Source organism: Chiroxiphia lanceolata, chromosome 17, assembly GCF_009829145.1.
Source record: "Chiroxiphia lanceolata isolate bChiLan1 chromosome 17, bChiLan1.pri, whole genome shotgun sequence".
Classification (NCBI taxonomy): domain Eukaryota; kingdom Metazoa; phylum Chordata; class Aves; order Passeriformes; family Pipridae; genus Chiroxiphia; species Chiroxiphia lanceolata.
The window spans coordinates 15,186,246-15,257,730 of NC_045653.1; the positions used below are offsets into that span (position 1 = coordinate 15,186,246).

Here is a 71,485-nt window from a genome sequence, read left to right on the forward strand (position 1 = left end):
CATAAGAGAAATACAACCCTGGATTGGAGTTTAGGAAGAATTTGGGGTGGTTGTCTCACAACAGGCTGGAGCATGGTCAAGCTGTTCCTCAGTTTGAAAGATGCTTTGGCATCCATGCTAAGCTACTCCCAAGGGACACTGGCAGTGGTTAAAGTGGGAGACTTCTGGTCTGTCTTGTGCTAACAGATGTCTGCATCCAGGTTTGCCAGCTTGGGATGAAGACTCTCAAAACAGCCACCACAGCCTTCAGATCTGGGATTAAACTACCCATCCCTTCCTTAGAAGCCCCTACTCAGGACTTCAGGACACTGCATAACATATAATGCAAAATGCTATAGCTAAGCTTCTCTGGTAAAGTCTTAAATTTTCTTAGTAATGATGTTTTAGAGGCATATGGAGGGGAGGAATCAGTGAAGTCACCCAGAATACAGATTTATATCTATTAAGTCTCACAGCTGCAGTGAGTATTAGCAGTAAAAATTATTTTCTTGGCTGTGCCTTAAATCACACTCCAAGAAATACTTGTGATACCTGGACTACAGCAAGAAGATTGGTGTTAAAATCTCAGTACCTTGTATCAAGGAGATATTCCTACCCCTGATCATGGAACCATGGAAAAAAATCTAGATCTGAAATACAGTTGGAAAAAAGAAAGGTTTCCAAAAGCAATGAATGTTGGTTTAAGTCTGCTCCCACAGATATCAACAGAAGCCACGTCCTGTTATCAGAGTGATCACTTACAAATGGCCTCATAATGCCTGAATTACCAATTCTGCAGAGCGAGGGACAAAATCTTGCCTTTTCCCAGATGTGAGAAGTTTTAAGTCCTCAGCGAGGTATGTGTATATATATATATGTATATATATATATATATATATATATATATATATATATATATATATATATATATATATATATATATATAAACATACATATACTCAGAGGGTAATTGATGTTTCAGGTTTAACTTCTTTTTTTAAAAAGTCACTCTTTGCAGCACTCATGAACACACAGATGTTGAGGCCCACTTTGGAAGCCAGGCTTTGGCAGCATCATGCCCCAGTCCATGGGCAAAACCCTGGGAGCCCCCTTACAAATCCCAGCTTAAGGACGAGGTGTTGCAGTGCTCCCCTGGGATCATAAGGACTGCAGGGTTGAGGTGCACTATTGTCAATCTCAAACGCATAGAGAGGGATGTAGAAAAATCCTCTCCTGCTTCTTTTTTACTAATTCATGCAGGAAGCTCATTTCACTTCTTAGACAAGAATTAATGGAATTAATGGGTTGCTACAAATTCCTTATTACTGGAAAGCTGATGCTTTTGCTGTCTCTGCTCGACACAGGCACAGAGCAGCATTGGAAGGGAAAAGCCCATGTCATTCCTTTGGCTCTCATGGCCCGGGAGAGACTCAATTTTGAGATAACCAAGAGCTCTTAAGTTAACTCTGGACAGGCATGAGCCCTGTCCCTGCCCAGAGGGACTGCAGGAGCAGCCAGAAATCCCAGATGGAGGCACATGGGAGGTGTGTACCTGGCTGGTACCCTAGTCCTGCCCTGGGTCACAACCTCCTTTTTCTTCTGAGCATCTCAACCAGTGCTACTGGACACCTCCATTTGCTGCAAATTTAAAAATAACCCAAAATAACCTGTTTGGGTTCCAAGGCTCTAGCACACAACACAACAAACCCTCAGCAGCATTAACCCCTCAAGGACTCAGCCAACACTCCTCCACCTCTTCTCCACTGAGGGAATCATTCACCTCCTTAAAATCCAGCCAGCTGATGCCTTCCACAGTGTACCAAGGCAGCCATCAAATGTGTCACCAAAAACACCCATGATCAGACATCACATCAGTGCAAACAACCCACACAGGGCATCACTAACAGAAAAATAACTCTTAGTTGTTGTCCTGTACAGCATCCCCCTTTCCCAGATATCCATGCAAGGTGACAGTCCCTTCCCTTCAGCAGCAGTGGCCAGCACAGCCACTACCAGGCTGTGGCTCAGCGAGTCCCCAGCAAACCTGGCAGGACCATAAAGGAAAGGGCTCAGGTCTTGGCAGACCTGGTTAAACTTGTTCAACCTGAATACTCCACTTCAGCCCAAGCCTGAGCATACCCACAGCACCGCTAGAGACAGGTCCCTGACTCCTGGCACCAAGCCTGTGAGAAACAGGCACTGGTTTCATCAGTGCACTCAGCAGCATTGCCAAAGTTGTTTCGGTAGAGATTTTAACTCTCTACAGGGCCACCAGGCTGTTGTCCACACTGTGACAGACCTGTCATAGCAAGAGGAGAAAGCAAAGCTACAGCAGCTCTCTGGCTTTTCCTCTTCCTTCCCTTAGTCACCCCCAGGGCTCAGCCTGGCCAGGTGCAACTATGGCACGCAAAGGTTCTGAGAGTGAGGGTCAACAGCTCCAGGAGCAGGAGAAGCAAATAATTACACAGGGGACTGCATGCTACATGTTTTCAGCCAGCTGAGAGAGAGGGAAACTGTCAGTTCTGACACCGGCAAATGGTGATGAGACGCTTCCCTTTGCTTCTTCTCTTCGGAGCTTTTCTCTGAGGAGGTACAGTAGGAAACGTTGTCTGAGAGCCTCCTCTCAGTTCAAGAGTTAGGATAACTGTGGCTTAGATGTACCTGCAGCTTTCTTTACTGTTTACTGTGTGAAAACATCTCCTCTATCTAGAGTGAACCTCCTTCAAGCAAAGCAGAGGGAGTCTGTGACCACTGCAGGGGTTCTGCAAGGAGCTCTGCCAGAGACTCCTGCCCTGCAAAAGCCCCATTACAATCCCACCTTCAGCAGCCACCCATCCTACAAAGCTTTAGCCAAGCAGGGATTTGAGCCAGGGGTCTAACAGGAGTTAGAGCACTCCTTGGGAGAACCTGGGATGGGATGTCACCAACATTACTCCAGTACAGAAATAAAACCAATAAGTCACAGAGAACCAGTACCTGTTTCCCACCCATCTAATAGCAGCCATCAGCAAATGCAAGCCAAGAGACACAGAATTTCTGAAATCACACAGCTGAGAATAAAACCCCTGTGAGATAAAGCTGATTCCCAGCTGGACATTCTCCACACTCATTATCCCCATCCTCCTGAGCTCATCTCCTGCCTACTCACCCCCCACCCACACACTGAGCCCACCACCAAGCACTCAAACCCACTCACCCAGCACAGGCACAGCTGGGCAGAATCCCTTTTATTCTGCAAGGATTAGAAATGCTCCAACCAAATGTAATTACTGCAGTAATGTGTCAAGCAAAGTGGAGGTGGTGAATAGTTCATGCTGTCTTATTTAGTGGTAGGTGATTAGTTAAGTTGTAGGGTTGTTTTTTCTTTTCCTTTCTTAATCTTTCACTCTTCTGTAAAAAATTCAATTTGCCTTAAGGCAGCATTGAGAGCTGATACCGACCTAATCCCTCAGCAGCTCAGACCTGACCTGCTGCAAATTCCCACCTCTGTCACAAAACCACATTCCTCTCCCTGACAATACAATGGCCCCTGGATCCTTTTACCTTCAGACCCTGCCTAAAACCTGTGCTGCAGAACACATTATGTAACAGTGAATCAAAAGTCAAATCTGAGCCAGCAGATGAAAATGTGTTTTGCTTGTTTGGCAGCCCTGAAAAAGCAGCATTAAATATTTTCTACAGTTCTTTCTTTGAAGGCTTGCAGGCTTTCCTTCCCCTCCCTTCCCTGCTAGGGTCTTAATCTTTCTGCTCAGCAAACATTAATTCTCTTTTGTCCTGCTACTGTTAAAATTGACACGTCTGTTCATCACTCTTCCTCCCTTCCCCACACACCCCATTGACCATTATTGCTAATAATGTCAGCAGAGATCTGGGGGGAGCAGATACTTAACACCAAAGTACTCCTGGGGAAGGCTCAGGGAGAAACTGCAGGCAGAAATAAGCACTTCTTTCTTCTCTCAGCCCTGTAGAAAAAGAGAGCTTGACATATGCTCTCCTCTCTCTACATTCAGAAGTTTAAGCAAATAATTTGAAGGTCATATTCTTGAGCACAAGCTGTTTCAACACCCTCGATGGCACTCGACTGCATTCTCCTAAAAGTGAAACACAAGTGTACTAGTGGCCTTTTCCTCCTGAGAGATGGACACGTGGGTGTCAGTGTGCAGCTACACTGAAAAAGTATAAATGTATTGATGTTGCACCAAAAATTTGGGGTAGTGGCTCAGAGCTCAGAAGCAAACCAGCAATGTGCGAACAAGGCTACGGCACATCGTGTCAGGGTATGGATAAAACACATTCCAGCTGTGTAACTGCTCCTGCTGAAGTCATTAGTGCTGGATTTCCACCAGGAGAAGATAAATGCTCCCAGGCTCGAGGACTTGATAGCAGAAAATGAGCTGTAAGGAAGATAAAGGGATGAGGTGTCATCGCTGGGATTGTGAACCCTGTGGGATTCACCAGGGTGTTGCAGGGACAGCAGTGCCAGCTGCATGGGGTGCTTCACTCAGGGAGGGGCTGGCAGGGACGGTCACCCTACTTTGTACAAGTGCAAATTATAAAGATACACCAGAGAACCTTTCCAGAGCATCCCCCACACCGGTGTCCTTGACACTGATGCGCAGGAATGTAGGGGTGGGTGAAAATCACAGAAACATGGAATGGTTCATGTTGGAAGGGACCTTAAAGATCATCCAGTTCTACTGGCCTGCCATGGGTAAGGACACCTTCCCCCAGATCAGGTTGCTCAAAGCCCCATCCAACTGGTCTTGAACACTTCCAGGGATTGGACAGCCACAGCTTCTCTGGGCAACTTGTTCTACTGCCTCACCCACCTGATCAGGGAAGAATTTCTTTCTTATATCTAATCTAAGTCTACCTCTTTCAGTCTAAAATGCCTCCACGTGGTCAGGCTCCCAGGTTTCAAAAGCCTTTGCTGAACTGGTGCATGTGCACCAGTTATGAGCCTCTCTGAAAAGAGTCACCAAGGGTCTGGGCATGACAGGAGGGTCATTGCTACTTCTCTACACACTTTCTGCTTCCCAAAATGGCTGGGGAACGTAGTTTAGGCAAAAATGGGAGAGTAGTGAGAAACAGAGCATGTCTTCTGGAGAGCTCTGACAACCAAAGGCTTTTCATTCTGTTTTCCATGAAATGTTGCTGAGAGGAAAAGGGACAACTCAGGAAAATCCCACTGCTCTACCTGCACCTTATCTGCAGCCGGGTTTGGGCCGTGATAATTTTCTTCAGTTTTCTTCACAGCCTGTTTTTGATTTGTGTTGGAAACAGTGCTGATAACAGAGAGGTGCTTTAGTTACTGCTAAATAGGACTTGCACTGTGTCAAGGACTTTTCCATTCCACACCCCACCCCATCAGTCAGCAGGCGGTGGGGAAGGGACACAGGTGGGACAGCTGATCCCAACTGACCCCAGGAATATCCCAGAACATATGGCATCATGGTCAGCACCATATTGGAGTGATGCCATTTTTCTTCTTCCCAAGTCACTGTTACATGTGATGGAGCTCTGCTGTTCTGGGGATGACTGAGCACCTGCCTGAACATGGGAAGTTGGGAATTAATTCCTTGTTTTCCTTTACTCATATGCATGGCTTTTGCTTTCCCTATGAACTGTCTTTATCTCAACCACAAGTTTCCTCACTTTTCTCTCAGCCATCACACTAGGGGAGTGAGCAAGTGGCTCCACATGGGGCTAAGATGCTGGTTGGAATTAAACTACACTACCAGGGAAGGGGGATGCTGCAGGCATGAAATGAAGCTCCCTAGGATTTTCTCTCCACATCTCAAGCAAGGCATTTTGCATTTTATATCCTGCATCGATCCCATCTAATGCCTTAAACTTCTTTCCAAGAGCTAAATTATTTAAAAAAACTTTCCATTTAGTAATTCGAGGAAACTCTCTTTTCTCTGGAGAAATTATTCTATCGTTATTTTCACTAAGGAAGAAATTAAACATGATCATATTAATTATGGCTCGTCACTTAACATAAAACTATAATCAAATGGCTTTTATGTCTAAACAGTCGTGGCAGTAGTACTAGGAAATTATGGCATTAAAGGTTTGCACTTAAGTTCAAAATGTTTAAATCATACATCTCAGGATGTGATATAACCACAATGAGGGAGGTACAACCTTTCTATTTTCAAGTAGAAACATGAAGGAACAAATCACTTTCAAAATAAACATACTTTTGCTTTCATTTTAAAGAGCTTCTTAGGATGGCTAAATAAGAAATATATTTATAATAATATAAAATACTAGTTACTTTTTTGCCTAGATTTAAGCCATGGTGCCTTTTTTAGAAAGGAAGGGGCAGCCAAGTTGGTCATCTTCTGACAAAGCCTGTGAAAGAAATATATGCCAAGGACATGAAGTCTGCAAAGCTGGAGCAACAGAATTTGCCACTTCTGGCAGGACTTGACTCGCTGGATTTCTACCAGCCTGGTGGGGACTGCTGGTGTCTGTATCTCCAAAGAAGTCAGCCTCAGACTTGAGGGCTGATTTCCTGAGCCAGAAAACCCAAGAGCATTTCTGTCTGCATTTCAGGAAAACATTTCCTTCAATTCAGGAGCCAGAGCTGCTGAACCACCCGCCCAGAAGGAAAAAAATAGGAAACGGTCAGTTATGGCTGCTCGGAATGAGGTTCCTTCTGTCAGAAGTACCAAATGGCTATTTTTGGGTTCAAAAATCACAAAAAAACAGTGGGGCCTGGGGGTTAATTTTTTTATGTTGTTTTCTTGATATCCAATCCACTTCTTGCAGAATCAGGACATTCCCACCTGAACCAGTTCCACTTCCCATGTGGTTCTGTAGCTTAATCCCTGCTGCCAAACGGTTATTGGAGAGCACTTGAAAGTTAAAGTCCTTCTTGAAACAGTGACCATCTACTTAAGCCTTTCACATAAAGCCCAGAGCTTGAGATAACACCCCTCTCTGAGCCTGGCTTCCCAGATTCTGAGAGTGCACTCTGATACCTCATAAAATCATTTGTTGCTGACACTGTTTATAAAACTGCCATCCAAGCTCCTAAATCTACAATTAAAGATTTCCAGGCTCTCTGTAAGACATACAGCACAAGTGCTTCTGCCTGTTTAAAATCCCAGCATGTAAAACAGCTGAGTGGGTTGAAGGTGATATAAAGTTATAAAGTGCATTTTGAGTTGGGTTAACATGCTCAAGGGGTTTATGGCTCCAGGGAATTGTCATCTTTGCTGCCTGGGGGATCTGTTGTGTTCTGAAAAACAATATTCATTGAGATTTCTTAAATGCATTCAAGAGACTGGGCTCAGGGGGTAGTACACATATAAATTATTCCCTCCATTTTTATATCATTATAAAAGTTGTTTTCATTCCATACCCAGACAAATGGATCTGGGCAGTGAGGGGCAGAAACAGCCTCCTGTGAACAAGAACTATGGCAAAAGGTATAGATGTGTAAGTTTTACAGCACAGTGGGAAGTCAAGCCCACAGGAGCTGGGGAATCATCCCTTCCAGCCCCAATTCAGCAGCCAGTGCAGCCCCAGGGTGCTGTGGAGAGGAGACCTGAGCAAAGCTCCCCTAGATCACACCTGTTGGATATCTCCCAGCTCTTCCAGGCATGAATCTGCAGCCTGAACCCAGTACAAAAGCTCTGTATTGTCCTAGTTTTTCTCTCCCTAGAAAAACACGACAAATTCCTGTAAATGCCCAATTCTTTGGATCTTCCCCACCCTCTGCCACCCCACCGGCTGAGATCAGCCACGTTTGCTGCTGACCTGGGACACTACTGTGGCCAAGGAGGGCAGATGCCAGGCACAAATCATCAGCTTGGGAACAGCCCAGAATAGCATGTGACTAATTTGTCTCCCCCACTCCCCCCACTCCTGCCACCACAGCAGGACACCAGCCCTCCTTCCCTGGCTGGATGTGCCTGCGGGCAGCCCTGGCTCAACCTTTCCCATTGCCAGGCCAGGGGACACTCCTGGGGCTGAATATCAAAGACCTCCTGCAAATGTCAGCCTAAGAGCATAAATAAAACCTAAGAAGAAGTCACAGCAGTTCCCACAACAAGAAGCTACCAGTGGTTAACAAAGGATAAAAGCAAATAACCGAGCCCCCAGTTCCTTCCATCGGCACCACCCTGGAGCAGGAGGGTGTCCATCGCTGCTGGAATCAAAGCCTTCCTCTCCATTGTTTCCCCAGCAGCAAAGACAGCCTGTGACCCTCTGCCACTGCAGAGCTGGATGAAAGCAATCCAGAGCCCCACACAACAGGACCCAGGTCTCCTGCAGCTGCTGTGTCTGCCCCATGGAGCTGCAGCAAAGCCCCTCTCCCGAAGCAGCAGGCAGAGACAGGCTCGCTGTGTCCTGTCCCAGCCCTTCCCCGCTGGAGCACAGCCTGGGGCTATCACAGCTGCTTTGCTGCAGGCTCAGGAACATCCACAGCCCAGCACAGCTCCTCCAAAGAGATGTTCACAATCCAGTGAAGTGTTGCTACTCCAAAATCCTTGTCCTTGCAGATACCTTAACCTGTCCTTTCAACACATGTAAGAGGGCAGAGTCCTGTGATGGGTCCCATGTAACAACTCCAGGAGCATTGCGTTTCCATGCTTCCCTGGCTATGTAGCACTAACCAGCTGGAACTATTTACCATCCTCTCCCTGTTTAACACACATTTCTCACTGCTCCTATTCTTATACTCCTCCCTCAACAACTCCTGGAGGTCACTTCCAGAACCAGGCTGGAGGAACCTTTGATCCAATACAGCTTTATGTTTATTAAGGGAAATTAATGACTGGGTCTGGATGAAAACTATTCTCACTTAATCACCTTTATGTTGTCTTGTCTATATGAAGAGTTTGGCCACATGACAGCAATGGTGCCAACAGCCCACTGGTGTCCCCATCTACCTCTGCAAGGCTGCAAATCTCCTCTGCATCATCCACTCCACCAGGAACTTGTTCCAACACAGACTCCATCAATGGCAATAATTACAATAAGGCCCAAGGAGAAAGTAGCTATTGAATAAGGAATTAAATCTCCATTCACCATTACCAGCAAAAGCAAGGTTTACCATGCATGGACTGTCTTTAGGGGAGATTCGTAACCTAAATGGGGCTTTTCATGAGAAATCCACTTAGTATTCCTCTAAAATTCCAGGGGCGTGAAATCCCCCACTCCTTCATCTCATTAAGGATGAAAGAATGCCAGGTATGTGGTAGGAATCTGGGGTGAGAGGAGTGGGGTATATTTTAGTCAAGCTGTAGAGTGGGAAAAATAAACTGATCTGAGAACGAGGATATGAAATGTATTTCCCAGAGCGGAGAAGCAATGCCAGCCAGCAATGCCATCATGGCAATGTACATGCTTAAGCCAAGGGACACGAAACTAAGTTCAAAGGTGACAAAAACCCCCCCAACCCTGCCACATTTAGAAATCAAAGGTGCTTTTCCTAAAACCAGACAAGCTATGCAAGATGTTATGCAAGAAGCTCTCTAACAGGTCAAACCCAGCACTGGCAGCTGGCATCGACCCTGTGACAGCCCTCCTGGTGCACACAGTGCAACCCCAGGGACATGTCATTGTGGATATGTCCAGGAAAAGAGTCTGGGACCTTCTTAGGGCATTTTGCCTCTGGAGCACTGGCAGTGTATTAGCTGATGGCTTCTGGATCAGGTGGATTTATCTAAGTGCAGCAGATGAAATGCTGGAAGGCTGCTGGTGCTCAATGTGAGAGGGATGACAGGGAGGTCACTCCCAAGGAGAAGGGGCCTGTGTGCCCCAGGGGACTTCTGATCATTCTAGCATCACCTGAGTTATTTGTAAAATTGTGTGAAGGAGCCCTGTGAAGCCCCCAAAGCAGAGCAGGAAGAGCAGACCAACAGAACTGTTTCTTACCTGGATGCAGTTGGGTTGCTGTTCAAATGCAGAAACAAGTATCAGTGAGGCAGATCAGTTTTATCTATTACTATTCTCCTTTGAAGAGGGCAACAATGCCCCGAAGAACACAATCTCTGCATTAAAACCCTTAGTGGAAAGATAAGACTACCCAAAAATTGTTTGCACAGACTGAACTTTCTTCCAAGCAAGCTCAGACAAGGCAGCCAGTCCCCAGCCTCTCATGCTTGTACAGGACAGGAAGTGAAAGGAGCCTGAAGAACTCTTGGCAAATCATGCTCAGGGTTTGAGCCATTTAAAACTCAGTTTTGTTGAAGCTGCTGCTCAGGGACCAGCTCGCTCTCTGCACAAAGCAGTGGGAGTGAGCACTGGGAATCAGCACAGCTGCTCTGTGCCTGACGTACCCAACTGGGGTGGAAGTCCCACCATATGACTCTGGGGATAATGTTAAATCCATTACAGCATTCTCCCCTCCCCTGCTCATCCCACACAGGCTTCAAAACTTGTGGTTTATGACTGGCTGCTAGAGGATCATTGCAGGCTGTCTCCAGAGGGATAATCCTAAATTTTAAGTGACAGTTCATGAGCATCTTCTCTTTTTTCTGAAATGCTGTCTTACATCACATTAAGTATTTCAGAGATTAATAACTGGAGCAGAGAGTTCTAATCTTGGTGTCCTAGCAGAGATTTAGCAAAGAACGGCTCGTGTTTGAAGTTACTGTGGCACAGGAAACATAAGAAGCCTTGAAGCCTAAAAGCAAGGCTTGTCAGCAGCTCAAACAGAAATCTGGGACGTGGAACACGTGATGGATGTTTAGTCTCCTGGGCTCCTCACTGACGTCGTGTTTCCACCCAGAGCAGGTCTTAGGGACCCTGTGAAAGGTGGGACCCAGTTTGAGCTCTCTTTTAAATAGACCAAACTCACCACTCCTGTTAAATTGCAACTTGTACTTTTTGTATTCTTCAACCTGAATTAGGTGATAAGTGAATTGTATAATATGGCTACAGTTGTTTTGAACTTAATATACTGAGGACCAAATGGGAACCACTTGACCATCTCAGGACTGGCAATTGCACTTGGTCAGCTTGTGGGACACCTACCAGGATAAACACAGCACAGATTCCACGGCTGCTGGCACAGCAGCTCACTCAACAGCAGCCCTACAATCACTTGGCAAAGGCCCTCACAGCATCACTTCAAGTTTCCTGTCCACAGAAGCATTATTTTTCCTCCTAGTCCTCCTCACACAACCAGAAGTCCCATTAAAAAGGAGCCGAGCAGGTGCCTATTCCCTGCTCCCCTCTCAGGTGGCAGAAGCCAATGCACAGAAGACACAGTCCAAACCCTTTCAGTTTTGGAGAGCCCTGTGCCAGTTAGTTGAACAAATTCTTCTGCACATGGGTATGAGAAAACCTTACCACAAGTGTCACAGTGATGAAGCTCCAGAAGAACTCCACCAATATCATAAAAAATAACACCTTTGTGTCCTCCTGCAATCAGTACCACACACTCCTTCCACTTGAATCGTGCCAGCACCAATGCTCATGTAGTACCACAGTCAAATCATTACCAGGGAACTGAACTTAAATGGGTAAAATTAATCCCATTCTGCAATGTTCACACTTTTCATGATGTTACCCCAAGCAACTGAATGCCCACTAGCACACTCAGAACAGCCTGTGACCATGATCATGTCGTCCAACTTCATTACTTTCTTCAGCGATTGTGGAGATAAAGTAAAAAATTAACAGCTAATATTCGGGAGATCATAAAATTATCCTTCCTTAAATCTGTTTAAGCAGCTGCTCTGGCATCTCTGTACAGAATTAAACAGCTCCACTTTGAATTAATGCAAGAGAAATGTCTGGCTCAATTTAGCCAAACATTTAGAAGTCACATAATCATCCACTACGGATGCCCTTTCAGGCTTTCACCCTGTAACAGTTTTATGCACAAGACACTTATCTATTTGGTAGCCAACACCAAGTATCAGAAGAGATTTCCATACCTGACTAGCCACTCTGCCTAAAGTAGCTAAAGATGTGTCAGAAAGGGGTCAAATAGCAATGGGACATCATTTACTCCACTCCAGGTCACTGAAACTGAGATCCGAAAAGACACGTTGGGTGTAACTTTGCCCTGTTTCAGCACAGCACGGTTTTTCCACATTCTTTACAACCCACAGAATTCCCTTAATGGTCCTGAAAAGTGCCTCCAGGCAGCCAGGGATAGGATTAATAGTCCAAACCTGAGGTCACCTGGAGGCACAGAGCTACCCTGCCCTCCTCTCCTGCCCAACAGCCTGTTAGGAAAAGGCCAGAGGCCCACCAAGACCTGTGTCCCACCTGAGTGACCAGTGCTGGGTGCCACAGGAGCTGTGTACGAGAGCAGGTCTGCAACAACCCCTCCCTCACATGCTCTCTTGAAGAACACGCACTGCAGGACCTCAATGCACAGGTGAGACCTCAGTGTTTGACCACAGACTTCTGGGTAATACTTCTGGAATTCAACAATGTGCATATTGCACCCTGTGGCAACAACTTCAGCATCGACAAGCACCTGATGTCCTTTGCTTTGAATCTGCCAGGTGACAACTTATCTTGATGCTCTGCGGCCCTTAAGGACAGTAAATCACCACCTCTACACCTTTTTATACCAGTGATACGATCTGGGTATTTTCCCTATAGTCTTACCTTTTCCAGCTTTTGCCAAAGGGATGGAGTCTCCTTGGGTTTCAGTTCAACATTAAGTCTTGACTATTCTTTTGGGAATGCAACTGCAAGTTGTTCAGTGCAACAACTTAATCCTCAGTCAAATTTAAGCTGGAATACACTGTACACCAGGACAGGGGTCTGGCTGCAAACCTGCGTTTGTAAGCAAGGTACAGCCAATGCTGTAGCCTCTAAAGAGTCAAATCGCTGAAACACATAAATTAGTGGTAAATCAAAAAGTCTGCTTTATTGCTAAATCAACTTTTGATCAAACAGTCCCATCAAAGAGCTGCCCTGCTCAGCACTACTGCTGTAAAACCACTCCAGGGCTGCACAAGACCTGGCAGTCCCTCTGGACTGTGCTTTATGGAAGGTTGTGTCTTTATGTGACCAGTTCTCCAGTTTCAACCAAGTCATCGATATCATCACTGACATCAATGAAGCCACCTACTGGGTGGTGCTTTAGCAGAACGCCTGTAGCACGAAGGAGATCGAACAGGCCATAGAGCAGCAGAGAAGGCCAAGCTCAGCCCCTCGGTCCTGCCCGACATGTCCCGACAGAGGATCGCTGCAATGAGCGAGGGGGACCCCTGCTGGGCTGCCTTGGTCCATACAGCCCCGCTGCGGGATCAAGAAATAAAACCAGTACAAAACCAGGACATTTAATAACATTTTAAAAAACTGTAAAACATACACTCTCAAAACCCGCTGAGTCTTACTACGAGACTGTAGATGGTGTCTCCTCTCTCTGTGCTGCTGTGTGTGAGCAGCACCGAGCGCTCTGCGAGCACTCCAACCATGCCAAGTGACAGCCAGCATGGCCTGTCCTCCTCCTCCTCCAAGGGCCTGGATGGAGTCCCAGTGCTCCCGAGCACCACGGACGAGGTGTGCCCTCCTGCACACCTGGTCAGTGCCAAGGACAGGGCTATCCCTGCTCCCCTGTGCCCGAGGCCAGTGTTCTGCTGGGCGCCGCCACCTCTGCTGCCCGTGGGGCCTGCTTGGGAAGGCGAATGGGGACATAGACATTGGAAGCACAGTGTTCCTTGAGGTATTCTCCCCCTTTTTCTTCATAGTCCTTCTTGGTTATCCAGCCTTCCTCACGGTTCATGTATTCCACTGCCCAGTCCCTAGCCCCATACCAGGCATCCAAAACAGGGCTGGAAGCAAGGTGAACCTGATGGAAGGAAAATAGAACAGCAATGTCAATTCAGCACAGGAGAGAAAGGCCTTTTCACCCTGATTGCAGAGACAAAGCCCTTTTTACCCTGACTGCAGTGGTAAAGACAAACCACTGAGCTTCAGAAGTCTGAGCTGATTACTCAGTGTCTCTGGGGAAGAACAGGAAGTTAGGAAAGGGTTTGAAGTGCATTTTCACCTTGGAATCAATTCCTAAGAAATCAATCTGAAAACTTCCAGCCAAACATGCTTCTGTGTGCTTGGTCCTTTAGCAGAAGCAGATTTTCCTGTTCCAAGGCATCTTCCCTACTCTTTCTACTGACTTCAGAAAGAGCAACTGTATCTTTGCTTAACCTGCATCTTCTCAGGTCAAAACAGCTGTCTGCAGTGTCTTGTCATAAAACACTCCATTCCCATGCTCTAAGGACACCTGCTCTGCACCTCACCCAACCCCAATGACTTCTGAACCCAAATGAACAGGCTGATCACACAAACATTATGTCAACACACACACCTGAAAAGATGACTGGAACGGCCTCATTTCCAGGAGTTCCTTCTGGACTCTGGCTTTCAGTCCAGGGTACATCATATTTCCACCAGTGAGAAAAACATTCTGGACAAGAACAGCTTGTTGCTCCTTTGAGTACCTGCGAGGAACAAAAACAACTTCAGCCTTTCTCAAGGACATCTCCCCTGTGAACTGTAACAGCTCTGAGGAGTACTAATACCTTGCCTCAGGATTCACAGAGTAACTTCCTTCATTTTCCTAGCATGAAAAACTCTGTTTGTTTTCTGGAAATTCAAGGGGTGGCAGAAGAAAACCCTGAAAGCACTCAGTGGACTGTACTCCATAAATCAACAACAGAATTTCTACCTTCTTTCTAGGGCTGGAGTTCTTACCTTTCAGAAAATGCAATCTCCCGTGTTCATACAGTTCAGGGGCGAAATCTTGCCAGTGCTCATTTGTCTGGAAATGTCCAGCAAGTGTGCGCATATCATAACTTTAAAATGTTACCCCTGATTTTGGTCTCCCAAAACCAGAGACTGTCAGCTCACTGTTGCATGGGATGGATATTTACAAGGGTTTGTTGTTTCCCTCTGTAACAAGTCGGACCAGGGATCTCCAAAGCAGGATCTGTGCAAGACAATCCAGTGGGGTGCAGGAAGAAGGTAGTTTTTTTTGTACCATAGATCCACTGACTTAAGACAAGCAGAGTTACCTGTGACTTTCAGAACTTTCAGAAGACATTTCTATTCTGCAATGCTCCACCCCGCCAAAAAGAACTATTCCAACACATTTTCTCAAATTATTGCTAAATAAGGAGTATTTCGAAAGCTGATATCTGAAGTAAGCAGGTTTGTAAACTTACCTCTCAAGGACATATTGCATGGTTTCTGCTATACCAGCCTGATCTTCTCCTATTAGGGAGGGCTGGAAGACAATCTCTGGAGCCCTGATTCTTTCAGTGCCAAGGAAAAGCTGGTGGTACTCTGCCAGATTAAACACGGGCTTTGAAAAGATGAGATTGAGAAGTAGTGGGTAATTATGTTAAAGAACAGTAATATTCCTAGAATAAGAAAAGTTTCAAACAATTCTGTACAAAAGCAGATGGTAATGCTCTCATAGAGAAAGAGAATGATGTAAAAGGTTCCAGAAGACCAAGGAAGCTGGACTTTTCCTATAATTTACTCTCCATTGTGCCACTAAGGCTCTAACTCACAAGTTGGAACCTGTGTCCACTGGGATGAGATATCAGTTATGGATCATAGACAAAAAAACCTTGAGCAGGACTTTTTTTTCCTAATAACATGGCACTGTTACAACAGACATTGCCTGCAGAGTGAACCAAGTGGGTATATTCACGGTCTAAACCGCCAGCTAAGACTGCAAGGACTTCTCTAAATGTCCTGCTCAGGTAGTTTAAGAATCTCTTCCAAGAGCAGGCAAACAACGTTTGCATTGGGAAAAATGTTAGCAAACCTGCTGGACAACTGGGATGCAGAAACCTCTGGCACGAGGTATAGACATAGAAATCAAACCTGTACTGCAGCAACAGGCTTCTCAACTTCAGGCTGTTCCTCAGCAAATAAAGGTTCAAAACTCATTAATACTTTCCATATCCTCCAGTGACTGTTCACTGCCCAATGGATCCAAATCAGGAGTCTGGAAACAGAGAAGGTGTATTATGGTAGGTTAGGTCAGCTGTGCTGGGCACACATGTGACTGTAATTCACGTGTCACATCTGGAAAACTCAGGGCCAATTTCCTCAAATCTCAACTTTTTAACCTGCCTGAAAACAAATATGCCCAGAAAGTAGAAGTTAGGACAGACATTCACTGAAAGCACAAAAATCAAACACTTCCAATAAATTTGTCACAATGCTAGCTCAAAAATCAAGGCCTTAGTCTGCCAGGATCCCAGGCAGCCATGTCCTAAACATAACATATTAAAACCTGGTAAAATAGCTTTTTATACTGGTGAAAACTTGGTGCTCTCCCAGCATCTCTAACTGCACTATAATTACCATTAAATTCCCTGTTTTGTTTGTGTGGGACTGGAAAACAAATATTTGCTAGCTACAAAGCCACCACACAATTTCTGACAGTTTCAACCACCTACCATTTGCTCATGGGATGCACCAAAACCCCTTTATATTTTACACAGATGTGAAGCGCTTTCCTAATGAAAGCATCACTCAAATCCTACAGGACTCCTGTTGTGAGCTTGCAACAGCGTCTTAATTATCTTCTTTATTTTTTGTGTTACAATATTACCTTTAGGATTTGTTGCTAAATATTTATTTTGGTTATTTTAAACTTGAAACATTTGCTGCAACGACTAGAAAGCTCATCGAGCAGGATGAGCTAAAACTAGATCCTTAAACATTCTTAAGTATCTATTTTATATTCACTTAAATAGAAGCAATTACTCAAACCGAAGTCGAGCAGAGTTCATTGTTACAACAAACAAATGCTGCCACCTCAAGTTCTCTCCACCACTTATGCTTTGTTAAATCCATTTCTTTTTACATCTTAAAAAAAAAACAAACCAACAAACAAACCAGAAAGAAACACTGAATTCTGCTGGAGACATGGCACAGATCCTGGGACAACATAATTAGCTTTTAGACTCCTTTTACATGCCAGAAGGAGGCCTGTCTAAAAATGGATTTGGTGATAATTGTAGGTGCTCTCACAAGGCAAGACCAAACAAAAAGACTTGTGGATTCATTCCAAGGTCTGTGGTTACACCTAGTAAAGAGGAGGAGTGTGAGATCCATGCTGGAACTTAGGCATAACCACTGAGCAAAATTACAAGAAACTGATAGTCTTTCAATTATCTTCTTTCTAGAACAATTTCTCTTGATAGAAGGCAGAAGGATGTTTTACCAAAATGGTAAGCCTATCATCTCCCTGAATTTTGCTCAAACACAATCATCTTGATTGTTACACAAACTCTACTGATAATCACAGAATCCCAAAATGGTTTGGTTTGGAACAGACCTCAAAGCTCACCTCGTTCCACCCCCTGCGATGGGCAGGGACACCTTCCACTAGCCCAGGTTGTTCCAAGCCCCATCCAACCTGGCCCTGGACACTTCCAGGGATGGGGCAGCCACAGCTTCTCTGGGCAACCTAAATATGGATCTCTCCTCTATGCTTCAATTTTCTGTTTTTCTCTCTGCCTTTTTTTCTGAGCAAAGGCTGCCATAACTAAAAAAGCTCTGTTTTATGTGACTTGAAAGGCAATTATAAGCACATGCACAAACACCTTAGACCACCTCTTAGAAACAGCTGCTGTGTGCTAGGCCTGTGTTAGCCTGGCAAAGCAGACAAACAAGCTTCTCATCTTCAAGACAGCTCCAACAACCAAGTGCAGCAATTAACCTTTCATTAAGTAAACAAAACAGAACAGACTACTTAATTGCACCAAAAAAAGCCAGTATGAAAGCAAAAGGTTGGTTGTTTAACCATAAAGTTCTCTGCACCTGAAAGGGAAGAACAGAAAGGAAAACAAATACTGTTTTTAAGAAAAAGCTTGATGGGTTCTTCTATATCATTAATAGAAGGCTACTAATAATTAAGGATAGTTGTCTCAGGATATTCTCTCTGAAAAGAGAGAAGCAGTTGCCAACTTGACAGTGACTTGCAGCGTGTTAAAAGCTTAGTTCACCACTAGAAGTCTGAAGGGACACATTTTCAAGCACAGAAATTTAATTCTCTCAGAGATAAGATAGGGATTAACTTGGTCAAAACATCATACCTCTGGCTTGCTGTCCACAACATCTACTTCAATATTGACTTCTGACTGTAGGATTTTCTGCTTTGTTTGTTCAACAGACACACTCAATTTGTTGATGTAAGACTGAAGTTCTTCTGCAGAGTCCATGTTCAGCTCCACCAAAGCTTTGTGGAATTGATCCATCTGACCATCTTCTAAAAGTTCCTGCAGACAGATGAGATGTGATGACCAAGACAGGGTAATCACAACTATCTGTCAACTGTGCGTGCACAGACACTCTACCTTCATTACTAGATATCACCATGTACACACTTTGGCAGCATTCAAAATATTTCCCAAAGTGCTGTTCAGAACCTGAAAGCACCCTCTGCATCAGTAGTCTCTCCCTGTTATCTCACAAGTAACCTTGGCAAGCTCCTATCAGAAAACACCCAGGACAGTCATAGGTTCTTTGCAATGACACGTGACCTTCTGATACAGCTCCAGTGGCAGCCTGCCCTCCTCCCAAAATATCAGATGAAAACTTTGCCTCGGTTACCTGTACATACAGCAACCTGTCCAGTCTCTCCTGGTCAAGCTGCAGCTTCTCTTCTCGACGACGTGCATTGAGTTCCTGAAGCCGCCGCAACTGCTGCTGCCTTTTCTCCTGCTTTTCCTCGGATGTCAGAGTGCTCCCCAGCAGCTTGTTGGAGAAAGGGAGCTGCATCTTGTGCACATTGTTCTCATAGTACTCTGGGCACCGCCACTTCTGGAGCTCTGTGTGTTTTGAAAGCAAGATAACTGTTTTGTCAGCTGAAGACAATGATTCATATGTTGCACACACTCCATGCAGAGGATGAAAGGTGATGAAAGAAGGCAGAAACAGTCCAGCCTAAAATTTTGTCACCTCTTGGCAGCTCCCCCATGCTTGGCTACTCCCTCTGAGCACTACCCTCTGGTCACATACTCAGCGCAGGTGCTTCTTCATGCTCTGATCTCCAGGAAACACAAAGCACTAACAAGTGGAAGTGCACACTAAAGTCTCTTTTCTCCTTCCAAGAGGAGCTCTCACACATTTTTAAGGACTCCTGCAGGCTCCTTCACAAGTGACAAATTTAAGAACACACTTCTCTTCAGATGACACTTACCGTGAAAATTGTAAAACTTATGGAATTCACAAAAAGTCATGACAAATGTCCTCTGCAATTCTGGAAACCTTAATGCCGATAAGAAATGCAGCTAGATGTAGAAATCCTAACCAATTTAAAGGGGGTTTAGAAGTATAAAGTAAATAATAAGCTCATTTTAAATTATTGTCCTCTGAAACAATCCCAATTTTTATTCACAGATAAAATTGAATTAATACAGATTATTTTTGGTCGTAGTTCAATTTTATTTCTTAATTTTAAATTTGAAACCATTGTTAAGCATGAGGCAGGTTACCAGAAAGACAGCTACAAAGATAGCAATACAGCGGTAGAATATTTCTGGTAGAATCCCAGCCAACTTGATATCCCAAAACAAGGGATACAGACGACAAACTAAGGGTGGATGAACACTATCTGGCAGTAAGTTACTCTGATTTTACCTTCTATGTAGTCCTCTGCAATGTAGCTGTGCTCGTGCAGGATTTCCTCCATCCGGCTGAGCGTGATGGCTGCGAAATGCCCGGGATATTTGAGCTGCAGGAGCCGCTGCAGGTACACGGCAGCCTGGCACCCCCCCAGGTTGATGCGCTTGCAGTTCTTGGCATCCAGCCTCAAAATGCAAAGAGACACAGCTCAGACTGGAGAAATCCACATAAAACACAGCTCCTGCTTACTTCAGTATTACTTAATTCCTCACACGGACAAGTAGACAGATGAATATTCATAGATAAATATTTCAAGATTCAGTTACCACAGACCCTAACACACCTGCTTTTCTCAGACAACATAATCACTGCTGTGTTTACTGCAGATATTTCCTGAAAGGCTCAGTTCTGCTTCAATAAAAACCCCAAATATTAAATAATTCTGTTTTAACAAGGGAAGTGACGGTTAGCGGAGCTAAAAGTAGTTCTTCAACCTTTGCAACATTTTACAGTTGGCCAGGTGTAACCCTTGAAAACATGAAGCATTTATCAGATCTAATGAAGCCATTGCCTGCAGTAGTGATTCAAAAAAAAAAGAAGAAAAGAAAAAAGAGAAGTAGAGCAATGTAGCTGAATAACTAGAATGATAAAAGCCTCAAGAACTGCAGAACTCTCACAGAGCACTTTATTTTGTCCAAAGCTGCTTTAAAACCTATGTTTTTAATGCCTGATTTCACTTGGGGCAGATATCCCCTTCTACTTTTCAAAGTACAAATTTTGGCATGAGTAGCAACTAAAAATACAAAGACAGTACTGCTTCTTCAATTCAAAATTCAACAGAACCTAGTAAAATCTGCAGACCTGGTTTTAAGCCACCAGTACAAATTAAAACCTGGTAGGAGTTAATACTGCAGAGCTGGAATACTCAGTGCTGGAAAAATGGATAGTTGCACCACTTGAAAAGCCAATGCCTGACAAAGAGAGGCTGCACTTAAGACACCAAGAACTCACCTGCCTTCTAAGACTGGCAAAATGTGTGTACACTGATATCCTGAGGATATCACCAAACCACTGCAGGGCCACTTCTGCCTCCTATTGTGGTAAAAACTGTACAGGCTGTCCACACCATAGGACACTTTCGGCACTTGATAGCACTCGAAGAGGAGCTCAGACATCATTTGCCTTGAATACAGAGGGTTGCACACTGCTTCTGTCAGAACAATTGGGTGATCAACACAACCCTGGAAGAGACAAGGGAAAGAATATACCAAAGGTATGAAGGGAAAACACAGTCATCCTTGCTTCTTCTTTTGAACCACCAGCAAGAACTCCTTCAAAACAGCCATGAGAAAGCACTTCATGTGCAGGCTATTAATCACGTAAAATCACGTAAGCTAAATTATATCTAGTGCTTAAGGGGGAAAAAGATGTTAATGTTAATTCAACCAAAGAATAAGTTCCTAATGGTGGAGGAGAATGGACTTGTAAAAGCATATACAATTATTAAAAATCCAGTAACCAAAATCTATGCAATGAGAAGGTGAAGTGCGAGAGAAAACCACGGGAAGTTTAGTTTAACACTGGGTAAAGTTTTCATACTTGTGTTGTCACGCAGGCAAAAGGCTCCACTGCATGAGGATCAACTCTCAACGTAGCTGGAAGTACAGGTGGTCAATAAGCACTATTAATAAGAGCCCTACACAACACCAATAATGTTTATGTCCTTCTCAAAAGCTGATCCTGGATGCAAGTTCTCAGACATGATCTGACAGGACACTGCAGTCCAAGCCTTTCACCCTGCAGCTGAATCCTCCCCTTCTGCTTCCACACAAAACCATGAAGAATTAACAGCATAGCAGAGCTTTGAAGACCCCCCTGGGACACACCTTGCCCAGCCAGGTTCACCTCACTGACTACCCAGGCTGTGACTATCTGTGAGGAGGGGGACAACATATCCCAGGAGAGCCAGAGGAAATTCTAGACTTCCAAATTCCCACTGTGGACCAACCAGAACCTCCCAGAATCCCAGAATGGTTCAGCTTGGAAGGGACCACAGTGGGTTATCTGGTCCAACCTCCCTGCTCAAGCAGAGTCATCCCAGAGTACATGGCACAGGATTGTGTCCAGATGGTTCTGGAATATTTCCAGTGGGGAAAACTCCACAGCCTCTCTGGTCAATTTGTTCAGTGCTCGGTCACCTCTCAGTAAAGAAGTTCTTCCCCATGTTAAGGTGGAACCTCCCCCTTCACCCAGACCCCCCCTCCCCGGGGCTGGCCCTGAAGGAACTTAGAGGAAAGATGAGGCAAGACTATTTACAGAAGCCTGGAGTGACATGGCAAGGGGAAATGGCTTCAAATTGAAAGAGAGTAGGGTTAGATTAAATATCAGGAAAAAAAAATTCTTGCCTGTGAGGGTGGGGAGGCCCTGGCACAGGTTGCCCAGAGAAAGCTGTGGCTGCCTCATCCCTGGAAGTGTTCAAGGCCAGGTTGGATGGGGCTTGGAGCAACCTGGTCTAGTGGAAGGTGTCCCTGCCTGTGGCAGGGGGTGGAACGAGATGAGCTTTAAGGTCCCTTCCAACCCAAAGCACTCCACGATTCCCGGGCGGCTCCAGCCCCGGCCCGGCGTTACCTGCGAGGAGACGCCGAGGCGCTGGAAGACGTGGTCCAGGAGCAGCTCCTGCAGCTCCAGCTGGACGGGCACGTTGCGGTCGAAGGGCGAGCGCAGCAGCCACCGCAGGGGCTCGGGGCTGCCCAGGTCGTTGCCCACCTGGGTCTCGGCGCCGGCCCCGCCGCGGGCCCCGCGGCTCCGCGCCGCCAGCGAGCGGAACCGCAGCAGCGGCTCGGCGGGCACGGCGGGATCCGGGCAGCCCCAGCCCGCCCGCGTCTGGAAGGAGCCGTTGTCAATGACCAGCGGCACAGGCTGAGGGCTCCGCACGGCCGCGCTAGGAGCCAGCACCGGGTCCGGGGCCCAGCGCGCGTCCCGGAACGCGAACACCCGCGTGGGCGCCGCCATGGCGGGCCCCGCGTCCGGCCGGGAACGCGGCAGCGCGCGGGGGTTCCGGGACCGCCGCCGCTACGAAATGTCAGAATTACCTTATTATCTTAAATAGGGGCGGTCCCTGGTGTGAGATCTTTGCGTGCTTTCGAGCCTAATCAGCAAGAAAGGAGACCTGAGCAGTGGGACAGGCAGCAGCCAGCACAGAATCATAGAATGTTAAGGAGTTGGAATGGACTTTAAAGATCATCCTGGCCCACACCCTGCCATGAGCAGGGACGCCTTCCACTGGCCCAGGTTGCTCCAAGCCAGTTCCAACCTGGCCTTGGGACACTTCCAGGGATGGGGTTGTTCTTGATGATCCTTGTGGGTCCCTTCCAATCCAGAATATTCTGTGATTTTGTGAGTATTTAATCTAAACCTGTACCAGTGCCTTGCCACCCTCACAGTAAATAATTTCTTCCTAATATCTAACCCAAATTTCCCCTCTTTCAGTTTGTACCCATTACTCCTTGTCCTGTTGCTACAGTTCCTGATGAGCAGTCCTTCTCTGGCTTCCCTGTAGGCCCCCTTCAGATACTGGAAGGTTGCTGTGGGTCAGGACAGGCCACAAAGATGATGAGGGGTCTGGAGCATCTCACTAATGTGGGAAAGACTGCAGGAGCTGAGTCTGTTTAGTCTGGAAAAGACTGCGAAGGGATCTCATTAATGCACATAAATATCTCCAAGGCAGGTGCCAAGAGGGTGGTGCCAGACTCTGTTCAGTGGTGCCCAGCAACAGGATGAGGAGCAATGGCCATAAACTAAAACACAAGAAGTTTCACCTCAACATGAGGAAGAACTTCTTTCCATTGAGGGTGGCAGAGCAATGGAACAGTTGCCCATGGAGGTTGTGGAGTCTCCCTGCTCCAGGTGACCCCGCCTTGGTAGGGATTTGGACTGGATGATATCCAGAGATCCCTTCCAACCCCAGCTATTCTGTAATTCCGTGAAAGGAGACCTAATCAGTGGAACAGGTAGCAGGAACATCGCCTCTCATTGACATTCTGGAACTACCATGCTTTAAGGATGTAGTTAATCAAGATGTTGATGTATGTCCAGGTATACACTGCTAACTCAGCAAAATACTCAAGGTCCATGTGCCCTATTGCTGAACTATCTTCATTGTAATACTAAAAATCATACCTACACGTCAAAAAGACCCCTGCCCAGATGAAGAACCTCCCCCGAGCATGTGGAGAAGTTAGCTGGGGTTACATAAATCATATGGAAATTACTAACCAATCATAACAGGGTATCTGTACTTGGAAAGTTACTAACTCTGAATTAAAATTAATAATAAATAAATAAATAAAAATTATAAATGAATTAATTATAATAAATTAATTATAAAGAATGCCACAGAAAGTCCAGTGGGGTGTGCTGGATTTGTGGAACACACCGAGCACCCAGGCTTGCACAGCTCTGAAATAAATACTCAGTGTCTCTCTCAAATGTGTAATGGTTGTCTTGTTGCACACCTGGTAAAGAATCCAATTTTGTGGACAACACTACCATCCCACAGGGTGGGCTGTACCCCATCTCACTTTCACACAGGGACTGCCATCCTTTAAACCTGGACTGTGAAACCTCCCCAGTGTCTGCAGGGAGGTGAAACCCCATGGCTCTGGGCTGTGCCACCCACCCGGCAGGTCCCTGACACAGCCCAGGCATCTCCCCACTGAGAGACCCACTCCTGTCCCACCAGCCTCTCCAGAGATATGGGAAATAGTGAAGACATTTCCCCCTTATTCTCACTCCCCCATTCCCCAGGGAGGTGGGCTCACAGGATGGGATTAATCCTGCCACAAGGACAAGGGGTCCCAGGCTGGCTCAGCTCCGTGAGAGCCTGTGTGGACCCCAGGGGGTCCCCGTGACATAAGAGAAACACTTTACCACTAAAATGAAACACATCACAGCTTCAGGATTCAGCTCCTTTCCACCCATTTTGGCACGGCATCTGTAGACAAATCACTGACAGCCTGGTTTTCAAAGATGCCCCCAACCTGCCATCCCTACTGTGCGAAATGAGGACTCAAATATTGAGCATCCTTGAAGCTCAGGGCATTAATGGCTTTTCTCACTTGCACAAAGCAGAGATAATAGCTCAATGCACAAAGCAGAGATAATAGCTTTCTTTTATCATGCAGGGGTGTTATTAATGTGAATTAATAAGAATTTGCGGAGTTCATTTAGATCTTGGGATTAAAAGGCTCATTTCGAGGAGCTGTTGCTACATAAAAACAAACACATGCACACAAGCAAGAACATTAATGCATGCAATCATTTGTAATGTGCATTTCCATCACTGCTCTCTTCCACTGAGAGCTACACAAACAATTAATTTAGCCAAACAACTCTCTGTGAGGTAATCAATAGATAATGGTTTTATATTATTGAAGGAGAAACACACAGTGTGATGAATATCAAGTTATCAAGTCACTTACCTGGTTCCTGCTTTGATCCCTACTGAACTCCTTTACTCTTAAGCAATACATTTGTAGACATATGTCCTCTGAAACACACTAGTTGCCTATTTTGGATGTAAGGGAGATAGGCAATTAAAATACAAAGGTTTATTTTCCTAAAGGATTAACTAATAGGTGGAGGCATACAGAGTAGGCTAAAAATAGAGTTATATGAATACGGACATATTTGTGCTCTAAGTCAACAGGAGCCTGGGTGAAGTAATTTTTACCTCTTCGTCCTCTACCCATCTGTGGAGGGTTGGCTCTGTTTTATTGCATTCTCAAAAGCCAATCTTGGCTACTGAGTCTAGCTAAAGTGCTTGGTTATCTCCCTATATCCACAAACATGACCAGAATCTTTAACTGCTGTTTTAACATAGCCTTGAAAGCTTCCTTAAATAGCAGCTGAAGGAAGGCCAATCAATCAGATGTTTTCTCAGTTCTTCTTATGCTGTATTTAATCCCCACTGCTCCTTCCCTAGCACAGGACTGTTGCCTTTGCTAACCATGCTGATATATCACTCATTTCTTGTCGTTATAGTGCTGCAATGAGTTATTAAAAGGTGGTTTGAAACTGGAGCAGATGAGCTGCTCTGAATTTAGTGTAACCTGAAGCAAACTATGAGGTATCCCCTGGTTCCTCTGGTGAATGAGCTGACCTTTCCTCTGCTTTTCTTCTGGTTCTGTTTGCCATTTGTAATGCTGTTGATCATCATGATCATCTGGCTACAGCTTCTACTTAATGAAGGTAAGTTCGGCTGTTGATCACATAAAATGCTTCTGCATAAAGCATTTATCTATTAGCTTCACCTTTAAAACACTCTGCTAGCTATTTTTAGGTTAATGACACTTGTCACAGAAAGAAACTGAAAGGTTTCTTAGTACTGGTGGTAGTATATGGAAAAGCAAACACAAATTATTATGCTTTTCTGTTAACAATGCTTATAGGAAGACCAGCTGCTGCCTTACCGTTCTATTCCTCAGTCTCTCCCTTTTTCTCAGAGGTAATTTGATTTAAGAAGGGCAAAAGACAAGTACTTTCTGTAGATTTCTATTTAAAAATCTCCCAGAAAGCAAAGCTAACCCTCTAGTTTTATGCACTTTAAATTCTGACATTATAGTTCTCTGGCACCTCTATTTTTGGGAGGTGTGCAGGGTGCTACTGGGGGAGCTGGCAAAGAGTCCTTTTGTCAATGCTGAGGCTGATAGAAAATTTTGAAGGGAGCAAGTCATGCATTTTCATTTATTTGTGTATTTTTTTTTTTGCTCTTTTTTTTCCCCAGTCTATCACTGATTCTTACTTCTAACATGTCAGTAAATGATAACAGGCTTTTGGTTTAGACTAATAATAAGCTTGTCGATGTACTCATGAGGATAAAGCCTTGCTACTTTGCTCTAATGCTGGATCATAAGTAATCCTGAATAAGGAATGATTTGTAAGTTCAATATCAGTGATAAAAAAAAATCTATTTTGCATAGGCAAAGGGTAGCTCTGCACACACTTCAGTTGAGTGCTCAGGTTTTTGCCTGGACAGAGTAACTCTGGAATCTATTGATGCTTTGAATGAGATTTTTGGGTTATTCTTGCTACATTTACTTCCACAATTTCTGGCCCTGTAGCGACTGTTGTTAGCACCAGGCCTCCAACAATTTCCACAAATGCTCTAATTGCATTTTAATCAGTAAGACTAGACACATTACTAACTTTTACATACCAGCATATTTACAGAATTACAACATTAAAGCATTTCCCAGTGACTCATAAGAGAGAAAGATAACAGTGCCCTTTTAAGTAACTTCCTAATTCAGTCATATCCACTTATTTTATGCTAGATTATAGCAGGCACAAGTAAAAAGTTATGGATGTTTCAGCTCTTCCTTTAATATAGTTGCTGATTAAGAGTTAATTAGTTGAAATCAAACACTTGTATAAACCTTTTATTGTCTAGTTGGGTTTGGAAATCCTTTATTTCAGCTGAAAAATGTTCAGAGGAACCTTGCCCAGCTCATAGGTGGAACATGCAAGGCTTGCAGCCAGGGAGAAAAAGTCACATACAACTGTTTTGCATGTTCTTTTTAAACCTATTTCTAGCACAGATGCCCAGCACAGAAAAGATAAAGAAAGAATCTTTTGATGAGCCTGATTCTGACTCTATATTTGAAGATGAGCTAACAGAGGAGGACAACCAGAGTGATGCTTCCAGTACAGAGACACAAGAGGAGTCCCAACCCAGTGACTCTGTGGGGAGGCTGAGGCCAAGCCTGCTTATCTGAGCTCAAATCCAAAAAGCCAAAAGCAAAGTCTTCTTGCTGTGACCTTAACAGCTGTCCCGGAGCCAGAAGATAAGATATTCCCATGTTGAAAAGAGCAATTTCTGTAACATCATGATGGTGAGTAGTGTGACCAGGTTGTCTCTTTGCATATCTACTGCTTTTGTGCCTCAGCTCTGACTTTTTTTCACCTCTGCCTGACTCCTCGGTCTCTTGGGTAAGAAAAAGCAGCAAGATTGGTTTAGTCTGCTTAATGACTAACAGGAGGTTCTATATTCTGTCTTCCCCACTTCGAGTGGCTTCTGATGTAGACAAGGTAAAGGTAACACAAATTTTGCAGAATTACTATCATGAATATGTGTGTGTATATCTATTTCAAGGTATGTATGCATAGTTTAAAAGTCCTTGAGAATTGCATTTAAAACAGCAAAAAAATGCTACTTATTTCTCTAAGATAAGAAGTTTAGCTCAAATGTGCGTAGAAATTCTTGTGGTATTTATGGCTGATATTATGTATTTTTAAAAGCTGCTTCAGATTTCTCACAGTGGAGTATGTGACTAAAAATAGGATGTATTTCACTTGCTCAATAAGAGCTGAAGTGAGAAATCTCTTTGCAAACACAACAGTCCAAATCTTCTTAGGCTTTACACAAATCCCAAAAGATATATTTGACACAGTGGAGGAGCTTGATGTCTTGTGTGTCTTCTCTTTTCCTGTGCCCTGACTGTCTGTTCCTTTGTAGAAGGGCTCACAAGGGAAAGCTGCTCTGTGCCTCCACGCTCTCTATACACCAGTCCTGTCTGTTCAGTTACATTGCTGCGATTTTTGAATTGCAGCAACTGAGTTACTCACTCATGTTTCCTTCCACTAGTTTTGCTGGAGTGGTAACCTTGCTTAGGCTAGATTAGCTAAAGACTGGAATCACCTTAAACTGCTGCAGTTGTTTGACTAACACACCCTGATGCTGAGCTTTAGCATGGAATCAACAATACCCTAAGTGAAAGCATTTTTAACATTATTATCACCACCAAGGCCGTACCAAGTCAGTGTAGTAACAATTTTTTTAATTTCCTTTAATTAATTTTTCAAAGGCTAACAATGCTAAGAATGAGCTTGGACTTGTCTAAGGTACCATTTGATTCTCCTAGAGCTCTTCACATGTACAAGCATTGACTTGAACATAGCAGCTTGAACTGTCTCTTGTGGGACATAATACCATGCTGAAAGGCTTACAGGTTGTGCAGGGTGGATGGGGGAAGGGAACAAGCACTTGTGATTTCAAAATTATGTCTATTCCACTGAAAATAGAACCTCTTCTGAAAACATCATTGCCATGATAATTCAGTTCTTCCTTTTCTTCATCAGCTGTTGTGCACCACGTTTTCTTCTCTCACCTGGAACTTTGTCTGCCTGTTGCTCCAGATCTTTAACGTCCTGAGGATTCTACTGCTGCCGTCCTATCTGATTACCTACATGGCTCAGCTGTTTGCTTTGCTGTGTGAAAAAGCTGTGAAAATCCTGGACTCCATGAGGCTGGAGAGCAGAGGACTGTTGGCTTCAGTCTTGGGGAGGAAACTGGAGCTGAGCAAAGCTCAGAGAACCACCAGAGGGTGAAAATAAAGCAGATGGTCCCGTGGCTTTTAGCATCCATCCTGCTTGGCATCAGTGAGAGCGACTGCAGCATGACAGAGGGAGGGGAATTCTCTGAGAAGGAAACTCACCCAAGACTAAGTCAGCACTCACTGAGGTCACAACAACTATTTTCAGAGTACTAACAGGCTAAATATGAAATAAATGACAGCGGCCAGTTTCTTGTCCACCACCTGGATGTGTATTCTGCTCCCCTTCCACTTCAAAGGAATGAGTCCCTTTTTTAAGGACCAAGAACTGCACCAGTGATACTCTCTGCTCACACTACTAATCTTTGGTTTCAAACAAAAAAGATCAAGGCAATCTTTCTCTGTAGTGGTTCTTACTGGGACTTAAATGCAGTACAGCCCAAGGATTATTATACTTATAGTCCAATTAGCACTCTTCTGATCTTCGACTTGTCAGTTTGCAAAGTAGGAAACAACTTTTCAAGACTCAGGTCTAATAAATTAAGCAGCCTACCTCCAATTAATAAGAAATAATTAAGCCCTCAGCAGATCCCGAGCATGCATGTCCCTCATTTCCGTGCAGGCTCTGCTTTTGGCACAGCTGGCAGGCTGATGGAAGGTTAGATTACAGCCTAAAGAGGCACTCACCAGCAGCTTGATTTCACCAGTTGTTGGAGCCACAAGGAGGGGGGTAGGACTGTGACGAGCATCATTTTGTGGCCTAAAGGTTTATCCAGGTGTTGGGCTGTGATCAGAACAGCTGTGTGCTCCTGGCATCGATGCACACATTCAACACACCTCTTTTTTTTCTTTTTTTTATTTAAAAAGGACCTGAATTAGGAAGTCACATCCCAAAGAGCACAGAGCCAATTGTGAAAAACGTTTGTCTCTGCTCCCCGTGTGCAGGCTGTGTGCCTGCAGAGCCTTGCATGGGAACGCTGTGTAACACCAGCCCCTAATAACCATGAAACCTGTCCTGTCCGTATTTGCCTTTCCCTTCCCATCCCCTGAACATGTCCAAATGTTTGCCCAAAGCTGTATGCTCTTAAATAAAAACTGTTTGCCCACATCTTTATTTTTGCAGCTCCTTTATTTGGAAAAAACCCAAACAAACAAACAAAAAAACCCACTCCACCCCCCCAAAAAAAACCCCAACCAAACCAAACCAACCAACCAACAAACAAAAAATACACACACAAAAAAAAAGCCTTTTGCCAAGGACATCCCACTCTTCCCGGAGGGGGTTTGAGGATCTTCTCCCGTGGGGTTTCCCCATTTACTGCCCCTTCTGCCAACGCCGAGCGGGCCGAGGTGGGTGCTCCATGGGAGTGCTCCCTGCGGGTGCTGCGGGACCGGGCGCAGATGCCGCTGATTGCGGAGGCGCCGCGGGGCGAGTTCGGTGCAGCGGCCCCGGGTGGGGTCCGCCCCGGTCCGCCCTCCCGGAGCCCTCCCAGTGGCCGGGGCGGAGGGAAGGGAAGGGTCTCCTCGCTGGTCTCGCCTTCCTGAGCTCCGCGCCCATCCCTGGGCGGCTCCGGGGCAGCGGTACTGGGGTCGGGAGAGCCCTTGCTCTCTTCTCCTCTAGTTCTCCGGCCGCCCTTGCCCGCAGCGCTGGACCCCTCCAGGTAGGCTGGTGCGTGGCGGATGTTGGGGGGGCTCCGGCCGTGCCCCGGAGCTGCGGGATTTCCAGTGCTTTAGGTGCTGAGTTGTCGCTTTTCCTGCAGAATTTGGCTTCTGCCCTGCTGGGGAATGGGGTTATTGTCTCAGCTCTAGTCCCCCTTCTGACACCTCAAGGCTGTCCTCATTGAGCCAGCGAGGAGAACGTTTTCTGGTAGTCTCAAGGTTTTTCTCTTTTCGTTTTCTCCCCAGTCTATGTGCACTTAAAAAAAGCGTTGGTAGGAAAGGCTTAATCTTGCAGCTGCATCACTGGGGATGCCTCCAATCTTGCAGCTAAATCCCTGGGGATATCTCCTGTCTCTATTGGATTTTGCTTGTTTAGGTTGTTTGAGTATGTTGGACACTCTGTTACAATCTTAGTTCAAAATGACACCTTGTTATCTCGAGGCAGTTGCCGTAATTAAATTAAAAACGTTATAGTGGGATCATCACTGCAAAGAAGTAGATGAACTAAGGTGAGTAAATAATAACCCAAAGGTCTAGGAGAATATTGCTTCTTGAATTACATGGTGATGTTCTAAAGCCATGGGGTAGCAGAGTATATGCTCTGTGTAGTTTTAAGTCAGTGTAAATACACTCGGAATAGCTTTAGCTTGGCTGGGCTGGCTGTCACTGGTAGTGTCCACTGTAATAGCAGGGAAGTTGGTGCCAGCTTGCAAAACCTGCTTGAGGAACTTACTTTGAGGGCTCCTGGTTCCTGTGAGCTGCCCAGTACCACAGCTATGCTGATGGCACTAGTGATTTATACCTGGTTTTCCTGACTCTGAGCTATGAGAAATAATGCACAAATAAATATTTGGCTGTTAAGAATAAAATTTTGTTTGAGGATTTGGCTAGAAGTTGTATGGAAAGGACATTTTAGCTCTGCTGAGGGTCTGTGCCTCTTACAAGAGGTTGGTGATGTGTGAACTGGCCTGGAGAATGGATGCAGACCTACAGTTGAGAGGTCTCTGTTTGAACCCTGGAGACTGGGTTGTGATCCACCTTTGTTAAAAATTTCCTTTCCCTGAATCTGGCTGTAGTGCCTTTCCCTGTGCCTATCTTTGCTGAGCATTTGGAGTCACAGCATGAATGTAGCATGACCTCCCAGCTGCCTTTGTAGTCTGCAAGTGTTTGAATAACATCAGTGAGTTCGTGCTTTAATTTCCCTTTGCTGTGCGTGCAAAAGCTGTTCCTGGGCATCAACAAGAGAGCTTACAGCCTCGGATGTTGTAGTAGAGCTCCTGCCAGTGTGGTTGTTTACAGTGATTGCAAATAGTTTTGGATTTAATTCACCTGAAGGTCTCTTGTTCGCCTGATGCAAAGCATCATTTCTCATGCACATCCCACAGCTTCTGCCCCAGGGTCCTTCCATACTGTAGCAAGTAGGTAGTTTTCTTAGCTGAAAAAGTTGGATACAAAAACCTGAATCGAACACTTTGGAGCACAGCATTAGTGAGAGCTGTAGTTTGGTAGTTCCTTTGGCTGAGGTTAAGCCTCCTGGGAGGTGGAAGCCTGCATTTCTGTGTGGTGAACATGGTAGGCGTATGGTACACATAGGTGTCTTATGACCTTTTGCACATCACTAAATCTCTCTTTTTTTCCTCCCTCCTTCTTATTTGTAAAGCATTTACTTTGCAGGCATGGTGCAGGGGTGGGGTTTGTTAAACATTAAGACTCTGTTGGGAAGCATTGTATGTATAAAAACGTAGATAATAGGTTTTTTCTCCTCTTGAGCTCAAAATCCTGAAGGAAGTTGATAGAAGACCCAAACTCTAATCTAGTGCAAATTCAAGTGACCTATGTGTTTTGATGGATTTAAGTGATAAACACAAATCAGATGTCAAAGTATTTTGAAGGTCTTGAAGCATGCTGGGATCCCTGACTTGTCAGCAGGGCCTCTCTGAGTAACAGCTGGGTGAGCTGTGGCTGTTTACATCCTTCTGCTGGAGGAGTCATGGGATGATTTAACTTGGCTGACATCTGTTTTCAGTAAAGAGGAATTGGGGTTCTTGGGTCCAAACTGAGTGAAGAAAAATAACACTGATGGTTTGGCTCAAGGTCCCTTGTGCCCCAAGAGGGCACAGCAGCAGCAGTGGAGCTCTTGGGTTAATCAAGACGTATTTTTTGAGAATGTTTTAATAGTGAAGGGAAAACCCCATAACTGTTGTTTTCCGGTTCATAGCATCTTTCATTAGTGGATAGAGGGTTGTTACTTGTCAAAGCTGTATATATTGAAATGGGTGAGTATCCAGCTTGCCTTGAGGAAAATACCCCTCCATGGGAGTACAGGGGAGTGTTAAAATGGGGACCCACAGAGGTGGTGGCACCTCAGCCCTTCATAAGACCCAACTGGTCAAAGCCCTCAGAATCCTGGCCTAGTTGGTGTTTGATCCTGCTTTAAGCAGGAGGTTGGCTGAGGTGGTAACCTGAGGAGCCCTTCAAATGTGCTTATGATGGCACATGTAAACTGCTCAGGGAGCAGTGCCCTTCTGGGTCTGCAGGGAGAAAAAGACGCCCCACTCCTTTAGCGTCTCCTTAAAAATCACTGTATGACTTGCACTGGGGTCTTCTGTTTTTCTGGGTAAGGAGGGCACTGAAGTATACGTGCTCTACACACTTAGCTTTTTATATCCTTTAAAAGTTAGTAACTACAATGCATGACCAAGAATATGGTATATTCTAGCTTCATGTGTCTTTTAGGCTCAGCAAAAGCTTTGCTTTATTGGCGATGTTATGACCCACATGCTTCTATTCCAAGCAGTTTAAGTGCTTTCAGTTGGAGACATAAAAATATCTTAGTTGTGACAGGGTGTTTGAGCCTTCCTGCTGCAGATGCAAAATCCATATGGCAATGAGGCTTAATTGAAACCTGCTGGGGTTATTTTTCTCCTGCAACATATTATATGAAACATTCTTTATGTAGCTGGCTTGAAAGGGCTATCCTTAATTAGATATTTCTAATCAAATAGTGCTTTCTGAAATTCTGATCCTTTCTAAGACACATGAGTTTGAATTACATAAGGCATTTTAATTTGATATGCTACATATCAAATATGGTGTGTATGATTTATTCATGATTTTATGCTATGGACTTTAGGTGTAAGTCATCCACCACAACATTGCTAATCTGTGGGTAAGTTCTTCCAGGTGTGTTGCGTAGTGAAAAGCTTGTCTGAAGTCAGAACTTGTTGCTTGAAAAGTTGGGTCTCTAAACTGTTTTGAGTTCAGATGTTCATAATATTTTCTGGTATTTGTTGCTGTTTGGTAAGAGCGCTGGGTCAGTTTGCAAGGGAGTATGTTTTGGGATTGCAATTAAGATTGGAGAAAGAAATACAAAGCTGATGTAGTTTAAAGCATATTCCCCAAAGTAGATTACTCCAAGAGTCTGGAATGTGTTGGTGGGAGGCTTCAGTTTTAGTGAGATGTTTCTCCATGCATGCAGGAGTCCTTCCCCTCCTAAATAATTGTTTCCATCTGCATAGCTTATTCCATCAGCTCCAGGGCTGCTAGTGCCTGGGCTGGTAAACTATTAAAATGTGTGTCTCTTGTAAAAATGAGGATCTTTCCCACTAAATCCTCTGCGCTAGCTGTGTATGAAAAGAACTTTGCTGTTGTCCTACAAAAAAATAATAGGACGACCCCCACTGGGGACCTTTTAAAATAAACAATATTCTGGTAATTCTGGTATTTTTTTCATATTCTTTTAAATTTTTAGAGGGAGAAGTTTCAGGACCCTCGAATCTTCCTGCATAATGTCTGGCAAGCCGATTATTAATTCACTAGTTGTTCAAGGGTTGTTTAGTTTTTTAAATTATGGAATTTTGTCTATCTGTGTTAACCTGCAGTGTCTCTGGCCACTTGAATTGAATGTTGTGGCTTATGGTGTGTGAGACATCCTTGTGAACATACACACTCCCATCATATCGTGGAGCCTGAGCATAGGAAGTGACTGAATGCAACGTGTAGTTGAGACCTCAGTGTTTCAGCAAACAGACTGGCTGAGACCCAAGACAGCTTCTGCTGTGTGAATTGCTGTTGGTTTTGTGGCACTGATGTACTTATCCCTTTGCCCTGTTTTGTTCTTTTAGAGAAGGTTCCTTCTGAGATGATGGACTCCGCTAGAGGTGGAAGTAGGTACTAACACGTTACTTTTATGTGTAGTACAACATACAGTACAGGGAAGGCACTGCCTAGGAGGTCCAAGCCTGCTCAACCATTATACACTGGTGGTTCAACAGTAACATACTGGGCAGCCTGTGCATGGATGAAGCTGTGACAGGAGGCTGCTGACCAAATTTTATATTCTCAGTTATTCCTGCCTGGGTCACCTAGGGAAGCGTGGGAGATGTATCATCGTAACTAAGAAACACTGGAATGGCACAAATCCTGAGTGGTCTTCACTCCCTTGTCTCTGTACTCATCTTTTTGAAGAGTCTCATTGCTGATTTTCCAACACACAAAATAAAAGCAGAATCTCTTACCGTGAGAGTGTGTGTAAGCCCTTGAGTGAACAGGAGCCTGGAATTCTTGCAAAGTCCGTAGCAGGTGAGCAATATATAATGGAACTGGAAGGATATCCTCTTTAGGCAACAAGTAAATACAGCTTTGCTGATGAAGTTGTTTTTCTCGGCCAAGGTGAAGCTTGGACAATGTCGCCGTTTGAAAACAGCAGGGCTGGCACAGTGGAAGGAAATCCCTGCGTGGCTCACAGCGGAAGGGGGATATGAGGCTGCAGTATATACATCCCTGCAGCTGATCCCTGATACCCTTGTTTTGGTCAAATATTTCAGAATCTTGGCCTCCCTCCAGCTCGTGCATAAGAAGGGTAAAAGCAGACAAAGGTAACAGCTGTATTTAGCTGCCGTATTTCCTTTGACTAACGGGAGAGGAAGGACACCTCCTGGGAGCAGCCCTTCTAACGATATCCCTCCTCCAAGAGTTTGAGTTCATTCACTCTGTGCTTCCCTACACTGCCTTGGCCAGCGTGAAACAGGCGTGAGGCTTCCGGATGTTTGCGGGCCAGGAAGAGTTTGGAACAAGCGCAGAGCTGCCAGGTCCATTGGGAGAACTCAAGGCTTTACAAAATACCAGCCCTTGTGGTGGAAAAAGCTTTTTGGAGAGTGGCTTTTTGCAAGGCTTTTTCCAGCTGTAATAATGTGTTAGCTGGAAGAAAAAAGAGCCAGGGGAGCAAATCAATAAGTAGGACCAAGGAATTGCTTCTTTAAGGCATTCCTGTGAATTCTGCTTGTGTGGTCTGTGCAGTTCTGTAATGGATTAGCATCACCTCATAGCTAGCAAAGCAGATGGCAAAAAAATCTAGTCTTTTAAAGGTCAAGAAGCTGCCTCTTAGTTGCTGGCTGGGGATCTATGAATATCCTTTAACCCCATATGAGTACTTTTTCTGACAGTAGTATTGAGTCAGGTGTCCTGGTTCATTTGGATCTCTCACAGTTCCAGGAGGATGTACACTGTGAAGCCAACTTTATTACGTGGGCTCATATGGTAAAAAAATTCAAACAAGGGCTCAGTCCCTTCTCAGTGGGATGGTTAATTAATTGGTTAATTCACAAACTCCCTAACTCCTGTGCTTATGAGAAAGCCAGTTTCCCAGCTGATGGTGAGAAAGCTCATCCTTCCTCCTCCATCATGGTGCAAGCATCACAATGGAAAGCCTGGGAGCCTCAACAGTGCAGATGCTGATGGTTCAGCTTGAAAGCTTTTTGGGTAAGGTGATGTACATACAGGTTGCATTGTGAAAGTTTGGTTTTCTGCCATCCCTGTGGGTTGTTTCAGTTAATTCTGAAGAGTTTCAGTCTTATCAGAAACTGCTCGACAGTTGATTTTGCACAACTACTGGGAAAGCAGGTCTCACCTTCTCCCCTCCTGTGTATCTGCAGCTTTTGCTTTAGTTCAGTGGTGCTGCTGCCAGAGTAGGTCAGGCTGAGCTGTATCAGCATTTTGGGCCAAAACCTGAGCAGGAGTTGAGTCAGCAGCCACAGCCAATGATGTCCAGGTCAGAAAATGGCCACTGTACAAAAGCTTGGCTGCTTAGACCAGCCTGGTTAAAACATATAGTCCTGAATGTCAGTTGTGTTGTAAGAGCTGTGAGGTAAAACACAGCTGCTGTAGCTCATCTGTTTGTGTGTATGTCTTGGTTTACTTTGATGAATTCTTTGTGGTTTTCAGCTCACCTTCAAATCTGAATTGAATTCCTGTTCTTTCACTTGTTGGATTCAACAGTTCTTATTAATTGGATAATCTGTGTGATGTCTTCTTTTGGCCTTTGCACCAGCCCTGAACTACTCTGACCTTGCACATCAGGTGTGAGCTGAAGAATAAAAATCTGTCTTGCAACATCACTTGGCATTGATACCCAAGATTGCATGTGTTTGACCTTCTCTTTAGCCCTCCAGTTAGAGCAGTGGATTTTTTTTTTAAAGACTAAACAGCATGTAGGGATTTATGGACACTACTCTAATCCCTGACTGAGCTTTGAGATGATCTTGCACCACTAACCTCACCTGCCTCATGTTCTTCCTGTAAATCCTGCACTACAGAGCTGTTTGGGAAAGTCTGTAGCAATCCCTTCCATCTCCTCATTGGCCCCCAAGCTAGATCGTGCCTGACATCTTCCAGTCCTGGTTTTCATGAAGACTCGTGTAACTAAACTTTGTCATTAATATTTTGGAAAAACAAGCCCTCTCCTGATGAATTAACAGACTCCTGACTACTGACAGGTCTGTGAGAGCCATGAGCTGTATTGTGTAATCAGGTTCAGCATCTCAACCACTTTTGTTCCAGCTGTTGCATCGTTTGTAGATGAAACCAGAACAAAAAAAGCTCTGTGTGGTAACTTCAGAGCTGGGCGCCAGCAGAGCAAAAATAGTCACAACTGACTTTTTTTGCACTTCTGAACCTTTAAAGCAGCAGCCCAGCTCTGTTTCTGTCCCCACTCTCTTCTCAAGGGCAAATGAGGAGAATGCCCATAAATATAAATTACAGGCCACTTGTAATCTGTCTGCACACAGAGAAGTTTGGATTCCTCCTGGTGGACCTCTCACTGCAGAAGAGATGACAAAGTAGAACAGAAGCCTGTTAGGATAAGTGATGGCACTTTGGAGTAAAACAAAACCGTTGCTTACAAGTGGAATAATTGGCACTTACAATTGCCTGGCTGCTAAATGAGAGCTTCTGCTACTCGACTGTATTAAATCTTCTTTTTATTTTGGAAATAGCTGATTGAGCAATCTGGATCTGTAAAAATGCTGCTCTTTTGGAGAGAGGGGCATCCTTCTCTTGCCTGCTCTGAGGGTGATGGAACTTCTACCCATAAATAAGCACAGTGGCATTTCATTCCCACGTACATGCCCTGTATCTGTGTGTGTAGGGACAATGTGTGGGAACCTATTTGGTAATTATATTTTCCAAAACTTGAATTTTGAGTATTTAGGTTAGTGGATTTAGCTTTTATTGTAGTCATTCAACAAGACAAGTTTCAACCACACAGAGGGGGTTCCAGACAAATCTCTGGAGTAGCTTCAGGTAGTCTGACCCAATACAAAAACTTATGGGGGGATTTTTAAAACTATAAGATACTAAAATCTGTTAAGGAAACAAACCCTCTCCTAAATGAGACATTGCTTTGAAAACTGTGTTTATGCTTAGACTGGTCTTTAGGTGTTTAATTTTAATCTTAATAAATAGCTTAATTCTGTAGCTATGATCAGGTCACTCCTACTTTTCTCCTCCCATTGTCTTACCATCCCTGTTAAAACTCCAGCTTATCTGAGCCAAGCTATCAGTAGGTATTGTTGAGTTGTCTCATAAGCTTGGTAGCTCTGAACCATTTGCCCTGCACTGATTGTGGGACCATGCCATGTGCATGATCTCCTCTCTCAGGAGTGGATGTTTGGCATTCTTTGGGCAGTAACTCCTGTGGGATGCCCAAAACCAGACTGACTCATGGTGAGTTCAGCCCATGGAGCCTATCCTGCTCCTGTGATTATGGTGCAGGAAATAAACAAGATGACAACTTAATCCATCACATCTTTGGGCTGGGAACTGGGGCACCAGAATAAAATAGTCTGTTTCTGACACTCTTCCTATTCATAGCTCTGTTGCCCAATCCATTTCCCAGAAAGAAACAGAAAATCCAACTTGCAAAAATCAAAATGAGGCTTGTGAAATGAGCTGGGATGTGAGTGTGGGAATTGGAGTTTTTGCAAAAACTTATTCCATGAGAATTAGGGAGGTGCAAACTGCTCCATGGAGGTGGTGTTGGGGTGAGCCCTGCAGCGTGTACTCCAGTCTAGTGTGTGCTCTGCTGGCACGAGGTGCTGGTTACTCATTGCAGCTGAGAGGGAACTCACTGGTCCTTCCTCCCCACCTGCCTCTCTTCCATCACCGTAGCAGTGATGTGTGGCACTGTTGGCTGCCTGCAGGGATAATAGTTCCCTGTGTTTGAAGGAAGTGAACAAGCAGCTTGCCGGTCATTAATCTGGTGCCTGTCACGTCTTTCTGCCTTTAGCATTCAGCAGGAAAGATACAACTCTTGCAAGGCACAGCACCCTGTGATGTCAAACACATGTTTGAACAGGGAGGTAAATGAGATCATCCTCTGAAACCTGCTAAGACTTCTAATTTTATACAGTCTTAAATGCCCAGGAGGCTGAAGCACATTAAATTTAAATTAACAAGTAAATCTTGATTATGCATCAGAATAAGTGTTTTGAGTGTTAAGAATAGCTGCTGTGTCTTAGTGCTTCCTCCCATTGTTACAGCTGTTCCTTGAGCAGTGGAAATGTTTTGGGTGATTTAAATTACATTTACAGTAGTAATTAGGTTTAAGCATCTTTGCAGTTCACCTATCTGAATATACATCTGTGTCTAAAGAGTGTGTGACTTTTCTTTTCCCCTTCCTCCTTCATTCCCCCAAGACATGACATTGTCAAACAGGGTAGGCGACTGGAGGCAGTTGTGTACCCAACCGCTGGCCCATGTGGAGATCTCCACCATGCTGTCTGGTGGAGATCTCTGCTTACAACTGCTGCTTCTGATGGTGACGTGCTGAAGTGGCTCTGTCTTTTGCCAACTGACCAATCCCACTGTGCTACAGCACTGTGTGTCCCCGGATATGCCCTTTGTCCAATGTTGTTTTCCATATTCTTAACTGAGAGATTGCTTATATGCAGATGGCTGTTAATCTCATTTTAGGAAATACTTGTTGCTGTTTGTCTGCTGCCTGAAGTCCTGATCTTCTGTTACAACTTTTGGATGCAGTGAAGCAGACCGTGTGCTCTGACATACAGCTGTGTCTGCAGACAGGATGGGTTTGACAGTAAGCAAGGTCTGACTGTTCATTGTTGGGGCTGAGCCACCCAAATGTGGATAGAGCAAGAAGGGTTGAGGGGATGATGCTGGGCCATTGGGCAGGTGATGCTTTATTCCTCTGCTTGCACTGGATCGATACTCCAGCTCCCATGGGCATGTCTGTATCTCTTCCAGTAGGATGACAAATTAGGTCTTGTCTCGTGCAGTAGTGTCATGAGTGGAAGCACTTTTTAGGGTCTGAGTGTTGCTGTGGCTGTTTTTTGACAGCTGTTTTGCTTAGAGGTGCTGGTTTGCTCTCCCACCTTAGGGCATAGCAGAGCCAAACCTGTTGTAGGGCTGACTGCTGGGAGCTGCTGCCTTACCCAGACCTGATGGCAGCTTAGCACTGTGCCCCAGGCTACAGCCTGGGCTCTGCTCCCTGCCAGACTGGGAACAAGCTGGGACTTGGATAATCTCACCGCCTCAGTGGCTCCAGAAACTGTAATAATCTCTTAATCTTGATGGGTCCATGTGATGGATAGGTAACGCTATGTGAGGATTTCTTGTTATGTGGTGGGATTGAGGGGGATAAATTACTTTCAGCCTTTCCTAATCTCAAACACCCTAGAAGTAAACTGGCTGGAGGAAAAAAGAGTTATGTGTTATGGATTTTGGTTTTTCCGCTCCACACTGCAGTGTGTCACTTGCATTAATTTTTCAGGGTAAAAAATTACTTTGGGGATGCTTGAAAAAATGTCATGTTGTCACAAAACATTGTGATGCAATAGGCATTGTGTTCAAGCTGACCTGAAGGCACTGATGCTGGGCTCTCTGTCAAGCACCATGAAGAGGCAGGGAAGGGATTCCCTGGCTGGGGTTCAGGCTGGGGATTCCCTGTAGGCTGGATGAGGGTTCCTCTAGTCTGCAGGTCTCCAGCCTGCTGAAATTCCTGATTGTCCAAAAGCATGTTGGATGTTTTTTTCACCTCCTTCTGTTTCTGAAGAAGTCAGGCCAAGTCATGTCAGTTTGGCAGGAAGTGTAGATAGCTTCAGAAACAACTCGTGCACTGAAGTGGTGACGGTAACAGTGCTGGGTCTGTACCTGTGATTCATTTGAACTAATTGGCTGCTGAGAGCATCAGTATGTCTTTGTCTCCATATTTGAGTAAGATTCAGCTCCTGTGATCCAGATAGTCTCATCCCAGTGAGCTTGTCTCATCTCTAATGATGCCAGGAAGACTGTCTTGGAGCATGAAACATGCTGGAGCCAGAGTTGGAATATTTAAACTGATTCACTCTGTCCTGAAAAAGCAGACTCAGCTGGCCTTATGTTCTACTCTTCCACCTCTTTTCTCACAAGCACAATCTAGGAGATAAACTTACTGATTGCTCCTCCCAAATACCATGAATAACTGAAGGCCAGACAGGAGTGAAGACGTTAGAGGTTGTAGATGGGAGCACAGCTGTTATTATCCACAGAGATCTGAAAGTTTCAATAATGCTTGTGTACTGCTTTACGTGAGTAATCAAAGCTGAATGTACTCTTAAAGAGTTCTGTCTTCATTTTGGATACTTTAAATTTGCCTCAGTTGTACAAGAAGCCTGGCTGAGTTATTACTACTGCACTAGAAACTTGTGAGGATGAAGCTAGCTGGTATGAGTGTCTGGGAGCCTCTGTCTTCAAATTTACCCATCAAAAAGGATGAGCAGCTGGCTGCTGAAGTTATTAAAAGAAATGTAATGACAAGGAACATCACTGAGGGACAAAAAAAATTGTAGTTGAGGGCTGTGGTGTACATTGACTTGCAGTGCTGGAAGCTTAGATGTGATTTTGTATATAGGAGAAGGAATGGTCTGAGACCTAACCTCTTGTTTCAGGACAAGGTGCATTTGCTGGGGAGCTGTTTGGAAAGGCTGGGTGGTCCCTGGGGAGAAATTATGCTTTCCAAAGTTTGTAAAAACAGCAGAGCTTTGAGCAGCCACATCTCCTCTCACAGATGCTTTTGTTGTCCCTCTTTGCTCTGCCCTCCCATGTCTCACATGCTGGGCAGTGTGCGTGGTCACACATGATGGTAGTGCTTCCGTCTGATGTAGCTTTGCAGCAACTGTTCTGTGTATCTGCATAAAAGCATCAGAATTCTTTAGATGCACTTTCTGCCCGTTTCTAAGATCTTCATTGCTGAATAAACTTTTTTGATTGGATACTAGGAAGAAATTCTTGGCTGTGAGGGTGGGGAGGCCCTGGCACAGGTTGCCCAGAGAGCTGTGGCTGCCCCATCCCTGGAAGTGTCCAAGGCCAGGTTGGACGGGGCTTGGAGCAACCTGGGCTAGTGGAAGGTGTCCCTGCCCGTGGCAGGGGGTGGAACGAGATGATCTTCCAAGGTCCCTTCCAAATCATTTTATGATAATATGCTACCTGTGTATAATTCTGTGCTGTTGTAAAACCTGTGGCCTGTGGATGTGTTTTGGTTATAACTGTGAACTTCACAAGCTGGGCCATTCTGTAGTTTATCTTGGTTTGGAGTTGATGGAGGGGGAGCTGTATGGATAACCTGAGTTTTCAATTTTGAGGGGAGGAATAAAGTTTCACAGGAATTGTGGGTAAGGAGGAAAAGAGAGGAGGGTTGGTAGAAATTCCCGTATTTTCACATACTGTGGGGAGCGGTAAGTGTCCCAGACCAAACAATTTCCCTTCCTCAGCCCTGGTGTCTGATATTGGGCAGTGAGGCAGCATTCCCTTGGCAGCAAAGGGGGTTTAAAGAGGCTGGATTAAAGCAGTGACTGGATAAATAGCCATATTAGTAGGAACAAAGCTGAAATGGGCTCTTTGCATCCTTTTGTGAGGGATTGTCTCTAAATTGGCTGATGCTGCCCTTTAAGCTGTTGGAGGCAGAGGAGGCTGAGCTGTAGATCCAGCCTTACTGGGAATATTGGAAGCACAGAGAGGTATTATTACTTGTGCTGGATAAGCTTTGTGTACCTTCGTTAGGAAAACTTAAATAAATCACTTTTTGTCCCCTTAACTTTGGGATTATGAATAGTAAATGTTATAAGAAGGAGAGTTGCAGAAACACTGTGAAAGGAGGCTTGATGGAGAGAATACAAGGACAGAACAAACCTGTCAGGGATGGCTGAAAAGAATTGGATTGCTTTAACCCTTCCCTCACTTGTGCTTTGCTTGTTGATGAGAATTTGAAGAATAATGTGGATCTTACAAAATATCCTCTGTGGGCGTTACAGGTTAGCTTTGCTCTTTCAACACCAGTGTCTTACATCCAGCTGGGGTTTACTCACTGCTCAACTATGGCAAGAAAATGCTGAATTTGCTTTTTTAATAAGCACTTGAAGTTTTTTCCTGCTGTCCCGAGGTCCCCAGACAGATGTTTCATGCTTTTCTTGATGTTCTTTCACTGCAGGGAAGTATAATTTTAACGAGCAAATAGGTTGTTTTGACTCCTCCTTCCCAGGGCTGTGATAGGGAGTTACTTTTTCACGTGGCTGAGGCTTATGTTAATGTTTAGCAAGCCTTAGCTTCAGCCCAGCCTTGGGAAGAGGTGCTCGCTGTTTTCTGTGTACTCCGGGGCACTGAGTGCTGGCTGTGGGCTGTCTCCTTCAGCCCCTGCCCCAGGCGTGTGCGGCTCAGCCTCAGGCACTTGAAGGATCGGGTGGATTTACTGTCACTTCTCCGGGGACTGCCGAGGCGGGTGGATGCAGGGAGGGAGGAGAGGATGCTCGCGGCCAGCCGGCCGGCACCTCGCGGGTGAGCCGTTCCTCGAGTGGCCAGCGGTGTTGGGAGGAGCACGGATGGACTGACTGCCGCCCTCCTCCCCACTCGGACATGGACAAGCGTGGCACGTGCGGCTCTTGGATGGCCAGAAGTGGGATTCCCAGGCCCCGGGTAGTGCTGGCTCCTGCCCGGGCAGGCAGCTGTGCCCAGGTGCTGAGCAGGTACGGAGAGTGGAAGCAAGGTGAACTTCGAGCAGTGAGGAGGCTTTTATATGCTCTTTAGATGGGGTTTTGAGTGCCTTGATCCTGAAATGAAACCTTGTTAAAAAAAAACCTTTTTTTTTTTTCTTGTACTAATTCTGTAATTGGGCTGAGTGCAGCAAGCTGGGGAAGTGGGACCTGGGGGACTAAACTGTCGCTGCCTGTTCCGTGGTTCACTGGTAACCTGTCTGGGCAGCTCCTGGGGCTTGGGGGCTGTTCAGGGATTTGTGGAACTATATAAAGGTAAGAACTGCTTATTTATAAATATCATGCAAGCATTAGAGGATAGAACTGAAATTTGAACTGCTTTGCTTGGCAAACACCATCTTGCTGGTGTGCTTACTGGACATTCATTTAATGTGTATTTGCATGAGGCTTAGAAGTTGCATCAAGTTTTAGAATGTTTCCCTGCTGTAGTAATTGAAATCTGTTGGTTTGGGTGAATGTACTGATTTTTACTTCTAATCGCAGCTCATGTTTTCATGTTTCTGTCTGAGTTCTCATTTTTTTAGTCTGCTTTGACATTGTGTGTTCAAAGCAAGACAAGAAATCTTTAAAAGACCCCAGACAAAATTTGAGATTAAAAAAAAGAAAAGGAATAAGAATCTTAGGAGACTGACAAAGTGTTAAAGAGACAAGATTAACACCTTCAGTATGGCAGGGCTTCTTTGGTAAAAATTAAAATATTTGTTAACAACTTATGTTTTGCCAAACGAGTTTGTTAAGTTCCAGTGTTTGTACTGGTGCTAGAACACCTCTGTGGTCAGGTCTGAACAGATCCTACAGCAGGAACCTCAAACATGCTCACTAACTTTGACCAAAAACACTGAACTCCAACCAAGTGGCACTTCCACTGGTTCACTCGGAACTCACCACAGGTGAGACGTGTCCTGTGTGTGCATGTGTAACTAAGCCCTTTCTGCTAGGATTTACCTAAGACGTGCCTGTATAATACAGCAATGATACACCAGCCATCCTGGCCTTCTAATTAATTGCCTGTAATCACTGTTTATTTTTGATCAGTGACTGTGACGTGCTCACTGTGTTCCCACTAAGACACCTACTGGTTTACGCAGCAGTGGTGGTGTCTTGGCTCCAAAGCAACACTGAGAAAAGCCATTGCTGAGCCAGCTGTGCCTCCTGCTCCTCCCCTGGGTGTTGTGAAGCTCATACTGAGAAGGCTCATGGGTGGGGTCACTGGTCCTGCCTTGCTGCAGCACTCCAGTTACTAGTTACAGAATTAGTTATAAGTTTTTACCAAGGGCTTTTCATGGCAGTGTAACTGCCAAGCACTGTTAGAATGGGCGGACAAGAAGAAATAAGGATGAGCTCTATCATCCTGATTTACTCAAAGTTCAACATTAAAGAGGTTGGAGGCCAATATTTAGTATGCGTGAATCTGCTTTTGTAAAAAGTCTTTGTGTTAATGAATGAGCACACAAGAAATAAGTTCACAGCCTTTTTATAGTGGATTCAAACACATTGGCAGCCTTTCCTTTGGAAGCCAGGTGGTCCCTCACCCCTTTGTCCCAAACCTAGGCGTCTCACATATATACAGGTTAGCATCTTGCCTGAAGTCACAACAGTGATGGAAATAAAGTCAAGCTGTCTCATTTGGTGTAACGGTAGCATGTTTTGAGGATGTGTTCAGTAACTGGGAGGTATTGACTCATTCTGGTCTCGGCAAATCCCTGGCAGTGTGTGCTCGGGCTGTGACGGACAAGTCACTAAGGGCAGAGAGTCCATGCTTGCTGCTTCCTTCATGGGAATCCTGTGCACAGGCTCAGCCTCAAGGCAGCTGGAGGAAGCCCAGGGCAGCTTCTGTACAGAGGTGCAAGTGTATGGGGGTTCCCATCTGTAACCAGTGCTACTGAGCTGTGGGGTTTGGGATCCTGGTGTCATTGACAGGGGAATTTGACTGTCAGACCAGGTCCTTGTGACTAAGGGATAGATAAAGCTGCTTTGTGTGTTTAGGTGACTATGGATTCAGTGGAGATGGGAATGCTACCTTTTAATTAATGATTGTCATCTAATCATCCTGTAGGTCAGCCTTATCAATTTACAATCACATTAAAGATCCCAGTACTACTAAAACTTTGTTCTGGCCAGGTACCCCTTCCTCACAGCTGGATTTCTGTGTGGATGGAAGCCCTTTCCTGTGTGGCTTACCTTGCTAAGAGGGGAAAGTGAACAATGGGCTCATCTGTAGTGACCTTACAGTCAAACATGAAACCATGTACAGGGAGCATAACTTTGGTCTTCTGAGGCCAACACAAATGCTAGTGTGATGGGACAGACACCCAGCTAATAGTCTAAACTAAAAATGGCTTTGAATAATTTTAATTGACTGTATCTGCATGGGCTTATCGATCCTGTGTTTGTTCTGCTCTGAGTTTCAGTCTGAGATACCTCCAGGCAGATCTGTAATTACAGGCAACTTTCCTTATTCCTTAGCTTGCTCATTTAGCCCCAAACTATTCTGGACGAAGGCCTGAGACAAAGAAGTTGAGACGGGAGTTTCTTTACCCCTGAATACTTTAACAGAGACCCTTATTGGTAAGTTATAACCTGTGCTTTAGTTAAAAGTCCCAATGCTGTGATAGAGGTAACACAGAATCATAGAATCCACAGGATGGTTTGGGTCGGAAGGGACCTTAATGCCCACCTAGTTCCAACCTGATCCATGGGCATGAATGCCCATGATCAGGTCATGTTGCTCAGGGCCCTATCCGACCTGACCTTGAACACTTCAAGAAATAAGGCATCCACAGCTTCACTGGGCAACCTGTGCCAGTGTTCCACCACCATCTGGAGTTCCTGTCCAGCACAGAAAATGTTGGAGGTGCTCAGGGGTAGCAGTGTGATACATACAAGCATCAGAATTCACGTCTTTCCCTCCACAAATCCACAGAGCAAGGACTCTATTCCTTCTTTCTGGTGTCACTGGGGATGCCAGGACAGGAGTTGTGCCTTCTCATGTGTCTGAGGAAAGCTGGAACTAGTAGGGATTACTCCACACTCTTGGCACGATCTGGCGCATCCTCTTTATCACCTTGCAGAGCAGGCTTCTTCCAACAACCTGAAATGACGCTGCTCCCTGAGCTGCTTGCATAATAGATCTTCATGAGCTGATTGCTGTGTTACTGAAAACAAGCTCTCATCTTATTAACAAATTGTGGTAGTGACATCTTAGCTATTCTTGCTGGTGCTATAGAGACCTTCAACTGTGCTGTCCCACATGTGAAAAGTCCTTGATAAAATGCCTTAATAGGAACATAAGTGGTGGTTAGCAGCAGTGCTGGATAAAATAGTCTGAGCTAAAGAACTGTGGCTTCTCATAGGGGATGTTCTCAGTGAAACTACTATGTGAGCAAATCTGTGGTCAGTTATGGAGACATATGTCAGCAGTGGCAGACTGCTGCTAAGATTGCTTTAATTCTGATTCTTTGGCTGCTTTGGTTGAGTTAAGCCAGAGAAAGTAAAGCATGGTAACAGTCTATTGGGTACGTTACTGTTTGTTGCTGCCACAATAATTTGATAATTAGTCTCTCTGCTTTTGTGGTCTGGTCCAAGGAATCTGAACAGCATGTGCTTTTCATTTTCTCTTCAGAGTAAACTGCAGTAGTTCTTTCCTCCTTCTTGTTACGGGGAGAAGGAAGGAATTGGTAGTCTGTGATGTTTCTGTACAAAATCTGGGGGTAACTGATCCAGGCATTAAATATTTGTGGTAGAGCTTCCATTTGATTTAGGCCTTTTGTATAAAAGTTGTGGAGTTTTTGTCCATGAGACATCTCCTAGATAAATTTGCTATTTGTGTTGGGAATAGAGTTTTGTGTAATTCTGTGTGTCTGAATGAAGTAGCTGATGCATATTTCGTGTAAGATTTTGATAATGAGTAGATTGAATTCTTCCATACAGGGACTTGTTCTTACATTAGCATTGATAACTTTGAGAGACTAATGTTTAAACTCCAATAAGAAAAATATCTATAGCTATATCTATGTAAAATAGAGATATATATGTGACTTACTGCTTCAGGATTTTCTCCAGTTTTCCAGGTGTTTCTGGACACCTTCGTCTGCCACACAATTTTAAACAAAGTCTGTCATGTTAGGAACTGTGACAGGCTCATCTTCATGTGATTCATTCTCTTCAGAATTTACTTCACAGTTCATCATTTGGGTTTAAACTGGTTGCTTAGGGGAAGAACCTGGAAGCAATGTGAAGAGGGACTTTTTCCTGTGTGGACTTCTTTGTAATTTCTTTAGTCTGTGCTTTTGTACTCCATCAGTTGTTTTTGACCTTGAATTAAATTAAAGCAGGTAAAATATGTGTTGTGACACTAATGTAGTTTTGTTCTTACTTAGTGTCTTTTTCTGTCAAAATACCGCAACCAGTTGATAGACTAATCTCTCGTGTTTTTTTTTCTTTCAAGACACTTGTGTTTCATGCTTATGGTCTGAATCATTATAAATGATGCTGTGACTTGGTGTACTGCTCTCAACTTGCTGTTGAGGTTATTTCAGACTCTCAGTCTGTTTCTTTGTTTCTTGTGTGCCTTTGTGCTTGCTCCAAATCTTTGGAAATGTTTTTAAAGACCAGGTGCTCCTTGTGTGGCAGGACTACCTTGTCTGACTTAATTCTTCTGTTCTTGTTACCTTTTTCTCATCTTAGTTTTTCTGGCATCAGTATTAAAGGAATTCCATTTTCTTGGCTTACACTTGTTGCCTCCTGTTCTACTTGAAATGCTTGAGAAGGAACCTCCTTATTTATCATCTGCTGGAGAGGTATTTCAATGAGGGAGGGATGTTGAGCAAGCAGAGAAGTAGTCCTAGGCAGCTCCAGGTCTGAGCAGCTCTCTGACAGGAATGATTCAAGCCTGGAATGAACAAATGCATAGCAACAGTGTTTATTTTATTTGATATTCAAGAGGGTGAATGAGTGTTTGCGATACATTTGCAGTGTGTTGACAGTATCTAGGAACAGAATCAAGAACTACTGAGACTGCATTTCCCAGCCCAGGATCAGTGAGGCACCATCACTTGGACTCAGCACTGTGCAGCCATGGGGAGCTCCCAGGGATCCATATGGAGGGGATGGAGAGAGGAAAACAATAAGAAAATGAACTGTGTAAGGTCCATGCCAGTCTAATTACTCATAACTGTGTCATTAACACTGTGAAGTCAGAGTTAGACTGTAGGTGTTAGGCAAATCCTAAGCCCCACTGAAATTGTCTGTGCTCTTAAACAAGAGGAGAAGGCTGCATTAGGATGGTCAGTCTTTCCACAGATCCTTTTTTATGGTTGTCCTTAATTAGATCTTTCTGCCAGTTTGCTTTTTGTTGGATTAATTTTTACAGCTTCATAATCTGATGCTTTTAGTTATATTGACAGTGCAACAGTGTGAATTTGATTATTCTACCTCCTCTTTGCCCAGTTACAACCAAGCGATTAACATTTTAAACCAACAATCTCTGCCTTCAGTCTAAACTGTTGCTATGTTTGTATGCCACAAGTTGCCCTCCAGTTGACTCGGGAATGCAATGAGGAAGAACAATCTTTCAGGTGCACTGAATCTAAAATTAACCTTCCACCTGGGTAGCTGTATTTGCAAAGCACTGTGCACTGAGTTCAAGGAAAAAAAAGATACTTAGACCAGAAAATAAAACATTTTCTAAATGTAAACGCTTGACTTGGTGTTGTCCTTTGAGACAGGAGCAACAGCTGTAGTTTAGCACTTCTAGAGCTGGGCTTTGCAACCTGCTACTGCTTTGTAGAGCAGCAGAGTTATTGTGTGACAATAACATCCTGCACCTCAGTGAAATCGAGTTTAGTGCATGAGTACATGGACCTGTTGAGAAAAAAAAGTCAAGATGCCTTTTAAGTTGCTTGACACAAAAGTAGTTCAGAGATGGCTTTTCTAGAGTAGTTTTATAGTGTGACTGGTCAGGGGGCATTTTGGTGCAAGCAGTAGTAGCATATCTGTATTTCCAACTGTAGAAGGAAGCAAAATAACTGTGGGTGGTGTGAGACACAGTCAGAGTGGGATGGGGACAGCAGTTTGTTGTTGTGTGGTAAAACTATATCCTTACACCAATACTCTGTGCAAGAGTCTTGGTGTGGACTGAAGGTAGATCAAAAATAGCTGCTGGCAAGGCTGTAACCGGAAACCTGGGCTGAAAGGATGCTGTGACCCTTCTGAGGTGTGCACCAGAAATATGCCCTAATGCCTTAGATAAATAATGCTGCACTTGTAGTAACATCTCCTGGACTGAAACTCACATTCAGGGTCTGGTATCTATGTAAGTCATGCAGAAGATTAAAGTCAAGAACCACTCTTTGGAAAGAGCTGAAGACTGTATTTACGTTGGCTTAAAATTGTGTTGTTTTTTCCAGCAGGCATGGGGAAGGGATTGTCACAGCCATGTGTGACGCAGGCTTGCCACAGAGCACATCTGCTGGGTGCAAGCTCCTGCTCAGGTCTAGAGGGAAGGTTCTGCTGGAGCTGCAAACCTAAATTCTGTTTTGGTGTGAATCTATGGAGATTTTAGGGGTGTTAGTTGAGCCAGCTCTAAACCAAGCTTAACACAAAAGAAAGATACATTTCAGAGCAGCTTTGATCTGTATAAACTAAATTCTACAGGAGTATAGGGCAGTAACTTAGGGCAAGAAGAGTAGTTTTGTGCCTGCTGAAAGCATGTAGTAGTGTAATTAGGAGAGCTTGTAAGATGGTCCTTAGTGTTCTGTGTTGAGAGACTGCTCTTCAGTGCAAGTTCCTATGCCAGTGTTTCTGACACTAATATGGCCAAAACCAACTCCCTCAAGATAATATAAATTCCTCCTTCCAATATAAATGCCTCCTTCCAATTACTTTTGTGTTAGTGTTGATGTCTACTGACTGTTGCAAAATAGAATCCTAGTGAGATATCATGGCAAGGTATTAAACAGTCTTTTTTGATGCTGGCAAGGTGCCTTCTTTTAATCTTATGAGTAGGTTGTCAGAAAATGTGAGAAAATGGAGAGGAGTACTAAAGATGAAGAGTTAATGAGGGGTATGATCCAAATTTTTAATTCCTAATGAGTAAAGACATAAGTAAAAAGTCCAAAGGGGAAATAATGATTTGGAGTGGTTACTGCAGTGGAACTGAGAGAGGTGGACATGGATTGTGAAGGTAAATAAATAGTCAGTCTAAGATTTACTTTTTAAGTGTTCTACCAGGCTATAAATCGGCATCTCAAGTGGAGACCTGCTATTTGGATATGCAGGAATAGGAAAGAGCAGATGGGTATTAAACAAGCAGATCACCTGTGCCCTTGCCAGGGCTGGATAGCAGAATGGTTCAATTCAGTCTTTGCTTTTGTGTTCCTATAAAACAAACCAAACAAATCCTTTTATTCTTGTTGTCAACACTCTGGTTGGTTCCAGATGTTCCTGGAGTGGTGGTATTGCTTTGGTTCTGACCTTTGGAAGAGAAGATCTGCCTATGTGCATGTTAGAATAAGGTGTGAGCATGATGTGCATGCATATGCATAAATACAAGTTAGAAGGTCCTATAACATGTGTCTCAAAATTAACCCTTTATGACTTGAAATGCTTCTTCTAACAGAAGCAAGTTGGTGCCAGAACTGCTAGTAATGGCTTTCTGGAATGAAAGGGGCTAAACTTTCCAGATATTTGCCATCTATAACTTTGAGAGTCCAGGAGTTAGGAGTCTAAACTGCTTTTCTTGTGTGTTTTGTTGTCATGGCATAAGACTCAATCTGCCTTTTATTTTTATATTTTTATTTTTTCATGAAACTAGAAAGGAATTCTGGCCTATGTTTCGTGGTGGTGGCTGTTCCCAGGTGTTTCTCAAACCACCCACAGTTAGTGTAGTGTGCCGCCTCTTTAATTTTGTATTCATAATTGGAAACTATTGAGGTGTTCTCATAAGTATGTTTCACTTATCCCTATTTTTTTAAGTCTTTGAAAAAGATGGTAACAGGGTTTAAATGGCTTGTAACCCTTTAAAGAAATTATAATTCATTTTAGGAGAGGCACTATTTCATGAAGTGATGAGAACATCACAGCTTTCTGCACAGCGGTTGAAAGCTGAATGGGCCAGTCTGGGACTTTGGCTGCCCATGAATGAATCAACAGGGTGGTAAGAAAAATTCCATATGCTTCCCCAGGACACTTGTGCTGTTTCACAGCTGAAAAATCTGGTCTGAGCAGGAAAAGGGGGCCTCAGCCATCTGAGTTTTTTGTTGCATGAGCTGAAGTGCAAGAGACGGAGCTGTGCCGGTTTTTGCATATGGAGCACAGACCTGCTGGGTTTGGGCTGCTGCGGCTGGGAGCTTCCAGGCTCCAGGTTCTTGGAGCACACATGCACCAAGCTTGGAGAACATCCTGGTTGGCTGTGAATGTAGAGGGTATCTGTGCAAGCTTGCAGGGGAGTCTTGGAAGCAAGAGTGTGGTGGTAGGTGGTGTGTTGGAGGTCACTGGAGGGGCAGCATTGGAAAAACTGATACTTTGTCCTCTCACAGGTTTGGACAGCAGTTTTCCCCCTTCTCTAGGGGATTTAGTCCCAACCTTGTCTGTGTTGCTAAACACCAACCACAGCAAGTTCAGCGCTTACCTCTGTTTGGCTTTACTGCAGCTGTTAATCAGTGAAGACTGTACTGTGAATGCTGTGTGTGAATACGTGTAGCTAATCTCTCTCTCCTTATCTCTTCCTCTCTCAGCACCAGAAATTGTCCTTGCAAAATGAGCCAGCTTCCTCCGAAGAGTCCTTTGGCATCCCTGGTGTCAGAGGGCACGAATTCCAGGGTAGAGGCTTTGGACAACTTGTCAATGGACAGTTTCTGGCTAGAAGTAGAGAACATTAAACAGAGTGCTGAAGTCGAGCAAGAGGAATGCAGCCTTGCAGATGTCAAAACACAAGACGGTAGGTTGCCAAAAATGTTGGGAGTGAGGAGAGGAATGTGAACATCTGAAACAGGAAATTTGCTTACGCACCTGAACAATTTATAAGCATGTGGAGTATGGTTAGAATATTATCAGTCAATCAGAGATAGACATATTCTTTTAATTGGGTGGTGGGTAATGCCCTGCAGAAGGGAAGGGCTGACCCGGCCTGGTTTTGGCTTCTGAAGCAAAGCTGACTCTAAAGGTCAGTCACAGGAGCATGTTCAAGACTCCGTATTTTTTTCCAGCAACCCCACTAAGTGGGGGGATCTCACTCCCACTGCAGGTGGCTGCATGTTAAACACCCTGTGAAAGCTGACTGTGTTTTGGAAGGCTTGTTTGTGTACGTGGTTCTGAGATTCATCATAGTGGCTTTTATGGGAGCTGCTTCTACGGAAGGCAGACTGTTCCCTCTCTAATTCACTGTTCAAGAAAACACAGTAAACATCCAGAAAGCCTTGGATCCTTCCACACAAGGTTTTTCCAGCGTATCTCTTTTTTTTTTTTTTCTTTCCTCTTTCTTTCTTTGGAAAACTGTTTCATGTGCATGGGGTGTTTTTAACGGGCTTTCTGTAGCACTGATGCTATCCAGTGTTTTGGAATAAGTGGAACCTGAAATAACTATATGCAGTGTTTTGGAATAACTGAAACCAATCGTATTCCAAAATTTTTGGAATACAGTTGCCTCTTCTAGAATCATAGAATCTTTTTGCATTGAAGAGATACTAAAGTGATGGCACTGTGGGCACGGACCTTGATGCCTGGGGTGGCAGGCATCTGAATCAACTTTATTTAGCACATCAACATCTTATATGTGAGGTTCAAAAAGTAACAAACGATGTTTAACTACATATAAGTATTCTACGGGGCATGGGCGGCAGAGTACCAGGAACTACATTTCCCAGGATGCCCTCCGGCACCCTCCCTGTGACACTCACTACCACACCAAAGCTCAAGTTATTCCACCCCCTGCCACGGGCAGGGACACCTCCCACATCCCAGCCTGGCCTTGGACACTTCCAGGGATGGGGCAGCCACAGCTTCTCTGGTAACCTTTGCCAGATTACCCTCACAGGGAAGAATTTCATCTGAATATTTAATCTAAATTTCCCCTCCTTCAGTTTGAACCTCAGTTTACTCCTTGTCCTATCACTGGTGAGCAGGAACCTTTTCCTGATGAGCATTTCCTTTTGACATGGGAGGTACAACATCCTGGCGTGTTCGGAGGGATGATAAGTGGGTGACAAATACCAAGTGATCCCACAGTTTGGGATCACCACCTTTCCTGGGTCCATTTGAAAAATAGCTCTCCTGGGTTCATAGGGGGGCTCTGGAGAGAAGGATGTGAAGATCACCATCCGTGTTTGCTGTAGCAGGCAAGCATGATAAACATTAAGGTCTGCTGATTGTGTCCCTACATAAAGGGTGTAAGTTTGCTTTTTAGAACTGGAAGAGATGCAAAGTAACCAAGAAAACGAGTGCATCAGGAAGGAGATTCTGGAAAAGAGACCATGCCATGAGATGAAAGACTGTCTAGGATATCCAAAAGGCTGATATGCTGGAAGCAATTTAATTACCATGTGTATGCAGGAAATGTCTTTTAATGCCGTGTGTTAATCTGTCAGGCAGGAGCTGACTGCTTAATTGGCCATTGAAACCAGACAGACTTGGAATAATGCTCTGAGTAGTAAAGCCTTCCTGGTGGGCTGGGGAAGGTGGTGCAGCACACTTGGGCTCCTGGTACCTTCTCCAAAGGAGCTTAGGCAAATAAGGGTTGTGCTGGGAGCATTGGTGATGAGGGGAAACTTTGGATGGTGTGGAGGCAGGATTTGACTGGTGCCTGTCGGCTTTCACACCTGCAGCTTCTGGTTGGAGCATGGAAGCTTTGAGGCTCCTCAGAGCCAGAGGCACCATTGCTCTTTGCATAAATTCCAGGAAGTTGTACTTGGACAGTGGCAAACAGCTCCATCTGGAGATAGCATGGAGAGATGGCTGATCACAATCACTGCACAAGGGACAGTGAGGAGGCTGTGTGGAGATAAGGCATTGCAAAAAAGCTGACCTAGTTAGAGAAGTGGGCTCCTGTGCAAGCCCTGTGTGAGGGGAGGTGTTGTGGGAAGCTGCTCCTGACCTGGGGTCAGAGTGTAACTGTGCAGAACTGGGTCAGCTGAAAGGTGCTGATGATCTTGTGGTCTTGCTAATGGTTGATGGGAGCAGAAAGTAGCTTTTTCCTGGAATACAAACAGCATTGTCCTTTCCTTGCTTGTTGCTGTTTGCTGAGGTCTCCCCAAGGCCTGACAGCACAGCAGGCTCTCTGCCACTAAAATACCTGTTCACTTCGTTCCAACATGTAACCATGGCTGAGAACTGTCTGCAGAGTGATCTTTCTCCACCTTCAAAAACTAGATAAGAAGCTGTGCTTAATGTTTAGTCTGAAATTATAGGATGCCATAGCTGTCCTTTAGATACTTGGAAACTGAATGCTATATTACAAATGCTCTTTGTGGCCAGCTTATGTTTCAAGTAAGTCTTTAGAAGTGGTGTTCTTTAGTTTTTGCAAAATCATTCCTAATTGTTCTCCACTGAAGTGCTGCTTGCTCACAAGGCAAGTCTTAGCAGCTCTCCAGGTTTAAGCCTGCAGCTCAGCTTCTGTGGATCTCTCTGTTCCGACCTGTTTCTCTCCCATTTTAACCTTTTCCCCATAAATAACCTATTTTGCTGGTTTCCTTTTGTGTTACTGGCAAACATAACTGGGCCAAATATTAAACAGAGGAATTACATCTGGTGCTTGGCATCAGAAAGGGGCAGTAGGCTCACATGGATGTTCGATTTAGGGGCTGCTGTTTAGTATTGTGTACTAGATTTGTTTCCTGTTATGACTGGAATGGCTATTTTCAAAATTTGCAAGCAATACATTTCACTTCCTCTGGTTCCCAAAGGCAAAATAAACCAGAGGCTTTTTGTGTGTTGTTCTGCTGTGAAACCATGGATGTAGGACAAATGTACAGTGAGGAGTTGTGAGTGGGACCACGAGTGGCTGTGCCCAAATGAGCACTACTGGGGGGATGCTCTTAACTGTTAGATACTGTAGAACCAGACCGGGAAAAGACCAAAACTCAAAACCATGTAGAAAAACAGATAGTTTGCCAGTAGATTCATTAAGGAATTACTTGACTTCAAGTCCAGCTCTGGTTGTGGTGGATGAAGAGAAATGTTCTGATGTCCCATTGCCACCCTCAGAAAGGGGATGGCTCAAACTTCAGGTTTTCTGCCTCTGAAGCATTGCAAGCACCCAAATTTCTTTTAATCTGCTCACTTTGCCTTCTCATCCCTTGCCTGGCAGAGGGAGAAGCTGAAGCTGAGTGGCTCCAGGACGCGGGTCTGTCCGAGCTCCTCGAGACCGTGGCTTCGGACAGTGACAACCTCGTGCTGCTCTCCACCCTGACCCAGACCCAAGCGGCCGCTGGCAGCGCCGGCTGGACACCTACTCCCCGCTCCCGCCGGAGAAGAAACAAGCACTCTGTGCGTGATGTCCGGGACATTTTCGGAGTGGCCAGCTCGGAGGGTTTGTTGATTTGGTGGGATCTCTTGAAAGACCTTGTTGCCTTCTGGTGGCTGACTTGCCTTTCTGAGTCTAGGGCTGCTGTCATGTCCAAAGAGATGATTTCATCCCCTGAGCTGAAATGGAGCTGAGATTGGAGAAATTCTACATCCTGGTTGCAGTGCTGATAAGTTATTACGAAACCTGAAGATCTATAACTTCCTAGAGGCTGCTGGAACAATTCTGTATCCTGCCTCTATATGGTGTCTACAGCATGACAGCCTCATGGAGCACTGGCATCATTTGGAGCCCTCTTGTGTCTTCTTTATTCCAGTGACATGTTAATCATCATTATTAACCAAAACAAAAGAACTACTTAGTTCAGTTCTGATAAGCTGACCTTGTGCAGCTGAAAAATCCTGGAGGAAGAGTAGAGCTGCCTTTTTGGAGGGTTTTGGTTTTTTTTGTTTGATGCCTGTTTTTGTGGGTTTTTTGCTAGAGAATTCGTAACAATTGGCTTTTTCGGCTGCTTTCCTGCAGTTCTGCTCCTCTTTTCATTCTAGTCAAAACAACATTTTTCTTATTTTCAGGAGACAGTAGCAGAGAAAGAGGAGTCCAGCCCCGATCTGTTGTGGCAGAATCTCCAGACTGCAAATGCACAGAGAAGTAAGGAGAGTTTTAAATGTAGAGTTGGACTGAATGAGGAGTAGGATCTGAAGTAGGGCTGAAACTGGAAGGAAAGATAGATAGATACACATATATAGTTGTTGTTAGGAATTGCTGCTCAAACTGATAACGGTAACTCTGTAAGAAAGCAACTGAAAAATGAAAATAGAATCAGTCTAGTAAAGATCATGTGGTGAAATCCTATAAATACTATATGCAATTGTGCAAAGAGAAGTTAGCCATAGGTGTGTCCTGTAATTTAAGGTCATACTTGTCTTACCAGTGGTCTGATGATTGTAGCTGTAATGTTATGACTTCAAACTATTCTCATCTATTGATCAGTGTCAGGGCTGTGCTATTAGAACTCTGTGTTTGTATGTTAATGTAGGATTTTGTAAAAACAATGATACCAAATCTTTTTTAGTACTCTTGTTTTCTAAGCTTCACCCCCCTGGCTTTCAGAAATTCAAGACAATTTCTCCTCTGTATCAGAAACCCAGGATTACTCCCGCGCAGTTCGAAACCCTGGAAAAGAGGAGACGTTCAACATGGATGTTGCCTACTCAGAGCAAGCAGCTATCCTCCTCAAGGGATCCTTCCTGTCTGAATCTAGGAAGTTAAAGGATGGAAATGCTCTAACTGTAAGCACTGAAGGAATTTCTCCTGTTAGAATTTATTAATCTGTTCTTGTCAAGACACTCAGTTCGGTTGTATGATCAGCTCTTGGAAACACCCTCTGTGGATAGTGTTGCAATGGGTCTGTATTAGGTATTTTTGGGTACATAGTGCTTTTATCCTTGCAGTGTTGGGCAAGGATAGACACTGTGTAGTGGAGGGTCAAAAGAAGTAAGACTTATATCTGAAACTATCTATTTTGACACAGATCTGTGTTGTTTCCTCTGACAAGGGGAGAGTAACTGGACTTACTTATTCATAATCCTAACAGTTTTCTTTGCAGATGAATTGGACTGCTTCCAAAATCCAAGTAGATCAGGGTGGGTATCAGACTTTAACTTAGATAAATTGGAATGTCCAATATGATCAAAGAGCAATACTGAAAAGGGAAAATATTTGTTCATCTAGTGGTTGAGTAGGAGCAGTTTTGGGCATGTGTCTGGTCTTGAACACAGCAGAATGAACAGGTGGCTGGTTATGATGAAGAGTCGTAAGAATACAGCAAAAGTTGTTTACTAGTGGAAAAAGTGACAACTTGAACTGAAGCTTTTGGGTGTGTGTGGTTTCTTTTAGAAATTTAAGATCCTCAAGGGCAGACTAGGAGTGACCAGGATTGGAGATCTGTCTGCTCAGGACATGAAGAAGATCCCCACACTGGCCCTCATTGAACTGACAGCTCTCTGTGATATCCTGGGCTTGAGCTGAAGAGAAACAAAGCAGCAAAACTGAAAACAACAGGTTAGTTGGGGTGTTTTGTTATGTTTTTTTCTTTTTTGGTGCCTTTTTTTTTTACACTCATCTTCTCATAGATTTGTGTCCCAAATGTTAGGACATAGAGAGTCTTTGATAAGCAACCTTGTGACAGGTGTATTTTCCTTGGTCCTGGAAGTCGCTGGATCATGACATCAAGACCTAGTACCGCATTTATATCTGGCTATTAAATGCATTTGTCTTGTTTAACTATTCCTCTCTTTTTCCAGTATCTATGCTTGCAAAAGTGCCATCTTAGTCTGCAGTGGGGGATATACCCCTTAGACCTGTATTAGAGGTGATACAGACTTACGAACTGTTGTTTCTGTTGTAGAGAAAAGGCTTTTCGGAGTTCCACTCAACACCCTGTTGGAAAATGACCAAAAGCTGCTTCCCAACACCAAGGTTCCTCTGCTACTCCAGGCAGTAAGTTCTCTTCTGCTTTCAATCACACCTCTGATCCCCCGAGTCATCCTGTGAAAAGGAAGGGCTGACTCCTCATTGTCTGTGCCTATAGCTTTCTCATTTCCCCCTTTAATAGCTGTTGTCCTGCTTGGAGAAGAGAGGACTTGAAACAGAGGGCATTCTGAGAGTTTCTGGGTCTCAGACCAGGATCAAGGTATGTGCTCTTTAGCAGTGTTTAAAAATGTCAGAGGTGATCAGGGAGCATTTGCTGAAGCAAGTATCTAAATAACCCAAAATAATAAATATTAATATTTATTAATAACCTGTCTCATCTCCCTTCCAATTACAACTAGAAATACCCTGGGAAATCTGGGAGTGCGTACTGTGAGGGCCTATGCACTGTGTTGACTTGACAGATTGCCCTTCTAGTGCTCAGCTACAGAATTTTCCCTTATACCTGCTTGTAATAAATGCCATCTCTTTAATAGAGTCTGGAACAGAAGTTAGAAAGGGAGTTCTACACTGGCCTTTTCCGCTGGGATGAAGTGCACCAGAATGATGTGTCTGGGCTGCTGAAGAGGTTCATACGGGAGCTGCCAGCCCCGCTGCTAACAGCAGAGTACCTCCCTGCTTTTGCTGCTGTGCAAAGTGAGTCCCTGCTCTGCCTGCTTGGCATTCAAGCTCCTATGGCCTTGAACTCTCTTGTCAGGTGTGTTGGGAGCCTGCAGATCCAGTGGGAATACAGTGCATGATTGAGAGTCATAGTTGCTGATGCTTGCTTGAATATGTCTTTGTACACTATCCTGAAGTCTACATTATGTTGTGTCATTTGAGGCTACAGCATTGCTGCCATGCTGTATTAGGTCATTGAAAAAATTAGGACATGAAAACTCAGCTGTGGCCACTGGCCAGGTTGTACAATCCTGGCTTGACTGCAGGTAACGCAATGTTCTGCAAGCACCTCAGTTTGAGGTTTGTGCCTCAGTGAGTGGTTTGGATGGGTTAAGCTAACTTTTTCAGTGCACAACTTCTTGTTCAAGAAATGGGAATAATGGGGTCCATTTGGTGCCCTTCAAGGGAATCAGAGTTGCTGGTAGACTGTATACTCTGAAGGAAATGAGCCAGTCTTCTAAAACATGGGTAATTCCCTTCATAAGGACAGTATGAGCTTGATTTACTTCTATAAAGCAAGTTCTCAAATCCTAGACAACAAACGCTGCAATAAGTAATTGCCTTATTCTTTGGGGGATTCCCTGCTCAAGAAGAACAGTGTCAGAAGCCTGAATCCTCTGTCCTGTTGTTACTCTCCCTATCTAGATATTCCAGACCTGAAGCAAAGGTTGCAAGCGCTGAACCTCCTGATCCTGATTCTGCCAGAGCCCAACAGAAACACTCTAAAGGTAAAAGTGCTTGTTCTGGTTTTAACTGGAAAAACATAGAATCATTTAGGTTGGCAAAAACCCTTAAAATCATTGAGTCCAACCATTAACCCAGCAGTGTCAAGGCCATCACTAAACCATACCTCCAAGTGCCACATCTGCATGACTTTTAAGTAAGCACCACCTCTGGCTTTCTGTACTTTATAAGAGCTGTGGTGGTTGCTACTGCTTTTTTTTTCTCTTGCATAGTTCAGCTTCCAGGTACTAAAGGCAAGGCTGACTTGGCACCCTGAAAACTTTAGGGTTCTGGAATACATAATCGAGCCAAAGATGATCTGTCATGGCTCTGGTGAGGCGTGAGGTGAAAGAAATAATCCAAAAGGGTTTATTTTTCCACATCTGGGAATGGCTTTGAAGGGATACTAAGAGAAGGAGGGGTTTATCTTTAGATTCTGCAAATTTTACGACTCGACTTTGTAAATTGCTACCTGCCATGGAGTAAGAGCCCATCTGCTTCCCACACTGACTGTCTCTCCTGATTTCTAAGTGCTGGACAAACTAGTATGCTTAGTATAATTGCTTGTTGCCGTTTTAGTATTAGAAACTGGTCACTGAACTTCATGACTGGGGAAAGAGAATTTGCTCATCGATAACAAGAAGAAAAAGCTAATTAAGTGATCTCTCCAGCAATTGCCACAGTCTTAAGTCTCTTTCCCTCTCTTCAGGCTCTACTTGAGTTTCTCAGCAAAGTGGTTGCCAGGGAGAACAACAACAAAATGAACCTCTGGAATGTTTCCACAGTCATGGCCCCAAACCTCTTTATGCACAAGGGGCTGCCAAACAAGATCCCTGAAGGGAAGGAGAAGCAGCTGGCAGAGGGAGCGGCTGACGTGGTACGGATGATGATACATTACCAGGATCTGCTCTGGACAGTAAGTTGCACACGTGTTTGGCAGTATGGTGCAGCAGTGTCTTGATCTGGTTAGAGTTATAAGAGGGGAGGAAATAGTCTTGGAAATTTCAGAGGAGTTAAACATTTGTAGGCAAATCCTCTGAGTTCCAAGACTACATTGTCTTCAAGGTACACAGATATTTTGTCTATTTCAGGAGCTTCATAAAGTGATGACTGGGTTCTTAAATGACATCCTCATCTCTGCTTGATTTAATTCCTGTTTTCTCCCTTCTCCCTTCCCCAGGTCTCCTCTTTTCTGGTAGCTCAAGTGAGAAAGCTGAATGAAAGCAACAGCAAAAGGTACCAATTCTGTGACAAGCGAATTAAAAATTTGTTGCGCAAGATTCATGCTGATAAAGATAAGGTGGAAAAGAACCAGGCAGAGGTGAGTTGGGGCTTGGAAAAAACAAGCCATTTCATGGCAGTGTCAAATGCTTTCATGAGAACTCAGAAAGCTGTAAAGAGGGATGTTCTTTGAAGAGCAGGAGAGAAAAAAAGTTGCAGAATAGTGAGGAACAGTTTCGCAGACTCTCTCGGCCAGATTGTGGCAAAAACTGATTCCAACAACAAGAACACTAAGTACATTTCAGGCTACAAAACACTTGGTGAAAAGCAGATGAAGAAGGAAGAGACCAGGAGCAGAAATGCTGGTCTTTGCCTCATGTGAAAAGCAGAATTCACGTGGCTCTGGGTGCCCTAGGTGTTGGCACAGATACATCTGCTGTGATAAAGGCAGACTTATTTTCAGGAACTTAAAACAAAAATTTAGGTTATTACAGCAGTATTGTATCTAATTTTCTTTTTGCTCCATAATGCTGTTGATCTGTATGGAAGGGTTTGAGGAGGAGATTCTTGCTACTTAAAGGGAGAACAGTTCCCTGATGAACGACATGACTCTGTGCACTCTCGTATTGGTGCAGACTGAGGTTGTTTAAACAGATGTTTCTACCTGATCTGTTTCAGTATCAAAGTTGGGAAAAGATCCTTGGAGCCATTCTGCCTGGTTTTTTTTTGGTAACCATCTTAGTTGAATATGTGCAGGTCTGTAGGGGCTGGGTTATATCATGCAGGGCTGGATTTGAAATATCACATAATGGTGGTGCAACCAGGATGCTCTAAGGACATAAGCTTAGTTGGAGTATGCAGGTAGAAATAATAATTGAAAGTTTAAATCTGCGTTCCTGAAGAAGAGTCCATGTTCTCACGAGCCAATACATTCCCCACCTTTCTATGGCTGGGATACTGAGATGATGTCTGCCTAAAATACGGCTGTTAAGATGACATGTCACTGTTGAAGGTGCTGTCATTTTGGAGAGGGCAGCTACTGTTTAGGTAATCAAACAGACAACCTCATGCTTAGGAAGTGGTTAACACCATTCTAATGGACTCAGTCTTGTGCACTGTTTTTGCAGAGGTTTTGGGATTGCAAAATTAACTTACAGCAGGTTAAATCCTGTGAGAATAATTCAGTGTTCTTGGCAAAAGTTCTGAGAAGTTACTTCATGGAGTAGCTGATTAAAACAGTATTGGAAAAAAAACCCCACTTGGACTCAGCTCTGTGATGGCTCAGTGCTTCCTTTCTTTGGAAACTACCTTTCTGAAATTCAGTAGTCTGCAATCCAGCTGTCTAAACTCCTTTTACAGTAATTTAAATGAATTTCAGAGAAGTCATTCAGACTTGTGCAAACCAGTTTGTTAAAATTTCTTGCGACAAATCCTATTTTCATCCAAGCTTGTCGCTTTCTGGTGGTAGTGCTGGGTTCGAACAGCAGAGAGCACCACCGCTCGCTGATGGAGAGCACAGGTCTCCTTTCCCGGACACAACACCGAAACGCTAGTGATTTATTTATAATGCTCACCTTGATGCTGCTTTAATTTTTAACCTGTAGAATGTGTGGAATAAGAAATAAGCCTAAAGTCTATGAGCAGCTGGCTGGATAGATGTAATTCTTCACACTCTCCAATCTATTTTTAAACTTGGGGTTTTGACTGATAATAAACTCTTTAAGCACTTTTTTTTTTTTTTTTTTTTTTTTTTGTTCAGCCTTCGAAGATTGTGAAAGTCCACGCATCACTCTTCCTGAAGGACTCACTGGAGGTGCATTTGAACAATGCAACCAGGGTTGCAGATGTCCTCAGGCAGTTTCAAAAGAAGCTGTGCCAGAATGGCTGGAATATTGTTAACACTGTCAACCTCCTCAAGTGGTAAATTACTTTTTCTCTGCTTTAAAAAAAAAAAACAACAAAAAACAACCAAACAAAAAAAACCCCCACAAACAAACAAACCAACCCCACAAAAAAACAAACAAACAAAAAACCCCCAACTAAGTGGTTGCTGGTTTTGATCTTGTGGCTGAGGTGATGTGGCAACACAGTGAATCATGAGGAAACTGTTCTCTGCTTCTCTATTCTCAGCAGTGGAAATAGTGTGTTGGATGGGGAAGTCAAGTGTTAGTTCAGCTGAGTGATTCCATTCTGTGCTTAGACTGTCAAGAGGTCAGTGGTCCCATCCCCTCTGGGCTGCTGGACAGCAAGTGAACTCCAGCAACCTTGCTGGAAAAGTAGGTGGAGAAAGGAAGGAAAATTGGAATAACATTGACCCTGCAAAGCAAATCCTCTCTAACTCACTTGGAAAAACATCACCTGTGCAAATTACCTGCCTGGAGTAGTAATCTCAACATGAATATGTTAATGTAGGGATTTCCTAAAATGAACTCTGCAATTCCCTCCTATGCTCCAGTGGTAAATTGCTGAAGTAACCCAAAAAACGAACAGAAGAGTTCCTGCCCCACTCTGTCACCATTCCTGCAGACTGTATTTAGTAGGTAATGCAGCAGTGCATCTCCTGACTGTGTCACACAAGGTGTCTGGACAAGGAGGATGGAGGGGAAGTTGGCTGATTACGAGTCAGCTGGTATCTCACTAACAGCTGCCAAAGTCTTCCTGCAAGTGAGCTTCTCTGGAGTAGTCCATCAGTTTTTGAGGAATGCTGACAGTGAACTTTGATGTTTATGCCTGTTGTTTTCTAACTGAAAAGCTAGTGTTTGCATAGTGTGCTGCTTGCTGCCAGTGAGGAACAGCTGCCTTGGTGGGTTTTTTTTCCAGTTTTGGGTGTCCTTCTCAACACCTGTTCAGGAGGATCAGCAGGGTCTCTGTACCATGGCCTGTAGCTTCCTTGACCATTGCTGGCCTCAGAACCGCAAACAATTCTTTTGCAATAAACAGTACTGAGCAACCTAACCTGTCTTTGCAAAGATTTAACTTCAGTGTGTTTTTCTTTCTGCAGTAACAACTCAACAGAGTGCACAAACTTATTTCTGTATGAAGTGGGAGGTAATATTGGTAAGTACAAAAGGCAACTGAAAATAAGGACTCTGTTACCCAATTTTTATGCTTAACTTGTTTTAGAAAGGAGTTAAACTTCTCTGGGCAAACTGTGCTGGTGCTTCACCACCCTCAGAGTGAAGAATTTCTTCTTAATATCTAATGTACATCTACCCTCTTTCACTTTGAAGCATTACCCCAGATTTGTAAAAACACTTCTGAATGGTGTAATATTGAAAGTAATGTTAACAAGTACTGATTTTTAGGTGGGGGGAAAACCAAACAAAACCCAAACCCTAACAACTACAGAACTAAGGACATTAAAAAAAGTGGATTTTTTTCTGAATGCTTTGTTTTAATAGGTGAACATTGCCTGGACCCAGACACTTACCTCTTGGACTTGTACCACATCAATCCCCATACTGAGTGGATAATTAAGCAAAACCCATCTTATCCTCGGATGTTCTAAGGAAAAGATGAGAAAAACGAAGCATTTGGTTGAAGTTTTTGCAAGTTGTGGAAATAGAGACATTTCAGGTGTAGTCACAGACTGGACAATGCTTGTGACTTTGGAGGAAAAACAACTTTATTTACTGCTTCCATGGCAGCTGGCAGTGTGGTACATGAGCCTACCTGCTAAAAGAGCTGTTGGAAACAAGCAGCAATTCCTATGTAGAAGACTTGGCAGGGGGAATGACTGTTCTTAAACAAAATATCCCCCCAAAACAAGCCCTGAAAGCAAAGCAACAGTGATTGTGCAGCAAATATGGAATGTAAAAGAAGAAAGGTCAACTTGAAGATTTTAGAAAACATCTGTCTATTCTGGATTTGCTCTTTTTTTTGTTGTTGTTTTTTGGTCGCATCCACCATTTGGAGGAGAGACAGTCAAATTGCTGCAGTGGTATTAAGGATATCCCCTTGGTAAGGTCCATGATTGCCTGGTGCACATCACCAGAAGTTGAGACCATAGATTTCACTAAGAGACACTGTTATGTTCTTTGAAGAATGAAGAAGGGTGTTTGCAAAAAGGCCAGGTGGAATGTGATACCAACACCCTGTATTTAATGACTGCAGATAAATACATACGCAACACAAGAACATAACTCTCCTTGCAAAAAATGGACAGCAACCTTTCAGGTGTGCAGTGTGACAAGAGAGATGTGTGTCCTATACAGCCCTGCTGGTAATGCAAAACCAAATCTACAGGCTGCCATTGATGAGGGTAAAACATGCATTTATTTTACTGGACAACCTATATGTCAACAGAAAACAGGAAATATTCTGAAGTTAATTTGAGGTTAGTAATCTGACCTGGCTGCATAAACTGAACATCTTTGTGGAGGATTCTGTGTCAACATGTCCGTCCAAAACAAACCAAGCCTCCCCTGAGATGTGAAGTGGCTGAACTGAGAGGTCTGTGCCTGTACCTGGTCACACAGTGGGTACTGAACTGAGCCTTCATTGCTCCAGCTGCACGTTTCCATCCCTCACAGCACAATGTGGTCGCTGTGGGTGGAGAATGAGGGTAGAGCAAAACACTTGCACCTCACGTTGCTGCTGCATCATCATCATCCAACCCCAGCTAAAGAGGACTCTACTCGTGGAGGAGGAGCACAGAAGAATTGTATTCCTTTGTGATGTTACTGAAATATCTTGTGTGAGGGAACCCACTGTGCAGTTACAGAGGATGGAACGTGCATCATATCCAGAAATCCGGATGTCTCTTTTTATGTACTGTTATTAAACACTGTTGGATATTTATTCCTGTGGCAGAGGCAGGGCTGCCCTGCAAGTGTATGCTCAAAGTATTTCATTTGCCAAATTCTAGGTGCACTAGTGACAATCTCCAGTATTATTTCTTTTGTTAAATTAATTGGTTTCCATTGCAATCTGAATTTTCCTCCCTCTCCTTTTTTTCCCCGAGGTGGATGTGTAGTTTTCCTTACTCTTTATCTCAAACTCCTAGTTTCTGTTGTAAGGGCACTTCACTCTGTGTCTGTGTGGTTAAATTCTTGTGGTGGTTAAGATCCTAGAAGAACAGGTGAGCCATAGTCCATATTCTTTCCAGCCTGTTATGAACAGTATATGAGTGGCGATGATATCTTAAAATTATGCATATATTAGAGAGTCCGTCTAGTATTTTTTGGTTGAGATGATGCAGATGCATTGACTGGTTGGACCATCTTCACAGCTATCTTCTTAAGAAACGATAATATAAACTTGCAGAAAAACCACCTCCCAACCCTGACTGAGATCCCCCATGTCAAGAATTCTTGAGGGAGGTGCCTCTTTTATAGGGTTTAAATTGTGCCTAAAAGAGCCTGATTGTTTTCCTTGAGGATGAGAAATTTGTGCCTTGAAAGATCAAGCTGCTTTAAAATGGGGCATTAAAAATCAATGGTACTTATTCACTCATCACTTGTAGAATTCTTTGTTGCAGTGATGGAGTTGGCAAAGAGCGAATGCCAGAAATGTGATAACCCGAGAAATACCCAACTCATAAAGGCATGGGTGTGAGCTCAAAGATCTTTTGCAGGCTAAATTGCACCCCTGCAAATCACATGATGCTGCATTTTTTTTCCACCCCTCGTGTGCTGGTTTATTAAACATACTGTCAGTATGTATTGAGGGGTCACTACATCACTGCTACTGTAAACTACAAATGATTGGGATTTTTTGAAAACCAAACAATGTGAATCAGTGCTGTGAAAACCAAGGTTCGTGGGAGATTCTTAAGAGACAAATATCAGGTCTCAAACATGAAAGGAAATGTAAAAAAGAAAAAATCAGCTCTTTTCAGATGATGGATGTGCTTTTTTTATTTTTCTGACCTGTCTTTGTATCAAAAAGTAAATACAAATTTTTTGATCACTGATGTGCAACCCACTTTTGAATGCTGGCTTTTAATAACATTTTTTACAAATTTTTAATTCTGTATTTAAATTCCATTTTTATTCAGTGAAACAATAAAAATACAGTGAAATCTCTTGGCTCCATTTTCATTAGTGGCTGAGAATAAGTTAGTATGTCTATGAATGCATTATTTGCCTTGGGCCTGAAGAGGGATGTATCTGGGGTCTAAGTGAGCTGGGCAAGAGTTTTGTATTAGAGCTTCAGGAGAAGCTCCTCTTTGGATGATCCTGTGGGATTGCTGCAAAAGAATGATCCAGGAGGAGAAAGAGGAGGATGGTGATGGGTATAAAAAGTCCAGAGAAAGGTTGATGGGAGCTGAAGGTGAGCACCAAGGATTAATGACTTCTGAGCTGCTGTTAAAGATTTAATCTTGAGGAAGGATGAGAAGTCTCTTTCCCACTCCCTCAGTCCTTCTCAGCTGAGCTGTGCTCAGTGACATGGGTGCTGGACTAGCCAAATTGGCAAGGAGTAATAGGAATCCAGTCTGAATATTTTGTTAAATTGTGACTAATACTTTAGTGTTCAATAGTCAGTGATAAAATGTGGCATAAATCCACTGTGATTTGTTTAAAAACAGTAACAGCAGCAGCCTGTCCAGTAGTGCTGCTGGAAAAACAGGAATTACTATCCTACCCAGAAACAAAAGGGAAAGAGGATCCAAGTGGCTTTAGAAAGCTTCCAGAGCAATTATCTGAGGAAAACACCAGCTTATCAAACTCATTTCACCCATTCATCTTCAGCAGTATCAAAGTGCTCATCTCTCCCATCCCCAAGGGCTTTTGTGATTGATCATTATTACACAGCTCTCCCTTGCTCACAATAAAAGCCCAGTATTTATTCTGCAGGCAACTTGAATGCAACTTTATGCTGTGCTGAGATAACAGGACAGAATATAAAACAATCTTGCAAATGCTGGTTAAACATAGTTGTGGATTAAGTGGAACTGAAATACCACACGTTAATTAAAAAAAAAAAAAAGGTAATTTGCATCAGGAAAAGGTATTTGCAGAAATACAGGGTCTTCACAGGAACAAGTGAAGCTTCAGCTCCTGGAGGGAAATGCCACAGGAAAACAACTAAATGCACTTCCTGGAGCAAAGTAAGTGACAACAAGTATTGTAAATGAAATACAACTGCATTTGATTAAATCTATTTCTTTATCCTTGTGCACTCCCCAGTGCTGAAAACGAGATAAATGACATCTGTTGTTTTGCATGCTGAGAGAATGAAACTTTAAAGTTCTCTCCAAATGCTGGTTGATCTTGACTGCACATGGGGGCTGCATATATGTCTTCAGCTTCAGGGGAAAATAGAGGCCACAGTTCAATATTTTAAGTTACTGGAAAAGAAAATGTGCAGCTGCACTGACTTACCATCTGGGAAACGGCCAGGGCAAGATCAGCCCCCATAGTCACCCCCAGCCTCCTCTACTACACCCAATCTCAGGTTTTATGGGTTTTTTCATTGCTTGTGGTGACAAACACCCTTGGTTGTCCCTCCCCATTCTTCACTGTCCTGGGGAAGGTAGGCGACCTCACCTGCCAAGGTCCTTTTCCCCAGCACCTGGACCTGGCAGGATCAACTGAGCTCAAGGTGTTGAAGCCTTTCCTTCCACACTGTGCTCTGTTATCTAGTTCTGTCCAAGGATTGGCTCAAAGAATGTGGGTGGAGGAAGGAATTCGTTTTCTCTTTAGTCCTTGAAGTGGTGTGGTTTTCATCTCTCTTGGCTGTCTGTACTTTTCTGGCTGATGAAGTTGCAGGAGTAATTACCTAGGGGATAAAGGTGGAAAAGAGCAAGAAGCCAAACAGAAACGGAGGGTGTGGGTGTACCTGTGTGGGTTGCTTGTCATTTTGTTTGTTGTTTTGCAGGATTTGGAAGAGATACAGATGCACGTGAGCTCTGATGTTCTTTCCCTGCTCACCTCAAACCTCGCTCTTGGCAGGCTGCAGTAGAAACTCGCCTCAGAGATTCCCCATTCTGTGCAGGATGACGACCAAAGCTGGTTTCCTTTGCCCTCAGCTTTTGCCAGCCTGCCCTTTCTGTGACAGGAGGGTGAGGTGAGCCTTCAGTAACGAACACATTTCAAGTTAGGCCATGTGTGTGGATGGATGATTCAAGTTGAGCATGGACTGCTTGTGACTTGTGTTCAAACTGAATCTTTTGAGCCTTACTTAGAGTCTTAAAAGTCTGAGGAGTGTGATTATACATAACTCACTGGTCTTACTTCCTACCTCAGCTTTCTGTATGTGCCCACTCAATGCAGGAAGAGAAAGTCACTCTCATTTGCACTGGTGACTCTAGTTAAGCCTTCTCTGGGCACAAGAGCAATCACAAAGTGGAATAATTGCCTTTTATTTATAACAAAATGGCAAAGCTGTCTCAGGGTTTCAAGAGAGACAATTAAAGATTTTTACATTGTTTTCTTCAAAAGGAGAAATAGACCTTGGGGTTCCCTAATAGCCCTCCTGATTCTGAGCCATGCTCTCAGAGCGTGTTGTTGTGGGTTGCATTTATGAGCCACTTATTATCCCTAATTACTGAGCAGGAGGTAGGTCTCTCTGTAATAGGCGAAGTTGTGACTTGATGAACACTCAGCTGTCTCTATTTAAGATAAAATTACTGTAATTAACAAATCGATCAACCTTACTTTTGCTTTGCCTGACTGGGACAGAGCAAATGGACTAAATGAGGCCCTTTTAGCACAAAGGTAGAGAAAGGGCTTTGCAGATCTCAGGATACAGAGGCTTAAAGCTTTTTTGTCACACACTGTTTTTAATGGTAATGTCACGTAATTGTCTCTTGTTAGATAATTTTGTCTCCAGCAAAAAGCGCCCATGCTGGGCTTTCTTCAGTTCAGCCCAGCGAGGCAGAGTCCTGGCAGGTGAGCAGCCAGGTGGGTTGATTTGCTATAATCTACACCTCGATCAGGACTGGGTTGGATTCTCTGGGTGGTGCCCTTCCTTGTGACTCTTACTGAGTTGTTTGCAGAATGTATGTCTTTGAGAGCAAGATTAATCCCTCAGGTTGTCTGTTGCCTGCTCTGACTGCCCAGATGCTGCTCTTCATGCCACCTTGCTGTCCAAGGGCATCTGTGCTTTTAGCCCCAGCCAATCCTTCCACCCTGCTGGTGTGAGAAAAACTTGTCCCCAGCTCTTCTTCCAGGTAATTGGAGCCACGTGCTGTCTAGAAAACATTCAGCTACAGGAATTCATTCCTGTTGGAGCTTCTGTACCTGCGTGGGTTGCTTGTCATTTTGTTTATTGTTGCTTGTTATTTTGTCTGTGCACTCTGGCAAACTCACAGTGCCTGTGTAGTCAGCCTGTCCTTTCTGCCTGGTCACACCGAGATTGTGTCACATCCACGCATGTATTTAGGGTGATCTCATTAAGTAGATGAGATATCAGAGGGCCAAGGAAATGCTCCCTGTTTCACTGTGTTCAGCCCCTCTGTGAAATGAACTGGTAAAGGGTAGATCTGCTACAGCTAGGAAAGGGTCTGGAGCATAAGTCGGAAGAGGAGTGGCTGGGGTTGCTGTAGGGCTCAGCTTGGAGAAAGGGAGGCTCAGGGGGGACTATCTCACTCTCTACAATTCCTGGACAGGAGGGTGGAGCCAGATGGAGATCGGGCTCTTCTCCCAGGTAACAAGTGACAAAACGAGAGGAAATAGCCTCAAGTTGTGCTAGGGGAATTTTAAATTAGAGATTGGGAAAAAATTCTTCGCTGAAAGGATGGTCAGGCATTGGAATGGGCTGCCCAGGGAAGTGGTGGAATCATCATCCCTGGAAGCATTCAAAAGTTGTATGGATGTGGCACTACAAAATGGGACTGCTTCAGCCTCAGCTGGTTGCTCCTTCAGGAGGATGAAGATGTCTGTGGTGGAAGCTAGTTCTCCTTGCCAGCAATGGTTCTTGCTACACCGACTCATCTAGCAGAAGGAGGGTTTTGCTTACACACACTGTGTAAGAAAATCACAGTCAAATTTATTCCAACATATTGGTAAAAAAAGGTGCTGCATATGCTAGGGGAGGTTTATCCTCACTATATCCAAACCCATGAG

General features: G+C 44.1%; 2 protein-coding genes and 1 long non-coding RNA gene across 3 annotated transcripts; 2 read left to right on the top strand and 1 right to left on the bottom strand.

Annotated features, from left to right (window-relative positions):
* Positions 1-12,803: 12,803 nt before the first annotated feature.
* ACTR5 (actin related protein 5) lies at positions 12,804-22,590 on the bottom strand. The gene is given in 10 exon segments (XM_032705172.1): positions 12,804-13,756; positions 14,273-14,405; positions 15,129-15,268; positions 15,799-15,858; positions 15,860-15,922; positions 18,024-18,206; positions 18,541-18,758; positions 19,570-19,739; positions 20,566-20,795; positions 22,183-22,590. Coding segments are annotated over 10 exon segments (1,830 nt in total). The 5' UTR covers positions 22,567-22,590; the 3' UTR covers positions 12,804-13,507.
* A 4,743-nt stretch (positions 22,591-27,333) lies between these two features.
* Positions 27,334-29,994, top strand: LOC116795453. Its single transcript, XR_004360062.1, has 2 exons — positions 27,334-27,446; positions 28,693-29,994. It is a non-coding gene; the product is annotated as an uncharacterized LOC116795453 (long non-coding RNA).
* A 13,463-nt stretch (positions 29,995-43,457) lies between these two features.
* On the top strand, positions 43,458-67,293 carry ARHGAP40 (Rho GTPase activating protein 40). The gene is given in 16 exon segments (XM_032705281.1): positions 43,458-43,837; positions 52,600-52,802; positions 56,166-56,387; positions 56,955-57,029; positions 57,522-57,670; positions 58,278-58,398; positions 58,401-58,442; positions 58,789-58,880; positions 58,996-59,073; positions 59,348-59,507; positions 60,177-60,259; positions 60,964-61,170; positions 61,435-61,575; positions 63,235-63,395; positions 64,477-64,532; positions 64,877-67,293. Coding segments are annotated over 16 exon segments (2,007 nt in total). The 5' UTR covers positions 43,458-43,727; the 3' UTR covers positions 64,984-67,293.
* The last annotated feature ends 4,192 nt before the right edge of the window (positions 67,294-71,485 follow it).